General features: G+C 36.2%; 3 protein-coding genes and 1 long non-coding RNA gene across 8 annotated transcripts in view; 2 read left to right on the forward strand and 2 right to left on the reverse strand.

The window, feature by feature from the left end:
* Positions 1 to 3673: 3673 nt before the first annotated feature.
* Positions 3674 to 12019, reverse strand: LOC108266946 (uncharacterized). Of its 4 annotated transcripts, XR_008396560.1 has the most exons (10): positions 11867 to 12019; positions 11091 to 11402; positions 10830 to 10959; positions 10154 to 10205; positions 9200 to 9244; positions 7685 to 9050; positions 6024 to 6335; positions 4885 to 5888; positions 4011 to 4061; positions 3674 to 3930 (listed from the first exon to the last, which is right to left on the reverse strand). XR_008396560.1 is itself a non-coding variant. In XM_053680910.1 (7 exons), the coding sequence occupies exons 1-6, from the start codon at positions 11907 to 11909 to the stop codon at positions 9009 to 9011; spliced, it is 624 nt and encodes a 207-aa protein (XP_053536885.1). In that variant the 5' UTR covers positions 11910 to 12019; the 3' UTR covers positions 4121 to 6335; positions 7685 to 9008. The 4 variants fall into 4 exon arrangements, 1 of the variants encoding a protein (XP_053536885.1); XR_008396559.1 differs by having other exon boundaries at positions 4885 to 6335; XR_008396561.1 differs by having other exon boundaries at positions 4885 to 6335; positions 7634 to 9050.
* A 9200-nt stretch (positions 12020 to 21219) lies between these two features.
* Positions 21220 to 24853, reverse strand: LOC128632919 (uncharacterized). Its single transcript, XM_053680911.1, has 6 exons — positions 24551 to 24853; positions 23766 to 24077; positions 23510 to 23618; positions 22834 to 22885; positions 21879 to 21923; positions 21220 to 21727 (listed from the first exon to the last, which is right to left on the reverse strand). Exons 1-6 carry the CDS (start codon positions 24591 to 24593, stop codon positions 21680 to 21682), a joined length of 609 nt encoding a protein of 202 aa, XP_053536886.1. The 5' UTR covers positions 24594 to 24853; the 3' UTR covers positions 21220 to 21679.
* Positions 24854 to 24856: 3 nt separating this feature from the next.
* LOC128632920 (uncharacterized) lies at positions 24857 to 28776 on the forward strand. Its single transcript, XR_008396562.1, has 2 exons — positions 24857 to 25576; positions 28737 to 28776. It is a non-coding gene; the product is annotated as an uncharacterized LOC128632920 (long non-coding RNA).
* A 33907-nt stretch (positions 28777 to 62683) lies between these two features.
* The window catches only part of fstl1b (follistatin-like 1b), a 66784-nt gene continuing 57378 nt past the window's right edge, over positions 62684 to 72089 (forward strand). For both annotated transcript variants that reach the window (XR_006982681.2, XM_017470164.3), the window contains exons 1-2: positions 62684 to 62833; positions 63006 to 63062. Coding sequence is in view for 1 of the 2 variants with exons in the window: in XM_017470164.3 (XP_017325653.2) it covers positions 63006 to 63062 (57 nt within the window). In the remaining variant the exon portion in view is untranslated. The remainder of the gene's footprint in view (positions 62834 to 63005; positions 63063 to 72089) is intronic.

Below are 72089 nucleotides of genomic sequence, written 5' to 3' on the forward strand. Positions count from 1 at the left end.
GTGTATGAGTGTTATTATATTTCTTGTATATAAGTTGTTTAAATAGTATTTATTATTAAATAATTAGAAAATCATATCATCTGGACTCACTAGATATTTTCTATTTTAGTCATGTAAACACTGCAAATATTTCAATATACATGACCTTTTTTTTAAATTTTTTTATTCTTTTGCTATATTTTGTAAAGAGCATTTGACTGAGTTAGACAGTATTTGAGCAATTATACATAAATACAGAAATTACTTTTTTAACCCAACCAAAAATTTAACACAAACATGCAAGAACCTGCTTCCTATATGACACTCGAAATGCAGATTTCACTGTACAGTATAAAGGCAAGTCAGTATACAGGTATATGTCAGTATGAGGGTCATAGAGACTTTTCTTCAGTTTCTTCTGTAAGCAGAGACAAATTGTGCAGGATCCAACATTTTAGCCAATAGCAATGTTATTTGATTTTGTCATGGTATAGACCTGTGAAAAAAGTAAATAAAAGATAAATTGAAAAAACAGTGTAGCTTGAAGTCATGCCTGTTTGAGTTGATTTAATGCTCAGTGAGAGTTGGTGGGTTAATGGTGAGAAACTTACACAGGAAGTTATTTTGTCACTGTGATGGTGAAAATCTTCGTGCACCTTTGCCTTTTTACACGGATAAAAAAAAATTATTATATTGTAAGTGAATTTTTAAGAAATCTTCAAAGAAAATCCCAGTAGAAACTCATTTTAAAAATATTTAATATATTAATATTGTTTAATTTTAATATTAAATTCATATTATAATATTTATAATTTAAAATATCCAGGAAGCCCAAAGATTGCATTATTTAAGCAACTTTTCTAAATGTATGAAGAATGAAACTTGTCAGAGCTTAAGAACACTTTATACTGAATTGATCATTTGATAAAAATGCATCTTCATTTGTCATTTTAAATTACAATCACATTAGAAGTTTACACTTAGTTATGTTTCAATATAGGAGGCAATAAAACATTACACAACTGTTAAAATGTTATATTATTATTAGTTTACCCAAATCTTTGTCAAATTATTACTCTCTGAGATACTTTTGTCCATTGCAGTAGTAATAGGCTTATAAGAAATGATTTTATTAATGAATATATGTATATGTAAGGTCACAACCAGAGACTTACTCATCCCACCACCAGAGGGAGGCCTCTCCCCAATTTTGACTCCACTCCGTTCCTTCTACAGTTACTTCCTGTTTGTAGGTTTAAAAGCCATGTGCTTCTAGACACATTAAAAACTAAGGGAAGAGATGCCGTCATGTAGTCCTCACCACTGGCCGAGATCATCATGTCCCTCGCCAACCTCCACCAACCCAGCATCGGGCCCTCCTCCAGCTGCGCTAAGACCAAGAGCAGTGCCTCAAGGACTTGCTTGATGCCCAGGTGGCAGATCAATAAGTGCTCCAGGGCCTGGTGTAGCAGGCAATGGGTCAGCCACACCCCTAAACAGCACCATCAGCGCTTCCCCTCACTGGAACTCGGTGAGCTTGGCCAGCTGTTTGTGTTCACCCAGAAGCTAGGGGACACTTGCTGAAACTGGTTGCTGGCCAAGGGGAGAGTCACCAAAGAAGCAATCGACCTTGTGGTGCTTTAACAGTTTGTCGCCTGATTCCCGGAGGGGACGGAGGAGTGTGTCCATTGCCACTGACCAGCGTTGCTCAATGAGGCAGTCCAGCTGGCAGACCTGGTGACATATCCGGGGGCAGGTGAGCCCCTGTCCTCATGAAACACCATGTCAATTGGGGCCAATTCCCCCGAAACCAGTTCCCCGAACCCATGCTTAGAACCTGCTTAGGGAGTGCAGGTGGAACCTGTCTTATATAAACCTCTAGTGTCCCCTCTGTTATTGAGGAGTGTGGTGTCATCATGCCAATATCTAAAGAGTTCTGTAAGGCTTTCAGAAAAAAGGTTGTGGATGCCTATGAGTCCAGCAAGGGATTTAAAAAGACCTCCAAATTAGTTGAAATACATCATTCCACTGTAAGGAAAATCATTTACAAGTTGTACAGATGTCAAATGACTGCCAATTTGTTCAGGACTGGCCATCCCTGCAAATTCAGACCAAAAGCAGGCCATCTAATGCAAAAAGGACCCAAAAAGTTAATCAGATGATCTGCTTGTAAGTCTTGCAACTGTTGGTGTCAATGTGCATGCTTCTACTATCAGAAAGACAAATTTGACCTGCATGGGAGGCATGCCAGGAAAAAGCCTTTGATGTCTAAAAAGAACATTAAAGCAAGACCACAATTTGCCAATGAGCATATAGGCAAAGACCAGGCCTTTTGGAATAAGCACCTCATATCAACTGTAAAGCACGGTTGTGGAAATGTTATGGTTTGGGGTTGCTTTGCTGCTTCTGTATTGGGGACTGGACAGCTTACATTTATTCATTGATTGAACCAGGAAGGCTACCATAACTCAATCACTTTTTACAACCATAGTGAGCAGAAAGGCATCTCATAATGCACAACATAGAGAACCTTAAGGACAGTGGGCACAGACTCACTCGAATTGGAAAGTTGAAGATCATGATTTTTGGCTGTCAAGTTCAAATTCAGGTCATTCACCTCACTGTGGTTATTTACATTTACACCACAGTGTGGTTGAATTTTCAAATCTGATTGGTCAGAAGGACTGCATTATTTGCTTGGACAGTAGTTCATCACTGGTTTAATCATTCATTGATTCAACTATGAATTCTGCATCATATCATATCACATCATAGCTTGAAGATAATGTGAGGCCATCTGAACCGACATTGGACCTTTCAACAGGATAATGATCCTACTCGCAAATCCACCAAGCAATGGCTCAAAAAGAAGAAATGGAGGGTTATGGAATGGTCTAGTCAAAGCCTGGATTTGAAGCCCCTTAACATGTTGTGGGGGGATTTGAAACGGGCAGTACATGTAAGAAAACCCTCAAACATCTTGCAATTGAAAGAATATTGCATGGAAGCACTGGCACTGGACTTCCCGCTAGACGGCTACGGCTCCTCCCCTTTCAGGTCGATGGCAGCAGTTCCTCTGCCTCCCAGCGGACAGCAGCGACTCCTCCGTCCTCCCTGGCAACCGTTCACCACCACCTCACTCTTCCTCGGCATCACGATCCACAGTGGTGTGGACTCTCTGACAGCATGTCCCTCCTCCTTCCCGGGTTAACAAAATATAACAAACTTCCAAAGAGGAGGCAGGAAACAGCTGAATGTAAACATAAAATTTTATAATAAACAAAACTCAACTCTCAAACATAAAACACACGTGTGTGTCTCTCTCTCAATCTACCGCTGACATTTCCAACCGTTCCTTTATTCCACTCTCCCACTGATTAGACAACTCAGTGCCAGGCATGTATCCTAACAGTCTGGCTCCTCTCTCCACCTCGTCACAAGCTCTTTAATATTCTAAGTTTAAAATAATTTAGAAAACCAGAACACCCCAACTCACTCGATATTTTCTGTTTTAGGTATGTAAAGCCAAAACATTGCAAATTTTCCACTAAACTAATTAAGCATGTAAGGGATATTTCATTTATAAAATATTTTAAATCTATAATAGATATGACTGAGACATTTATTCCATTTTCATTTTTTTAAATTCATTTTCAATAAGCCTTTGACTGACCTATATTTCAACCACTAAACATAGACACAGAGATTCCTCTTTTAATACAGTTATTAAAACAGAGGTATAACATATAAGAATCTACTTCCAAAAAACAAGCAAAGGTTTTAAAATCCAGATTTTAATGTACAGTAAAAAGGCCAGTCACTTTAAATACTCTGTCAATATGAGTATTATTGAAATGTTTCTGTCACTCGGAAGGAAGCAGAAACAGATGTTGCTCAGGATTCAAAGTTGTAGTCAATGGCAAAGTTATTTGAGCTTATCATGGTGTAGACCTGTATAAAAAAAAGTATATCAACAACAACAACAACAACAACAACAACAACAATAATAATGTTCACGGTGAAAAACTCACACAGGTAGTTATCATCCCACTGTGATACACAGAATCTTTATTTGACTTTGCCTAATCACACAAATAAGAAAATAAATACATAATAATAATAATAATAATAATAATAATAATAATAATAATCTTAAATATTTCAGTGTCCACAGTAATCATTAGTGAACATGTTATAAAACATACAGAATGTTCATTAATGGGAAAATGAATGAAACAAGATTCTCATTAGCCCAATACTGGCTATGAGCTTTACTGTATATGAGGTTATCATTGTGACCAACAAATTAACTGATTAGATTTCGGGACTGATCCAAAAAGTGTCAAGGTCACAGCAAGGTCAAATGGCTGAAATTGTTTGGGCTTTTTTTCTTCAGTAGCTGAGGCCCAAAGATGTTTGGGAGTTCTAAAGTTCACATTATTTACAAACCATTTTTGAAATGTATAAATAATCAAACTTTCCAATTACAATAGAGTTGATCAAAACATCACATTAAATTCATCAGTTAATAAAAGACATCTTGATATGCACAAACAGTTCCAATTTCAGCATATGAATGAAAAGAAGGTAACACTCAACTGTGTCTCAATATAGAAGACAGTAAAACATAACTGCCCAAATTTTAAATGTTTAAATGCTATATGATTATTAATATTTATTAATATTTATTATTAGTAGTCCTGGCAGACAACAAATTAATAGTTTTTGCTATGTAATCAAAGTTTCTCCATGAGATTATTTTAACAAATGTTAGTAATCCACTTTTTAGAGATTAATTTTATTAACAATAAATGTACTGATACACAGTATACGTAATACAAATATTAACGCACCATTCACATGCATACATATTTATGTTTAAAAAAAAAAAAAGAAAGAACGTACAAGCTCACCACCAGTTTCAGTTTTATCAGAAGCTGCTCTTTCTTTCTGTTTCCTGTAGTGAAATAAAAATGGTCTGTTCTTTGATTTGCAGCATATGGACTAAACAACCGTTTCATTAATACAGTGTAAAACACAAAGCAGCTGACAAAAAGCAATGATTTTTCCCCAGTCCCGAAAATGTGTGTATATTCCATGTATGTGCAAATACAAAAGGGGTAACCACAGATGTTTGAAAATGTGAAATGGAGAACAGGATTTAAATATTAGTATAAAGACCAACACTGACTTTGAGGACGGGGGAAGTACACTTGAACTGAAATGTATTGTGTATTGCTATGACAGGCATAAATTCAAATCAACATAGAATTATTTTTAGCTGACCACATTAAATATCAGTCTTTGTGACAGTATAATATTTTTGTCTTTTCTTCCTCTTTTGTATTATCATCATCATCATCATCACCACCACCACCACCACCACCAACAAGAACAACATCAGCAGCAATAATAAAAATTGGACTGATTCTTTTTTCTGAACTTGAATCATACACTTGGTATTATAAACAACCCCACTGTGTAAAGATTGGAATTGTGTGTATAAGCTGTATATTCCTGCATATTTAACATACACTGTCACCGTACTGTGTATTTATTATTCTGTTGTATTTATTGTATTTTTTTTTTTTTTTTTTTTTTTTGCACTCACATCACACTGTTGTGTATTTGCCCTTTATGTAGTAATTTATATCATGGTGCTTAATTGTTAAGTGTTGCAACTTTGTGTTCTGCTCTTCAGGTCAAGTTGTTTCACAACAGTTAATATATTTTGAAAAGATAAATGCAACATATACTATATACTACATATTATTAAGTAAAACATTTGGTGGTCACTCACCTGTGAAGACACATATCACAGAAGATAAAGAGACACACGGCAATACACACTGTGATTACTGAGAAAACTGCATAGAATGGGCTTACTGTGCCTCGTTGTATTTCAGTCTCTGTGTTGGCAAAAGCTAAAATTACAACACGAAGTGTAGTCTGTATTCTCACAAAATATAATGCTATCTGACGCTATTTCATTTGATGGAAAAAGACATATTCAACACTTATTTAAAACAATTTAAATTAAATACCTTCTATGGTCAATATCCACTGCATGTTTAATGGAAAACATGAGTATAATCATTTTTCTAAAAGTTGTACATCAGATATCTGTAGTTCTCTTGTATTTCAGGGATTAACCTGCATCCTGCTCTATGTGTAGTTGAACACAGTTATGTTTATAACTGGGCTGTAGATAAAAATAAGATTCCCATCTTTACGCCAACCAATATCTTTAAGTTCACTAGTCAGAGTTCCACCGCAGTGTAAAATAACAGTTTCCCCCTTAAAAGCAGTTCTGTTCATCTGGTGTAGAGTTTTTCTCTCATATGACTTGATATGATCTGTAGGGGGAAAAAAAAAAGAAAAAAAAGCAAAGTCATCTTTGATACTGTCTTAATATTTAAGTTATTAAGGTATCAGAGTGGTTTACCTTTTTTGTTGAGGAATTCTATATTACAGTATTTATATAAACTGATAGCAGTGTTTGTATTAATGCCACTAATATTAATATTGATATGTTAGATGGCAGTGCAGATTTGCATAAATACTGCAGTACTGCAGAACTTAACATAAACAAAAGATGATACTGTGAGCACAAACATGTTAGATTTAAAAAAAAAAAAAAAAAAAAAAAAAAAATCAACATACCCACAACAGTAATGTGAATAATGAAACTGCTGAAATTATCATTATCTACACTGTGGTTCAATCCAGAAGCTATTTGTACACATGGCTATTATAATAAATAACATTACATTTAATTGTTGTACGTGGATCATATCTGAATTATGTCATTGTTTTATTTTTTTAATGATGCATAACATTCATTTAATTTGTCAATTTATCTACAAACATTTAACTAGTTTAGCAGTGGATTCATATAAAACTGAGAAATAATGCAATTTACAATTAGGTCAAATTGCCGACAGTCAGAATAACACAAAATTCCCTGACAACTAGTCAGTTTGTACAGCAGAAAGTGGATGCCTTATGTCTCAACAATGCAGTAACTGTTCATGTAGAATTTAAGTCAAAACTATTAAAGAATTTGTTATATGTACATAATTGCTACAGTCTACACTGTAAAACCAAACAAGTTCATTTAACTCAAAACATTTGAGGAAACTAATTACCTCAAAATGTTTAAGTTGATAAATCAATTTCTTTAAGCCAAATACACTTAAATTACAAAGTTTGAGTTAAATTTTTGTTACATTTAATTGTATTTGGCTTAAAGAAATTGATTTTAATTTTCGAGGTAATTAGTTTCCTCAAATTTTTTGAGTTAAATGAACTATCCGGTTTTACAGTGTAGTCAAGCATTGTTGTATGTTAATAATGTAAAAATACTTTCATTTCTTTTTGTTATTAACTTGTCTGCTAATTTGTGATAATCACTTTGTTCATTCAACGATATCTGGCACATTCATAGATGACAATATTGACCCAGCACTAAAATAACTTTATATTAAAAATAAGAAATTTATGTTTAAATGTAAGGTTAAATTCTGTGCTCTTTTAACTAATAAGAATTTAATCTTATCAATCGCCGATTATAAACAAAATGCCATTTAGGTTATGGTGTGCTAGTCAAATGTTATTAATGAGCTTGAAGTACACTTCTCGCATAAATACTCACCAGACCCTCAGTGAGCGAAACACACCAAAACAAGTAGTGAAAACTAAATACCTGCACAAGATAACAGAAACATGATGATGAGCAAATGCAGCATTCTAATGTGATGATGATGATGATGATGATGATGATGATGATGATGGTGATGATGATGATGATGATGATGGTGATTATGATGATGGTGATGATGATGATGATGATGATGATGATGATGATGACGCTGCTGTTAGTGTGATTAAAGACGAAGCTTATACACTCCTGTGGCTAAAGTAGAAGACTGCCTTTAAAAGGTGGCTGGCTTTAGAGTTAAACCGCAGAGCAAGCGGAAACAGAAGTTGAGAAAAAAGTGCAAGAGAGCAGATAAGAATGGACGCTATTCCATTTCAGAGTTAAAGCAGAAATGTCAAAGTACATTACTGGCAGAAAAACAGTTTTGGCCAAAACCAGATTTTTTTGTCATTGTTATCTGTGTTCCAAAATAAAACCAAACAAACTTCTGACTGGTTTTCAATTTTAATTAAAATAACTCTTTGTGTTCATAGAAACCAGGATATTGTTTTTTCAACTTAGAGTTGCAGATCAAATTGTCATCTTTGCTTCAAGGGAGCAAATATCAGAATGGAGAAAAATGTGATCTCAGTGTTTATGACCGTGGCATGGGTGTTGGTGACCAGCTGGTTTACGTATTTTAGCAGAAATGGCTTGTTGGTAAGAAAGATCAGAGGAAATGAAGTCCACATCAGGTTCCACTCCTGTCAGCCAAGAACAGGAATCTGAAACTACACACAGACACACTGAAACTGGCCAGTTGAATATTGGAAAAATTTTACCTGGATATTTTTTGTTTTTTGCACATTTTTCCCCCCCCATTTCTTATTTTTTATGTGAACATTAACTGAAGCTCTTGGCCTGTATCTGCATGATTTTGGATGGGTGGATTTGATGATTTTCTTGGATATGAAAGCTACATTAAAAACAGTTCTCAGTATGAAATTCAAACCAACAATTATATTTCTATAATGATGTATGTATGTATATATATTTCTATAATGATGTATGTCCATGGCAGTTTTCTGAGTGTTTACCACTTCCTGGGGAGAGAGTGGTTTCACATGAGAGTGGTTTCACATCTCATCTGTCACAAGACTGCAGTTTTTCCACTAATCTAATTAAGCGTTCTTTAAACTTTATTCCTTTTTTTTTTTTTCAATAAGCATTTGACTGTTATATTTGAGCAACAAACATATGACAAGACTGTTTTCTAAATGTTTTAATTATCCAGATTTCATTGCACAGTAAAAAGGTTTATATGCCTGTGAATATGAGCATCATAGAAACATTTCTGTAGAAGGACGTGATGGCGACATGTTGCTCAATTTTAGTCTATGGCAACATTATTTGAGCTTGTCATGATGTAGACCTGTGAAAAAAATAAACGTAAAATTAGTAAAGTAAAATAAAGCAGTATAGCATAGCTTGACTACATCATAAATTGAGATTATTATATCAGGGCGAGTGAGTGAAAGGTGAGAGTTGTGTAACTGGGTGGGTTCATGGTGAGAAACTTACACAGGAAGTTATTGTCTCACTGTGATGGAGAGAATCTGTGTTTGCCTTTACACAGATAAGAAAAAAAATAATACTGTTCAATCTTTAATAAATATGTGAGAAACATAGCAACATTTTTTTTCATATTATACCTTTAAATTAATTGTAATCTTTGGGTTGTATTTATTAAACCTTTCTAAATTAAATAAATAGAAACTTGCTAGTCTAACAAAAATGTGCACCACATCTGATTGCCACTCACACTGGAGACTCCTTCCAAAGATGTAAAGTAAACATCACCATCCAGAAGCTTCACCAAGAATGACACATTTTCTTTGTTAAATAGTAGCATGTTATTTGGTCATTTTATTACTTGACTTGGATTATGTGGAGTGTCCACCATAGAATGAGCACATTAATATAAACATGTGATATGTCAGAGCTGCTTTTATAGAAAATTGATCAACACCTTCTGGCCAACCAGAATCAAACATTTATCAGCACTGTGGTATAAAATTATATATAGGACTGTGTAAAAGGTCCAGCATCCATCTATCCATCCATCTTCTACCGCTTACTCCTTTTCAGAGTCACGGGGAACCTGGAGCCTATCCCAGGGAGCATCGGGCACAAGGCAGGGTACACCCTGGACACGGTGCCAGTCCATCACAGGGCACATGTGTAAAAGGTTTTATTTTAAAAAGTCTTAGATGCTTATTTTATGTCTTTTGAATTACTACATCATACAAAAGAGCAAAGTCTGCAGAGAAACTGAGGAAGGTTCTCTAAGCGGTAAAAAAAAATACCGTCTGGATTCCTTATAACACTACACAGTATAGTCATGTTTTAGATGAGGAAAATTGACATTGTCTTGTTCTTTTAAGTCACCTTTTTATCAGATGGAATTTCTTTACAAATGCTAGAGGATTTTTACAAAGTACTGTATGTTAAAATATGTGTGAAGTGAAAACTTACAAGCTTATTGCCCGTGTGTGTTTGATCTGAGGCTCCTCTGTTTTCTTGTTTTCTGTAATGAAAATCAAATTTCTATATTATATAATTTGCAGTGCAACATGAATTGACAAAACAAAACAAAGTGGCTTACAAACAGCAATGGATCTTTTCCAGACCTGATAAAGCTGTGATAATGTTTAAATCACTGTTGTAATTCCTGTGTGCATGTAACATTAATGTGTTAATTACTAATAATAATAATTTAAAAAAAAGTGGTCCATGACAAATGTTGGAAATTCAAGATTGAGGTGGAGAACAGGATTAAATGTTCTGTATGAAGACAAATGCTGACTTTTTGGACAGGGCAAAGGATAAATATAACTGAAATTTTTAATGCATTGGTATGGCTTCTGTTTTGCCCACAACCACCTCAGCACACACAACACAGCTAAAGATATAACTATTATCTTTACTCTGGACCTAATTTCAGTCCCTGTGGCAGTATATAAATAATTAGGCGTTCCTAATATAGTGGTGCAAAGTGTATGTAACAATCTATGTTAATGTTTTATTCATGAATGAATGTAGTCGTAAAGTATGTGATATTTAGTGGTTAAAGGTTCAGAAAGTTAAATGTTATTTAGAATGCATTCTAAAGAGGTGAAATTTTTCTAAAACTCTTGAGGTGGTCACTCACCTGTGAAGACACACGGCACAGAAGATAAAGAGACACACTGAGACACACACTGTGATTACTGAGAAAACTATGTAGGATAGCCTTCCTTTGCTGGTCTGTATTTCATTCTCTGTGGTGTCAAAAGATAAAGCTACAACCAGAAATATAATTTCTCAATAATCAATAAATGAATTATAAATAAAGAATGCTATCTGATGTTATTTCAGTTGTTGCTATTAAAAGCAATATATTAAAAACTAATTAAAAAACATGTTTAGATACCTTCTATGGTCAATATCCACTGCATGTCTAATGGAAAACATAAGTATAATCCTTTATCTGAAAGCTGTACATCAGATATCTGCAGTTCTCTTGGATTTCGGGGATTAACCTGCATCCTGCTCGATGTGTAGTTGAACACACTTTGGTTTGTAACTGAGCTGTGGATAAAAATACCATTCCTATCTTTACGCCAACCAATATCTTTAAGTTCACTAGTCAGAGTTCCATTGCAGTGAAAAACAACAGTTTCCCCCTTAAAAGCAGTTCTGTTCATCTGGTGTAGAATATTTTTCTCATATGACTTGGTACAATCTGCAAAGAAAAATGAGAAGTCAGACTGCAAAAGTGTTTTTTTTTTTTTTTTTTTTTTTTTAACTATCTAAGAAATGTATTTACAAAGTTAGTTTTGGTGCTAAACTTTCTGATTTTATCATAGAACACAAAATGCCTGATGTTTTTTTTATTTTTTATTTCTCCTTTACTACTTTTAATTTTGATGAATTGCTTACTTCATTCTGCAGTTTCAGATTAAAAAATAACCAATTCAATTTAACTGAAACAGTAAATTTCACCTTCTTATCACCTAATACAAATTAATCTTAGTTAATTGTGTACACCAATCAGAACTCGTTTATAACCAAGTGATGAAATTTCATTCAGGCTGCACTATGCTAGTAAAATCATCATTAATGAGAATGAAATACACCGCTCACTCAAATACTCCAACACAATACATCAGACTCTCCGTGAGAGAAACAAGCCAGAAAACTGAATACCTGCACAGGATAAAAGAAATCCAATGACCATCAAACACAGCATTCTGATCTGATGATGATGATGATGATGATGATGATGATGATGATGATGAAGATGCTGTCAGTGTGATTAAAGACGAGGTTTATACACTCTGTAGTGGCTGAAATAGAAGAACAGCTTTGAAAGATGATTGGACTTTGAGCTAAACCGCAGAGCAAGCGGAAACAGAAGTTGAGAAAAAAAAAGCACAACAGATAGCAAATAAGAATTCTCTGAATTTTTGTGTAAACCTGCAATTACAGATGCATTTGTTGAACTGATAGTTTAAACAACATGATCTTTGCAGGCAGAGGACAAGGCAAGGTTAGAAAGTAACCTAAATAAAAAATATTATTACTCTGCATTGTTTTGTTAAAATATTTTTAAGCTGAGATTCATTCAGTAACAGCTTTATCCTGGTCAGGGTTACAGTGGATCCGGAGGGAATCCCAGGAACAGGGGACTAACACTAGTCCATTGCAGGGTTAAAGCAGAGATGTCAAGGTACATTACAGGCCGCAAACAATTTTGGTCAAAACCTGACTTTTCATCATTGTTAGCTCTGTACCAAAATGAAGCCGTACAGACTTCTGACTGGTTTTCATATTAATTAAAAGAAATCTTCGTGTTCATATCAAATTGTTCAGATCAAATTGTCATCTTTGCCTTAAATGCTAATAAACGCTGTGCTCGAGCTTGGCATAGAGGGTGATGTGGAAATTCAGACAGACAACAATGGCATGCCACATTTTTAAACCTTGACGTTAACACTGGTTATGTCCCAGTAGACTACGCAACGTCATGTACTGTATTCTCACATGTGAACACAACTGCACTAAGCACTCTTACATCTATAAGTGTGAGATTAGTAGATGTAAAACGGACAGGGGGAATATAGTAAGAAAAGATCCCTCACATTTGGTTTCTGTCATTTAATGAAAATGTTAATCACAGCATTTCAAAAAGTTGCACACGTCTTGATAGATTTTTACCTGCTGCTTATACATTTGATCATTAAAGCAAAATGCAGAGGAAAGTGACAGGATTTAGTGTAGAGGCTTTACTGCATCACATATCTGTGCCTGAAGATAATCAGATCATATTTTGCTATCATTTAGATCATGTTAAATTTGACAAACAAGAAATAGGTCCTGCCATTTAATAGTAGCTAGTTAAATTATGCTCTTAATGCAGAAGCACATATTGTATATTCAAAGCTTTTAATCACAACTGCATTGTATTAGTGTTAAGATCCACATAATCTGAGAACATATTTTATGTGTGCGGGTAATGATTATTTAATAAGCAGAAGAGGCTTACATTGATTTCATACACATAAATAAATATATAACCATAAAACAACAGGCCAGTGCAGATTTGAGGGAGATAGAGGTTATATACACTCACCAGCCAGTTTAATAGAAACACCTGCTCATTCAGGCAGTTATTTAAGCAGCCAATCATGTAGCAGTAGCATGATGCATAAAATGATGCAGATACAGATCACACGCTTCCGTTAAAGTTCACATCAAACAACAGAATGGGGTCAGAAGAAAATGAAGACCACATCAGGTTCCTCTCCTGTCAGCCAAGTACAGGAATGTGAGACTACACACAGATACACTGAAACTGGCCAGTTGAAGATTGGAAAAATATTACCTGGATTTTGAAGAGGTTTTTATTTTATTTTTTTTGCACATTTTTTCCTCAATTCTGATGTTTGATGTGAACATTAAATGAAGCTCTTGACTTGTATCTGCATGATTTTATGGAACAGTCCTCGGTATAAAATCCAGATCAACAAGTATATTTCTGTAATGCTGTATGTCCATGTCAGTTTTCTGAGTAACAGCCGTGTTTACCACTTCCTGAGGAGAGAGGGGTTTCACATGCACTCCCTCACCTCTAAAGCATAGTATATGATCTACAATAGAGGCTTGTTTACAATAGATTATTGTTTGCTTGCCTTTAATGGAAGTAAATTCCCATGTGAATAGAGTAAAGTAGAATAGATGTTGGTTTTACTGTCTCAGACCTTCATATTGAGCCTGTGGTCTTTTATCAGTTTCATAAATAATAGGTATCAGTGTAGTGATGTCTTTGCCTGGAGCTATTCTTTTACAAAAGTGCAAGAAAAATAAAGCAGTTTACAGCAACTGTATCAAACTGGATGCAAAAATAGACCACCTGGTAAAATATAAAACAGATCAAATGGCTTTGGCTAATTCAATTCAATTCAATTCAATTTTATTTGTATAGCGCTTTTTACAATAGACATTGTCTCAAAGCAGCTTTACAGAAATATTAACACGGTATACAGATATTAAAGGTGTGAATTTATCCCAACTGAGCAAGCCACTGAGTGGCGATGGTGGCAAGGAAAAACTCCCTAAGATGTTTTAAGAGGAAGAAACCTTGAGAGGAACCCGACTCAGAAGGGAACCCATCCTCATCTGGGTAACAACAGATATTGTGAAAAAGTTCATTATGGATTTATATGAAGTCTGTATGGCGTTAAGAGCAGCCGTAGTCCCAGCAGTCTGGAATTAAAGAAGATTTGAGCTCCATCCAGAGGCAGAAAGGATCTGGATCTCTAGTATCTCCATAAATTCGTGTGGGGCTCGGCAAAGGAGAGAGGGAGAAAGTAGAACAGAATCTAGTCAGGGTAGGCTTGAGTAAACAAATACGTTTTAAGCTTAGACTTAAACACTGAGACTGTGTCTGAGTCCCGAACACTAATAGGAAGACTGTTCCATAACTGTGGGGCCCTATAAGAGAAAGCTCTTCCCCCTGCTATAGCCTTCACTATTCGAGGTACCGTCAGATAGCCTGCATCTTTTGATCTAAGTAGGCGTGGCGGATCATATAAAACCAAAAGGTCGCTTAGATATTGTGGCGCGAGACCATTTAGTGCTTTATAGGTTAATAAGAGTATTTTATAATTGAATATGTTGTTAGTCTGTGTATCTGTTCATTTTTATGATCTGCTGCCCCCTAGTGGCTTTATTTCTGCCTGAGCATTTGTACAATGTGAAAATAATAACAACAGCAAAAGAAAAAACATGAAGGGGGTCAGGTAACACTTTATTAAATAAGTGCTATGTGAGAGCAAAAACATGTCAAATAATTCCAACGTGTGAACATAATACTGAAACTTTTTTCAACATTATTATATCTCGTCAATGTAAATAGATTAAAAATGATATTTAATATTGAATTCGAAGAAAGCCATCTCAGCCAGACTCATCTCTCACAAGACTGCAGTTTTTCCTCTAATCTAATTAAGCATTCTTTAAACTTTATTCCTTTTAGTTTTTTAAATATAAATCAGCATTTGACTGAGTTATGTTTGAGCAACAAACATATAACAAAACCGTTTCCTAAAGCTTTTAATCTAACTTTTTTATCCAGATTTCAGTCTAGAGTAAAAAGGCCAGTCAGTTGATATCTCTGTGAATATGAGCATCATAGAAACATTTCTGTAGAAGGAAGTGATGGCGACTCTGTAAAGTAGAAAAACATCTTGCTCAGTTGTAGTCAATTGCAACATTATTTGAGCTTGTCATGATGTAGACCTGTGAAAAAAAATTAAATTAAAATAAGTCAAGTACAATAAAGCAGTATAGCATAGCTTGACTACATCATAAATTGAGATTATTATATCAGGGCGAGTGAGTGAAAGGTGTGAGTTGTGTAACTGGGTGGGTTCATGGTGGGAAACTTACACAGGAAGTTATTGTGTCACTGTGATGGAGAGAATCTTTGTTTGCCTTTACACATATAAGAAAAGAAATAATACTGTTCAATCTTTAATGAATCTGTGAAAAACCATAGCAAATATTTTTTTCATTTTTTAGCAAATATTTTTTTCCATCCATCTTCTACCGCTTACTCCTTTTCAGAGTCACGGGGAACCTGGAGCCTATCCCAGGGAGCATCGGGCACAAGGCAGGGTACACCCTGGACAGGGTGCCAGTCCATCGCAGGGCACATGTGTAAAAGGTTTTATTTTAAAAAGTCTTAGATGCTTATTTTATGTCTTTTGAATTACTACATCATACAAAAGAGCAAAGTCTGCAGAGAAACTGAGGAAGGTTCTCTAAGCGGTAAAAAAAAATACCGTCTGAATTCCTTATAACACTACACAGTATAGTCATGTTTTAGATGAGGAAAATTGACATTGTCTTGTTCTTTTAAGTCACCTTTTTATCAGATGGAATTTCTTTACAAATGCTAGAGGATTTTTACAAAGTACAGTATGTTAAAATATGTGTGAAGTGAAAACTTACAAGCTTATTGCCCGTGTGCGTTTGATCTGAGGCTCCTCTGTTTTCTTGTTTTCTGTAATGAAAATCAAATTTCTATATTATATAATTTGCAGTGCAACATGAATTGACAAAACAAAACAAAGTGGCTTACAAACAGCAATGGATCTTTTCCAGACCTGATAAAGCTGTGATAATGTTTAAATCACTGTTGTAATTCCTGTGTGCATGTAACATTAATGTGTTAATTACTAATAATAATAATTTAAAAAAAAGTGGTCCATGACAAATGTTGGAAATTCAAGATTGAGGTGGAGAACAGGATTAAATGTTCTGTATGAAGACAAATGCTGACTTTTTGGACAGGGCAAAGGATAAATCTAACTGAAATTTTTAATGCATTGGTATGGCTTCTGTTTTGCCCACAATCACCTCAGCACACAGAACACAGCTAAAGATATAACTATTATCTTTACTTTGGACCTAATTTCAGTCCCTGTGGCAGTATATAAATAATTAGGCGTTCCTAATATAGTGGTGCAAAGTGTATGTAACAATCTATGTTAATGTTTTATTCATGAATGAATGTAGTCGTAAAGTATGTGATATTTAGTGGTTAAAGGTTCAGAAAGTTAAATGTTATTTAGAATGCATTCTAAAGAGGTGAAATTTTTCTAAAACTCTTGAGGTGGTCACTCACCTGTGAAGACACACGGCACAGAAGATAAAGAGACACACTGAGACACACACTGTGATTACTGAGAAAACTATGTAGGATAGCCTTCCTTTCCTGGTCTGTATTTCATTCTCTGTGGTGTCAAAAGATAAAGTTACCACTAGAAATACATCAATAATCAATAAATGAATTATAAATAAAGAATGCTATCTGATGTTATTTCAGTTGATGCAGTTAAAAACAACATATTAAAAACTAATTAAAAACATGTTTAGATACCTTCTATAGTTAATATCCACTGCATGTCTAATGGAAGACATAAGTATAATCCTTTATCTGAAAGCTGTACATCAGATATCTGTAGTTCTCTTGGATTTCGGGGATTAACCTGCATCCTGCTCGATGTGTAGTTGAACACAGTTTGGTTTATAACTGAGCTCTGGATAAAAATAAGATTCCCATCTTTACGCCAACCAATATCTTTAAGTTCACTAGTCAGAGTTCCATTGCAGTGAAAAACAACAGTTTCCCCCTTAAAAGCAGCTCTGTTCATCTGGTGTAGAGTTTTTCTCTGATATGACTTGGTACAATCTGCAAAGAAAAATGAGAAGTCAGACTGCAAAAGTGATTTTTTTAAAAAAAATTTAAACTATCTAAGAAATGTATTTACAAAGTTAGTTTTGGTGCTAAACTTTCTGATTTTATCATAGAACACAAAATGCCTGATGTTTTTCTATTTTTTATTTCTCCTTTACTACTTTTAATTTTGATGAATTGCTTACTTCATTCTGCAGTTTCAGATTAAAAAATAACCAATTCAATTTAACTGAAACAGTAAATTTCACCTTCTTATCACCTAATACAAATTAATCTTAGTTAATTGTGTACACCAATCAGAACTCATTCTTAACCAAGTGATGAAATTTCATTCAGGCTGCACTATGCTAGTAAAATCATCATTAATGAGAATGAAATACACCGCTCACTCAAATACTCCAACACAATACATCAGACTCTCAGAGAGAGAAACAAGCCAGAAAACTGAATACCTGCACAGGATAAAAGAAATCCAATGACCATCAAACACAGCATTCTGATCTGATGATGATGATGATGATGATGATGATGATGATGATGAAGATGCTGTCAGTGTGATTAAAGACGAGGTTTATACACTCTGTAGTGGCTGAAATAGAAGAACGGCTTTGAAAGATGATTGGACTTTGAGCTAAACCGCAGAGCAAGCGGAAACAGAAGTTGAGAAAAAAAAGCACAACAGATAGCAAATAACAATTCTCTGAATTTTTGTGTGAACCGGCAATTACAGATGCATTTGTTGAACTGATGGTTTAAACAACATGATCTTTGCAGGCAGAGGACAAGGCAAGGTTAGAAAGTAAGCTAAATAAATATTATTACTCTGCATTGTTTTGTTAAAATATTTTTAAGCTGAGATTCATTCAGTAACAGCTTTATCCTGGTCAGGGTTACAGTGGATCCGGAGGGAATCCCAGGAACAGGGGACTAACACTAGTCCATTGCAGGGTTAAAGCAGAGACGTCAAAGTACATTACAGGCAGCAAACAATTTTGGTCAAAACCTGACTTTTCATCATTGTTAGCTCTGTACCAAAATGTAGCCGTACAGACTTCCGACTGGTTTTCATATTAATTAAAAGAAATCTTCGTGTTCGTATCAAATTGTTCAGATTAGGGATGCACCGAATGTTCGGCAACCGAAATTATTCGGCTAAAAATAGCAAAACAAAAAAAAAGCATTTTCGGTGTTCGGCCGAATAAGTGAAAAGGCCAAATAAATTTGACCAGACAATGACGTGTTTGATGACGCGCCAAATAGCCTAGCAACCAGAGTGAGATGCACGAATTTCACGACCTCGACTTCCGGCAGCGCGCTTGGAACGATGCTACGTGCTACGTGCACGAGCGCATGCACTTCAGATGTTGACAACCGTGACATTGTTTACTGTGGACATGTGCACGTTTGTTTTGTTTCTGTTCCGGAGTATTCTGTCACGTCACGAGACGTAAGGGAGTAGAGTACGGAAGCAGGTAAAGACGTATTTATTTAAGGGAACATAACATTAACAATGTATCTACTGTAACTATACAATATCTACTATAATACTCCTCGAGGTGTACAGGGACGCGAGTGGTAAATATCCCCAATATAATCAGCTGTATAGAACCCAACAGAACCATTTTTTGCACTCTTGTCAATGCACTTTTTAATGCACTTTTGTTGCAGGCTACAGAGTGTTAAATTCTTTCAGCAGTCAGTTATAGGCCTAACATAGGCTATTCAAGGCAGGCTCAAAGACGACCACATCAAAATATTTTTATTTTATTCATTTATTTATTTACAGGTATATTGTGCATTGTTGGTAGCCTATGCCTGCTGGAATGAAAAAAAATGTTTAGTGTTAAATAAATATTTTGAAATTGTAGTTTTTGTAATTGATTTTTTTCTTTGAAAAGCAAGACAAAATAGTAAAAAGCACATTTTGACTATTTAATTTATGCAATGGTGAAAAAAATGGCAAAATAAATGGAAAAAACGCGAAAAAAAATGTGTTCGGTTTCGGCCTTCATTTTTCGGCCAAGTTTTTCATTATGTTCGGTTTCGGCTTCGGCCAAGAATTTTCATTTCGGTGCATCCCTAGTTCAGATCAAATTGTCATCTTTGCCTTAAATGCTAATAAACGCTGTGCTCGAGCTTGGCATAGAGGGTGATGTGGAAATTCAGACAGACAACAATGGCATGCCACATTTTTAAACCTTGACGTTAACACTGGTTATGCCCCAGTAGACTACGCAACGTCATGTACTGTATTCTCACATGTGAACACAACTGCACTAAGCACTCTTACATCTATAAGTGTGAGATTAGTAGATGTAAAATGGACAGGGGGAATATAGTAAGAAAAGATCCCTCACATTTGGGTTTTGTAATTTAATGAAAATGTTAATCACAGCATTTCAAAAAAGTTGAACACATCTTTATAGATTTTTACCTGCTGCTTATAAATTTGATCATTAAAGTAAAATGCAGAGGAAAGTGACAGGATTTAGTGTAGAGGCTTTACTGCGTCACATATCTGTGCCTGAAGATAATCAGATCATATTTTGCTATCATTTAGATCATGTTAAATTTGACAAATAAGGAATAGGTGCTGTCATTTAATAGTAGCTAGTTAAATTATGCTCTTAATGCAGAAGCACATATTGTATATTCAAAGCTTTTAATCACAACTGCATTGTATTAGTGATAAGAAATCCACTTAATCGAACAAGAACATATTTTATGTGTGCAGGTAATGATTATTTAATAAGCAGAAGAGGCTTACATTGATTGCATACACATAAATAAATGTATAACCATAAAACAACAGGCCAGTGCAGATTTGAGGGAGACAGAGGTTATATACACTCACCAGCCACTTTAATAGAAACACCTGCTCATTCAGGCAGTTATTTAAGCAGCCAATCATGTAGCAGCAGCATGATGCATAAAATGATGCAGATACAGATCACACGCTTCCGTTAAAGTTCACATCAAACAACAGAATGGGGTCAGAAGAAAATGAAGACCACATCAGGTTCCTCTCCTGTCAGCCAAGTACAGGAATGTGAGACTACACACAGACACACTGAAACTGGCCAGTTGAAGATTGGAAAAATATTACCTGGATTTTGGAGAGGTTTTTTGTTTTGTTTTTTTTTTGCACATTTTTTCCTCAATTCTGATATTTGATGTGAACATTAAATGAAGCTCTTGACCTGTACCTGCATGATTTTATGGAACAGTCCTCGGTATAAAATCCAGATCACAAGTATATTTCTGTAATGCTGTATGTCCATGTCAGTTTTCTGAGTAACAGCCATGTTTACCACTTCCTGAGGAGAGAGGGGTTTCACATGCACTCCCTCACCTCTAAAGCATAGTCTATGATCTACAATAGAGGCTTGTTTACAATAGATTATTGTTTGCTTGCCTTTAATGGAAGTAAATTCCCATGTGAATAGAGTAAAGTAGAATAGATGTTGGTTTTGCTGTCTCAGACCTTCATATTGAGCCTGTGGTCTTTTATCAGTTTCATAAATAATAGGTATCAGTGTAGTGATGTCTTTGCCTGGAGTTATTCTTTTACAAAAGTGCAAGAAAAATAAAGCAGTATACACCAACTGTATCAGACTGGATGCAAAAATAGACCACTGGTAAAATATAACACAGATCAAATGGCTTTGGCTAATTGAATATGTTGTTCGGCTGTGTGTCTGTTCATTTTTATGATCTGCTGCCCCTTAGTGGCTTTATTTCTGCCTGAGCATTTGTACAATGTGAAAATAATAACAACAGCAAAAGAAAAAACATGAAGGGGGTCAGGTAACACTTTATGAAATAAGTGCTATGTGAGCAAAAACATGTCAAATAATTCCAACGTTTGAACATAATACTGAAACTTTTTTCAACATCATTATATCTCGTCAATGTAAATAGATTAAAAATGATATTTAATATTGAATTCGAAGAAAGCCATCTCAGCCAGACTCATCTGTCACAAGACTGCAGTTTTTCCTCTAATCTAATTAAGCATTCTTTAAACTTTATTCCTTTTAGTTTTTTAAATATAAATCAGCATTTGACTGAGTTATGTTTGAGCAACAAACATATAACAAAACCGTTTCCTAAAGCTTTTAATCTAACTTTTTTATCCAGATTTCAGTCTAGAGTAAAAAGGCCAGTCAGTTGATATCTCTGTGAATATGAGCATCATAGAAACATTTCTGTAGAAGGAAGTGATGGCGACTCTGTAAAGTAGAAAAATATCTTACTCAGTTGTAGTCAATTGCAACATTATTTGAGCTTGTCATGATGTAGACCTGTGAAAAAAAAATTAAATTAAAATAAGTCAAGTAAAATAAAGCAGTATAGCATAGCTTGACTACATCATAAATTGAGATGATTATATCAGGGAGAGTGAGTGAAAGGTGAGAGTTGTGTAACTGGGTGGGTTCATGGTGAGAAACTTACACAGGAAGTTATTGTCTCACTGTGATGGAGAGAATCCTTGTTTGCCTTTACACAGATAAGAAAAAAAATAATACTGTTCAATCTTTAATGAATCTGTGAAAAACCATAGCAAATATGTTTTTCATTTTTTACCTTTAAATTAATTGTAATCTTTGGGCTGTATTTATTAAACCTTTCTAAATTAAATAAATAGAAACTTGCTAGTCTAACAAAAATGTGCACCACATCTGATTGCCACTCACACTGGAGACTCCTTCCAAAGATGTAAAGTAAACATCACCATCCAGAAGCTTCACCAAGAATGACACATTTTCTTTGTTAAATAGTCGCATGTTATTTGGTCATTTTATTACTTGACTTGGATTATGTGGAGTGTCCACCATAGAATGAGCACATTAATATAAACATGTGATATGTCAGAGCTGCTTTTATAGAAAATTGATCAACACCTTCTGGCCAACCAGAATCAAACATTTATCAGCACTGTGGTATAAAATTATATATAGGACTGTGTAAAAGGTCCAGCATCCATCTATCCATCCATCTTCTACCGCTTACTCCTTTTCAGAGTCACGGGGAACCTGGAGCCTATCCCAGGGAGCATCGGGCACAAGGCAGGGTACACCCTGGACACGGTGCCAGTCCATCACAGGGCACATGTGTAAAAGGTTTTATTTTAAAAAGTCTTAGATGCTTATTTTATGTCTTTTGAATTACTACATCATACAAAAGAGCAAAGTCTGCAGAGAAACTGAGGAAGGTTCTCTAAGCGGTAAAAAAAAATACCGTCTGAATTCCTTATAACACTACACAGTATAGTCATGTTTTAGATGAGGAAAATTGACATTGTCTTGTTCTTTTAAGTCACCTTTTTATCAGATGGAATTTCTTTACAAATGCTAGAGGATTTTTACAAAGTACAGTATGTTAAAATATGTATGAAGTGAAAACTTACAAGCTTATTGCCCGTGTGTGTTTGATCTGAGGCTCCTCTGTTTTCTTGTTTTCTGTAATGAAAATCAAATTTCTATATTATATAATTTGCAGTGCAACATGAATTGACAAAACAAAACAAAGTGGCTTACAAACAGCAATGGATCTTTTCCAGACCTGATAAAGCTGTGATAATGTTTAAATCACTGTTGTAATTCCTGTGTGCATGTAACATTAATGTGTTAATTACTAATAATAATAATTAAAAAAAAAGTGGTCCATGACAAATGTTGGAAATTCAAGATTGAGGTGGAGAACAGGATTAAATGTTCTGTATGAAGACAAATGCTGACTTTTTGGGCAGGGCGAAGGATAAATATAACTGAAATTTTTAATGCATTGGTATGGCTTCTGTTTTGCCCACAACCACCTCAGCACACAGAACACAGCTAAAGATATAACTATTATCTTTACTCTGGACCTAATTTCAGTCCCTGTGGCAGTATATAAATAATTAGGCGTTCCTAATATAGTGGTGCAAAGTGTATGTAACAATCTATGTTAATGTTTTATTCATGAATGAATGTATTCGTAAAGTATGTGATATTTAGTGGTTAAAGGTTCAGAAAGTTAAATGTTATTTAGAATGCATTCAAAAGAGGTGAAATTTTTCTAAAACTCTTGAGGTGGTCACTCACCTGTGAAGACACACGGCACAGAAGATAAAGAGACACACTGAGACACACACTGTGATTACTGAGAAAACTATGTAGGATAGCCTTCCTTTGCTGGTCTGTATTTCATTCTCTGTGGTGTCAAAAGATAAAGTTACCACTAGAAATATATCAATAATCAATAAATGAATTATAAATAAAGAATGCTATCTGATGTTATTTCAGTTGATGCAATTAAAAACAACATATTAAAAACTAATTAAAAAACATGTTTAGATACCTTCTATAGTTAATATCCACTGCTTGTCTAGTGGAAAACATGAGTATAATCCTTTATCTGAAAGCTGTACATCAGATATCTGCAGTTCTCTTGGATTTCGGGGATTAACCTGCATCCTGCTCGATGTGTAGTTGAACACACTTTGGTTTGTAACTGAGCTGTGGATAAAAATACCATTCCTATCTTTACGCCAACCAATATCATGACTTTCACTAGTCAGAGTTCCATTGCAGTGAAAAACAACAGTTTCCCCCTTAAAAGCAGCTCTGTTCATCTGGTGTAGAGTTTTTCTCTCATATGACTTGGTACAATCTGCAAAGAAAAATGAGAAGTCAGACTGCAAAAGTGTTTGTTTTTTTTTTTTTTTTTGTTTTTTAAAACTATCTAAGAAATGTATTTACAAAGTTAGTTTTGGTGCTAAACTTTCTGATTTTATCATAGAACACAAAATGCCTGATGTTTTTTTATTTTTTATTTCTCCATTGCTTTGCTACTTTTAATTTTGATGAATTGCTTACTTCATTCTGCAGTTTCAGATTAAAAAATAACCAATTCAATTTAACTGAAACAGTAAATTTCACCTTCTTATCACCTAATACAAATTAATCTTAGTTAATTGTGTACACCAATCAGAACTCGTTCATAACCAAGTGATGAAATTTCATTCAGGCTGCACTATGCTAGTAAAATCATCATTAATGAGAATGAAATACACCGCTCACTCAAATACTCCAACACAATACATCAGACTCTCCGTGAGAGAAACAAGCCAGAAAACTGAATACCTGCACAGGATAAAAGAAATCCAATGACCATCAAACACAGCATTCTGATCTGATGATGATGATGATGATGATGATGATGATGATGATGATGAAGATGCTGTCAGTGTGATTAAAGACGAGGCTTATACACTCTGTAGTGGCTGAAATAGAAGAACAGCTTTGAAAGATGACTGGATTTAGAACTAAACCGCAGAGCAAGCGGAAACAGAAGTTGAGAAAAAAAAGCACAACAGATAGCAAATAAGAATTCTCTGAATTTTTGTGTAAACCTGCAATTACAGATGCATTTGTTGAACTGATGGTTTAAACAACATGATCTTTGCAGGCAGAGGACAAGGCAAGGTTAGAAAGTAACCTAAATAAAAAATATTATTACTCTGCATTGTTTTGTTAAAATATTTTTAAGCTGAGATTCATTCAGTAACAGCTTTATCCTGGTCAGGGTTACAGTGGATCCGGAGGGAATCCCAGGAACAGGGGACTAACACTAGTCCATTGCAGGGTTAAAGCAGAGACGTCAAAGTACATTACAGGCAGCAAACAATTTTGGTCAAAACCTGACTTTTCATCATTGTTAGCTCTGTACCAAAATGTAGCCGTACAGACTTCCGACTGGTTTTCATATTAATTAAAAGAAATCTTCGTGTCCGTATCAAATTGTTCAGATTAGGGATGCACTGAATGTTCGGCAACCGAAATTATTCGGCTAAAAATAGCAAAACAAAAAAAAAGCATTTTCGGTGTTCGGCCGAATAAGTGAAAAGGCCAAATAAATTTGACCGAAAAATGACGTGTTTGATGACGCGCCAAATAGCCTAGCAACCAGAGTGAGATGCGCGAATTTCACGACCTCCACTTCCGGCAGCGCGCTTGGAACGATGCTACGTGCTACGTGCACGAGCGCATGCACTTCAGATGTTGACAACCGTGACACTGTTTACTGTGAACACGTGCACGTTTGTTTTGTTTCTGTTCCGGAGTATTCTGTCACGTCACGAGACGTAAGGGAGTAGAGTACGGAAGCAGGTAAAGACGTATTTATTTAAGGGAACATAACATTAACAATGTATCTACTGTAACTATACTATATCTACTATAATACTCCGCAAGGTTTACAGGGACGCGGGTGGTAAATATCCCCAATATAATCAGCTGTATAGAACCCAACAGAACCATTTTTTGCACTCTTGTCAATGCACTTTTTAATGCACTTTTTGTTGCAGGCTACAGAGTGTTAAATTCTTTCAGCAGTCAGTTATAGGCCTAACATAGGCTATTCAAGGCGGGCTCAAAGACGACCACATAAAAATATTTTTATTTTATTCATTTATTTATTTACAGTTATATTGTGCCTTGTTGGTAGCCTATGCCTGCTGGAATTTAAAAAAATGTTTAGTGTTAAATAAATATTTAGAAATTGTAGTTTTTGTAATTGATTTTTTTCTTTGAAAAGCAAGACAAAATAGTAAAAAGCACATTTTGACTATTTAATTTATGCAATGGTGAAAAAAATGGCAAAATAAATGGAAAAAACGCGAAAAAAAATGTGTTCGGTTTCGGCCTTCAGTTTTCGGCCAAGTTTTTCATTATGTTCGGTTTCGGCTTCGGCCAAGAATTTTCATTTCGGTGCATCCCTAGTTCAGATCAAATTGTCATCTTTGCCTTAAATGCTAATAAACGCTGTGCTCGAGCTTGGCATAGAGGGTGATGTGGAAATTCAGACAGAGAACAATGGCATGCCACATTTTTAAACCTTGACGTTAACACTGGTTATGTCCCAGTAGACTACGCAACGTCATGTACTGTATTCTCACATGTGAACACAACTGCACTAAGCACTCTTACATCTATAAGTGTGAGATTAGTAGATGTAAAATGGACAGGGGGAATATAGTAAGAAAAGATCCCTCACATTTGGGTTTTGTCATTTAATGAAAATGTTCATCACAGCATTTCAAAAAAGTTGCACACGTCTTTATAGATTTTTACCTGCTGCTTATACATTTGATCATTAAAGTAAAATGCAGAGGAAAGTGACAGGATTTAGTGTAGAGGCTTTACTGCGTCACGTATCTGTGCCTGAAGATAATCAGATCATATTTTGCTATCATTTAGATCATGTTAAATTTGACAAATAAGGAATAGGTCCTGCCATTTAATAGTAGCTAGTTAAATTATGCTCTTAATGCAGAAGCACATATTGTATATTCAAAGCTTTTAATCACAACTGCATTGTATTAGTGTTAAGATCCACATAATCGAACACGAACATATTTTATGTGTGCGGTTAATGATTATTTAATAAGCAGAAGAGGCTTACATTGATTGCATACACATAAATAAATGTATAACCATAAAACAACAGGCCAGTGCAGATTTGAGGGAGACAGAGGTTATATACACTCACCAGCCACTTTAATAGAAACACCTGCTCATTCAGGCAGTTATTTAAGCAGCCAATCATGTAGCAGCAGCATGATGCATAAAATGATGCAGATACAGATCACACGCTTCCGTTAAAGTTCACATCAAACAACAGAATGGGGTCAGAAGAAAATGAAGACCACATCAGGTTCCTCTCCTGTCAGCCAAGTACAGGAATGTGAGACTACACACAGATACACTGAAACTGGCCAGTTGAAGATTGGAAAAATATTACCTGGATTTTGGAGAGGTTTTTTTGGGGGGTTTTTTTGCACATTTTTTCCTCAATTCTGATATTTGATGTGAACATTAAATGAAGCTCTTGACCTGTACCTGCATGATTTTATGGAACAGTCCTCGGTATAAAATCCAGATCACAAGTATATTTCTGTAATGCTGTATGTCCATGTCAGTTTTCTGAGTAACAGCCGTGTTTACCACTTCCTGAGGAGAGAGGGGTTTCACATGCACTCCCTCACCTCTAAAGCATAGTCTATGATCTACAATAGAGGCTTGTTTACAATAGATTATTGTTTGCTTGCCTTTAATGGAAGTAAATTCCCATGTGAATAGAGTAAAGTAGAATAGATGTTGGTTTTGCTGTCTCAGACCTTCATATTGAGCCTGTGGTCTTTTATCAGTTTCATAAATAATAGGTATCAGTGTAGTGATGTCTTTGCCTGGAGTTATTCTTTTACAAAAGTGCAAGAAAAATAAAGCAGTATACACCAACTGTATCAGACTGGATGCAAAAATAGACCACCTGGTAAAATATAACACAGATCAAATGGCTTTGGCTAATTGAATATGTTGTTCGGCTGTGTGTCTGTTCATTTTTATGATCTGCTGCCCCCTAGTGGCTTTATTTCTGCCTGAGCATTTGTACAATGTGAAAATAATAAAAACAGCAAAAGAAAAAACATGAAGGGGGTCAGGTAACACTTTATTAAATAAGTGCTATGTGAGAGCAAAAACATGTCAAATAATTCCAACGTTTGAACATAATACTGAAACTTTTTTCAACATTATTATATCTCGTCAATGTAAATAGATTAAAAATGATATTTAATATTGAATTCGAAGAAAGCCATCTCAGCCAGACTCATCTCTCACAAGACTGCAGTTTTTCCTCTAATCTAATTAAGCATTCTTTAAACTTTATTCCTTTTAGTTTTTTAAATATAAATCAGCATTTGACTGAGTTATGTTTGAGCAACAAACGTATAACAAAACCGTTTCCTAAAGGTTTTAATCTAACTTTTTATCCAGATTTCAGTCTAGAGTAAAAAGGCCAGTCAGTTGATATCTCTGTGAATATGAGCATCATAGAAACATTTCTGTAGAAGGAAGTGATGGCAACTCTGTAAAGTAGAAAAACATCTTGCTCAGTTGTAGTCAATTGCAACATTATTTGAGCTTGTCATGATGTAGACCTGTGAAAAAAAAAATTAAATTAAAATGAGTCAAGTAAAATAAAGCAGTATAGCATAGCTTGACTACATCATAAATTGAGATGATTATATCAGGGAGAGTGAGTGAAAGGTGTGAGTTGTGTAACTGGGTGGGTTCATGGTGGGAAACTTACACAGGAAGTTATTGTCTCACTGTGATGGAGAGAATCTTTGTTTGCCTTTACACATATAAGAAAAGAAATAATACTGTTCAATCTTTAATGAATCTGTGAAAAACCATAGCAAATATTTTTTTCATTTTTTAGCAAATATTTTTTTCCATCCATCTTCTACCGCTTACTCCTTTTCAGAGTCACGGGGAACCTGGAGCCTATCCCAGGGAGCATCGGGCACAAGGCAGGGTACACCCTGGACATGGTGCCAGTCCATCACAGGGCACATGTGTAAAAGGTTTTATTTTAAAAAGTCTTAGATGCTTATTTTATGTCTTTTGAATTACTACATCATACAAAAGAGCAAAGTCTGCAGAGAAACTGAGGAAGGTTCTCTAAGCGGTAAAAAAAAAATACCGTCTGAATTCCTTATAACACTACACAGTATAGTCATGTTTTAGATGAGGAAAATTGACATTGTCTTGTTCTTTTAAGTCACCTTTTTATCAGATGGAATTTCTTTACAAATGCTAGAGGATTTTTACAAAGTACTGTATGTTAAAATATGTGTGAAGTGAAAACTTACAAGCTTATTGCCCGTGTGTGTTTGATCTGAGGCTCCTCTGTTTTCTTGTTTTCTGTAATGAAAAGCAAATTTCTATATTATATAATTTGCAGTGCAACATGAATTGACAAAACAAAACAAAGTGGCTTACAAACAGCAATGGATCTTTTCCAGACCTGATAAAGCTGTGATAATGTTTAAATCACTGTTGTAATTCCTGTGTGCATGTAACATTAATGTGTTAATTACTAATAATAATAATAAAAAAAAAAAGTGGTCCATGACAAATGTTGGAAATTCAAGATTGAGGTGGAGAACAGGATTAAATGTTCTGTATGAAGACAAATGCTGACTTTTTGGACAGGGCAAAGGATAAATATAACTGAAATTTTTAATGCATTGGTATGGCTTCTGTTTTGCCAACAACCACCTCAGCACACACAACACAGCTAAAGATATAACTATTATCTTTACTTTGGACCTAATTTCAGTCCCTGTGGCAGTATATAAATAATTAGGCGTTCCTAATATAGTGGTGCAAAGTGTATGTAACAGTCTATGTTAATGTTTTATTCATGAATGAATGTAGTCGTAAAGTATGTGATATTTAGTGGTTAAAGGTTCAGAAAGTTAAATGTTATTTAGAATGCATTCTAAAGAGGTGAAATTTTTCTAAAACTCTTGAGGTGGTCACTCACCTGTGAAGACACACGGCACAGAAGATAAAGAGACACACTGAGACACACACTGTGATTACTGAGAAAACTATGTAGGATAGCCTTCCTTTGCTGGTCTGTATTTCATTCTCTGTGGTGTCAAAAGATAAAGTTACCACTAGAAATATATCAATAATCAATAAATGAATTATAAATAAAGAATGCTATCTGATGTTATTTCAGTTGATGCAGTTAAAAACAACATATTAAAAACTAATTAAAAAACATGTTTAGATACCTTCTATAGTTAATATCCACTGCTTGTCTAGTGGAAAACATGAGTATAATCCTTTATCTGAAAGCTGTACATCAGATATCTGCAGTTCTCTTGGATTTTGGGGATTAACCTGCATCCTGCTCGATGTGTAGTTGGTCATAGTTTGGTTTATAACTGAGCTCTGGATAAAAATACTATTCATATCTTTACGCCAACCAATATCATGACTTTCACCAGTCAGAGTTCCATTGCAGTGAAAAACAACAGTTTCCCCCTTGAAAGCAGTTCTGTTCATCTGGTGTAAAGTTTTTCTCTGATATGACTTGGTACAATATGCAAAGAAAAATGAGGTCAGACTGCAAAAGTGTTTGGTTTTTTTTTTGTTTTTTTTTTTTTAACTATCTAAGAAATGTATTTACAAAGTTAGTTTTGGTGCTAAACTTTCTGATTTTATCATAGAACACAAAATGCCTGATGTTTTTTTTATTTTTTATTTCTCCATTGCTTTGCTACTTTTAATTTTGATGAATTGCTTACTTCATTCTGCAGTTTCAGATTAAAAAATAACCAATTCAATTTAACTGAAACAGTAAATTTCACCTTCTTATCACCTAATACAAATTAATCTTAGTTAATTGTGTACACCAATCAGAACTCGTTCATAACCAAGTGATGAAATTTCATTCAGGCTGCACTATGCTAGTAAAATCATCATTAATGAGAATGAAATACACCGCTCACTCAAATACTCCAACACAATACATCAGACTCTCAGAGAGAGAAACAAGCCAGAAAACTGAATACCTGCACAGGATAAAAGAAATCCAATGACCATCAAACACAGCATTCTGATCTGATGATGATGATGATGATGATGATGATGATGATGATGAAGATGCTGTCAGTGTGATTAAAGACGAGGTTTATACACTCTGTAGTGGCTGAAATAGAAGAACAGCTTTGAAAGATGATTGGACTTTGAGCTAAACCGCAGAGCAAGCGGAAACAGAAGTTGAGAAAAAAAAGCACAACAGATAGCAAATAAGAATTCTCTGAATTTTTGTGTGAACCTGCAATTACAGATGCATTTGTTGAACTGATGGTTTAAACAACATGATCTTTGCAGGCAGAGGACAAGGCAAGGTTAGAAAGTAACCTAAATAAAAAATATTATTACTCTGCATTGTTTTGTTAAAATATTTTTAAGCTGAGATTCATTCAGTAACAGCTTTATCCTGGTCAGGGTTACAGTGGATCCGGAGGGAATCCCAGGAACAGGGGACTAACACTAGTCCATTGCAGGGTTAAAGCAGAGACGTCAAAGTACATTACAGGCAGCAAACAATTTTGGTCAAAACCTGATTTTTCATCATTGTTAGCTCTGTACCAAAATGTAGCCGTACAGACTTCCGACTGGTTTTCATATTATTTAAAAGAAATCTTCGTGTTCGTATCAAATTGTTCAGATCAAATTGTCATCTTTGCCTTAAATGCTAATAAACGCTGTGCTCGAGCTTGGCATAGAGGGTGATGTGGAAATTCAGACAGAAAACAACGGCATACCACATTTTTATTCCTTGACGTAAACACTAGTTATGTCCCAGTAGACTACGCAACGTCATGTACTGTATTCTCACACGTTAACACAACTGCAACAAACACTCTTTCATCTATAAGTGTGAGATTAGTAGATGTAAAACGGACAGGGGGAATATAGTAAGAAAAGATCCCTCACATTTGGTTTCTGTCATTTAATGAAAATGTTAATCACAGCATTTCAAAAAGTTGCACACGTCTTGATAGATTTTTACCTGCTGCTTATACATTTGATCATTAAAGCAAAATGCAGAGGAAAGTGACAGGATTTAGTGTAGAGGCTTTACTGCATCACATATCTTTGTCTGAAGATAATCAGATCATATTTTGCTATCATTTAGATCATGTTAAATTTGACAAATAAGGAATAGGTCCTGCCATTTAATAGTAGCTAGTTAAATTATGCTCTTAATGCAGAAGCACATATTGTATATTCAAAGCTTTTAATCACAACTGCATTGTATTAGTGTTAAGATCCACATAATCTGAGAACATATTTTATGTGTGCAGGTAATGATTATTTAATAAGCAGAAGAGGCTTACATTGATTGCATACACATAAATAAATGTATAACCATAAAACAACAGGCCAGTGCAGATTTGAGGGAGACAGAGGTTATATACACTCACCAGCCACTTTAATAGAAACACCTGCTCATTCAGGCAGTTATTTAAGCAGCCAATCATGTAGCAGCAGCATGATGCATAAAATGATGCAGATACAGATCACAAGCTTCCGTTAAAGTTCACATCAAACAACAGAATGGGGTCAGAAGAAAATGAAGACCACATCAGGTTCCTCTCCTGTCAGCCAAGTACAGGAATGTGAGACTACACACAGATACACTGAAACTGGCCAGTTGAAGATTGGAAAAATATTACCTGGATTTTGGAGAGGTTTTTTTTTTGTTTTTGCACATTTTTTCCTCAACTCTGATGTTTGATGTGAACATTAAATGAAGCTCTTGACCTGTATCTGCATGATTTTATGGAACAGTCCTCGGTATAAAATCCAGATCAACAAGTATATTTCTGTAATGCAGAAATGTATGCAGCTATGTACATGTCAGTTACAGAGTAACAGCCATGTTTACCACTTCCTGAGGAGAGAGGGGTTTCGCATGCACTCCCTCACCTCTAAAGCACAGTATATGATCTACAATAGAGGCTTGTTGTTTATATAATATTTTATTAATGATATATTATTGTTTGCTTGCCTTTAATGGAAGTAAATTCCCATGTGAATAGAGTAAAGTAGAATAGATGTTGGTTTTACTGTCTCAGACCTTCATATTGAGCCTGTGGTCTTTTATCAGTTTCATAAATATTAGGTATCAGTGTAGTGATGTCTTTGCCTGGAGCTAATCTTTACAAAAGTGCAAGAAAAATAAAGCAGTATACACCAACTGTATCAGACTGGATGCAAAAATAGACCACCTGGTAAAATATAAAACAGATCAAATAGCTTTGGCTAATTGAATATGTTGTTAGTCTGTGTATCTGTTCATTTTTATGATCTGCTGCCCCCTAGTGGCTTTATTTCTGCATGAGCATTTGTACAATGTGAAAAAATGTTGAAAAAAACAACAGCAGCAAAAGAAAAAACATGAAAGAAGTCAGGTAACACTTTATTAAATAAGTGCTATGTGAGAGCAGAAACATATCAAATAATTCCAACGTTTGAACATAATACTGAAACTTTTTTCAACATTATTATATCTCGTCAATGTAAATAGATTGAAAATGATATTTAATATTGAATTCGAAGAAAGCCATCTCAGCCAGACTCATCTGTCACAAGACTGCAGTTTTTCCTCTAATCTAATTAGGTATTCTTTAAACCTTACTCCTTTTAGAGTTTGTTTTTTTATATATATAAATCAGCATTTGCCAGAACCTCAGAGAGAGAAACAAGCCAGATAAAAGTAACCTTTTGACCACCAAACACAGCATTCTGATCTGATCACGATGATGATGATGATGATGATGATGATGATGATGATGATGATGATGATGATGATGTTTATGCTGTGAGTGCAATTAAACACAAGGTTTACATACTCTCTGGTGAAATGGAAGAATGGCATTTATCAGACTTAAACCGCAGAGAAGAACAAGCGGAAGTGGCAGTTGAGAAAAAGTGCACCACAGTGTAAATAAAAATTCATCAAACTCCAAAAATGGACAATAATTCTCATAATTTTTTATTAACCACAAACACAAATGATATGAGATATCTCTTTCAATGATTCATTCTATTAATAAATTATACTAAATATACTACTATATAATGTACTATATACTATATAGATAGTTTTATACATACATATATATATATATATATATATATATATATATATATATATATATATATATATATATATATATATATATATAAAGATGCATTCTAAGTGACAAACCTAGGTGGCAATCTGTAGATCCAAAAAAATCTTCATTTAAACATGAAACTCATCATATTCTCTTTACTCAACTGTTCTTTGTTCACACTAACTTTGGCGCTATAGAGAGAGTGTCATCTCTCATTTCACTTGAAAGAGTGTCATCTCTCATCTCAGTGCTAATTTCTGTTTTTACAGCCTAGTCACATGGTAGACATTTTAACAGCCAGTATCTCATTACAAACATCGGGGTTACACATGTAACCCTGTTCCCTGAGAAGGGAACGAGACCTTGCGTTTAGCATAACACAATGGGAGCGCTTCTCGCGTGCGACCAGCATCTGAAGCTTGTGTAAAATCATGCCTATTTATAGGCCTGCCATTATCAGGTGACGTGGCAATCGCGTGATATAAATATGGCACCTGTGAACCGTGCCATCAGCCTCTATTATCTGAAGCGAAGATGCAATTCACAGGTCTGCCCTGGTATGACAAAGCTACGCAACATCTCGTTCCCTTCTCAGGGAACAGGGTCACATGCGTAACCCAGACGGAGAATACCACTCCGTCATACAGAGGGTACGGCCTGTTCAAAAAGACCCAAGCCTGAGGGTCACTGCAAGACACTCGAGCCTGGGGTGGAATGAATATCCAGGCTGTAATAATGAATGAATGTGTGTAGAGTAGACCAACCTGGAGCAGCATACACATCCTGTAAGGATACCACTCTAGACAAAGCCTTTGCGGAGGTGACTGCCCTAGTGGAATGAACCCTTATGCCCAGAGGCATAGCGAGATAAATATCTGAGAGTTCAAAAGCCATAAAGGGTGATGTGGAAATTCAGAACAATACACAGCTTTTAACCTTGACATACTGGCAATGTCCCAGTGAACCACATGTAAGGTCACACTGTACTTTCACATGTGAACACAACTGTGCAAAATTAAATAAATAAGAACTGTACTGTACATATGTACTGTATGTGAGATTTGAAGAAGATAATATTGTAAGTGAAGCCCACTCACGCTTGGTTTATGTGAACGGTAAGACGAGCTGTAATTTAAAAGGTAATGCAGATCATCACAAAATAGTGTTTTTTTAAATCAAGGTAAGTGTTGTTATTATTATATGTTTATAACAGGCTATTAGGTGGATTGGCTATGCTAAAGGTGCCCCAGTTGAGTGAGTGATGGACTGGTGACCCATTCAGCCTCAGACCACAAAATTAGGCATAGTACATAAAGTTTACAGTAGTTTCAGACTAAAGACCTTCATCAGCTATGCAAGCAAAGTGCTCTTGAAGCTGTAGGAAGTAATCCCCCTCACCATCACTCTCTCTCTCTCTCTCTCTCTCTCTCTCTCTCTCTCTCTCTCTCTCTCTCTCTCTCATATTTAGATTAGATAGATCTTTACAACCTCACATCCAACACAAAACATAAGACACTTTGCGTTACAACACTTCTGCATAAGAATTGTCAGACCAACATTATGTTTCAGTAATGCTGTATGTCCATGTCAGTTTCCTGAATGTCATCATTGTTTACCACATCCTGAGGAGAGAGGGGTTTCACACACACTACCTCACCTACTGTGTTAAAGCACAGTATATTATTTGCACTAGAGACGTATTGTTTATATGTAATTCTGTTAATGATATATTATTGTTTGCTTGAAATTAATGACAGTAGAGACCATGTGAGTAGAGCAGATTTTGCCCTTTCTGACCTCCACAGTCTTCCATGTCTAATGGAAAACATGAGTATGATCCTCCATCTGAAAGCTGTACATCAGATATCTGCAGTTCTCTTGGATTTCGGGGATTAACCTGCATCCTGCTCGATGTGTAGTTGATCACAGTTCGGTTTATAACTGGGCTGTAGACAAAAATAAGATTCCCATCTTTACGCCAACCAATATCTTTAAGTTCACTAGTCAGAGTTCCATTGCAGTGAAAAACAACAGTTTCCCCCTTAAAAGCAGTTCTGTTCATCTGGTGTAGAATATTTCTCTCAAACTTTCTGATTTTAGTGTACAATACAAAATGCCTGATGGTTTTTTATTTTTTACTGTGCCATTGCTTTACTGCTTTTAATTTTGAATAATTACTGACTTCATTCTGCAGTTTCAGATTAAAAATAACCAATTAATTTTAACTACAATATTAAATTTCACTTTCTTATCACCTAATACAAATATCTTAGTTAATTGTGTACACCAATCGGAACTCATTCATAACCAAGTGATGTAAATGTCATTCAGGCTGCACTATGCTAGTAAAATCATCATTAATGAGAATGAGATACATGGAGGATGGAGGATATGAGCTTTGCTACTTCGAGCTCAGTCTCTGCTTGTTGCAACTTGGGCTGTCTTTCTAGATGCTTGGATAAGGCCTCCTTTGCTGCGAGAGCCTCCTGTTGAATACGCTGGGCTTCCTTAGCTTGTGTCTGTAGCCGCTGGTATTCCACATCAGCCACTGAGTCCTCCTCGACCTGCTGGTGGAGACTATCTAACTGCCTCTGTTTGATCTTCTCCTCCAACATAACAGTCTGGATGCTAGAGAGTTCCGGTGGAAGGTAAACGGCAGTGAAAGTGATAGAGTGCCAACTTGTCCAGGAGTGAGAGCTTGTGCCACTAATAGATATTTTCCTCGAGCTGCTTCTTGGTTGACTGGGACAGTGGGAAGAAGCTGTAGGAGGAGGGTCCACAGTGGGTCGGTAGTCAACCTCGTAATCGTCCAGGTGAGTAGGCAGATTATTCCTGCGGTGAGGTCTGTCCATTGTCTCTAGTGTGTCTCAATCCAGCTCGAAGGACCATAATAATGTAGCAGAGTCTCACTACAATCAAGATTTCAGCTGGTTGAGGCGGCCGAATATGAATCAGATTCCGATCAGAGAATCAGGAGTGCAGAAGAGATTCTTGATTATGAAGCATTTATTTACAGTCTTAAATATACATCTGAGGTATGCAACTGTAATATTGTATGTGGTACGTATTGCATGAAAGCATTACACAGAACATAACCAGCAGCATGTAATAATTAGCAGTCATCTTATTCCGATGTGCGTCGTTAATAACGGAACATGCAGGAAACGATAATCAAACATTAGTTCCTATGACAGGCTTTCTGACACTTGCCATTGGGAGCAACTTGGGTTTCAGTGTCTTGCCCAAGGACACTTTGGTATGTAGAGTCATGTGGGCCAGGAATCAAACTGCCAACCCTATGATTAGTGGATTACCCGCTCTACCACCTGAGCCACAGCCGCCCAAATATGCTAAAGGACAGCATTATCTACTGTACACTATAGTACTAAGTAATTCAGCGGACAAATATCCAAATTTACATACAGTAGGCCTACATTTAGGGAGCCCTCTATGTTGTTATTTTAAATGCTGAAATTACAAATACAGCTAGGGCAGACAACAATAACAACAACAAACACTTTTCCAAACTATAAGTTATAAAAGGCAACATCATGTTCAATATTAGGATTTTTCAAAAAAAATATGCATGATGTAATTATTATTGTACTAACAGATATTTAGGCAATTTAGAAAATAATGTCTGCCATTTTTGTGAGGTTGAAATAAACCTTTTTTCTTCTATTTTTCGCAATAAGGTGGAGAGAGTTGTCAGGTAACAGAGGCGAAGACGGATTCAAGAGCAGACATTTAATTTTTTGAAAGTGTAAAATAAAACAGAATAAAATAGAATTGTGAAAATCAGAATGAAGCGCATAAACATTAGACACTAGGCAAAAGAAGCAGACTATAAGCAAGGCTGAAAAATGCAAAAACATAATCAGGAAATCAGGATGGGGCCAATACTTTTTCCTGACACTGTATATGATTTATTGTACTGATGTCTTTGCCTGTAGCTATTTATTTACAGAAGCGGAAGACATAAAGCTGAACACAACATTTATAGCAGATTGTTTTTAAAAAATATCAAACATAAAGGAATCTGCTAAAGGACACTCAAAGGTTTCTGAATCAAGATTTCACTCTACACTAAAAAGGCCAGTCAATTTATATATCCTTTCAGGATGAGCATCATAAAACATTTCTTCAGAAGAACATGATGGTAACGCTGCTCAGGATCCAATGCTATAGCCAGTGACACAGTTATTTGAGCTTGTCATTGTGTAGACCTGTACAAAAAGTAAATAAAAGTTGTTGTTTTTTTTAAAGTATAGCTTGACTATATCAACATATCTCAATTAGAGATGATTTGCTTGATTTGAGAGTGAGTGAAAGGGTGGGAGTTGTGTAAGTGAACTTACACAGGAAGTTATCACCTCACTGTGAGAATCTTCTTTTGCCTTTAGATAAAGGAAAATAAATACATTAATAATAATAATAATAATAATAATAATAATAATAATAATAATAATAATAATAATTTCACAGGAATTTTTAAGGATCATATGTAAGAAACAACCTATGTTTTCATATTGGCTGTAAACTTTAGGGGACCCAAAGATTACATTATTCAAGAAACCTTTCTACATATGAAAATAATAATGATGCATTTCATTTGGAAGCATATTCACTGACATCTGAAATGTTTACATGTTTAATGATTACATGTTTAAATGTTACTGATTAGTAGAATTTCTAGTAGACAACAAATTTATAGTATGCATAGTTATGTATTCAAAGTTTCTCCACTTCTTTGCAAAGTATCTACACAGTAAAATCCCTAGTGTTGAATTAACACCCAGAGCGTTTATTTGAGTCCAATGGACTTAAAACTGTAGGGTGTGAATTCAACACTGTGGTTGTTAAATCAACACTGGTAATTCTGCAGTGTATCTTAGATCATTTTATCAATTATAACAACAATCCTCTTTTTGGAAATCATTTTATTAACAATAAATGACAGTATTTCTAATTTTTAAAAAATGTACCTACAGTAACCAATCACATTCTTATATATTTATGCTAAGTGAGAACTTACAAGTTCATTGCCAGTTACAGTTTGAGCAGAGACTCCATTCTTTTTCCATTTCCTGTAATGAAAACCACGTTTTATTTGCAGTGTGACATGAATGGGCCAAACAACCATCATATTAATGCAGTGTAAAACACAATGTTGCTCACAAATTATAGTGAATCCTGTTACATCCTGAAAAGGCTGTGATTTTTCTTAAATTACTGATGTACTTCCTGTGTGTATTTATCATTTATGAATCAGTGACTAGTGAAAAAGGGGAATCTGAAATATTGGAATTTGTTTGGTGCACTTATCAAGATTGCAGTTGAGAATAGGATTAACTGTATAAGATTAAACAGGATTAAATGTAAAATAGGTAAAAGATTGTTGTAACTGAAATGTTACAATGTATTGTATGTAAACATTCACCCAGTCTTGCCATTTTCTGAATGAACTGGATGTTTTTTCTTTATTGCACCATTGCGAGTACACTCTACAGACTGTTGTGCATAAAATTCCCCTGACATTAGCAATTATAGAAATACTCAAACCTGTCTGGCAACAACAATCATGCCTCGGTCAAAATCGCTGAGAGCACATTTTCCCCATTCTGATGGTTGATGTGAACATTATATAAAGCTGCTGGCCGTATCTGCATATTTTTATGCATTTCACTGCTGCCATAAGATTGGCTGATTATTGCATGAATGAGTAGTTGTTCCAAACAAAGTGGTGTGTGTGTGTGTGTGTGTGTGTGTGTGCAAATGAGTAAAAAATAAAATGCATTTTAGAATCCATTAAATAGAATCCACCCGTGAAGCACATGCAGCACAATGCACACAATGCCACTGTAATGTTTTCTTTTTGCAATCCCCATTTTTTTGTTTGTCTACAATTCTGGAGTTGTCTGTGTAAGACATCTCACTGGTTAAACTGATATAGAAATGTGGCAATTATATTTTTAAAAAACCCGAAAGGTTATTAGAATATTTCTTTCTGAATCTCTTATTGTTGCCACTTACCCGTGAATACACACAGCACAGACGGAAAAGAGACAAACTGCAACAGCTCCGGTGACTGAGAGAACTGTGTAGCTGAAGGTATTGGATACTGATTTATTGTCTGGAACTGGTGACAGAAAAACAAAAATAAATACTTAATTTAAAGAGTGCAATCACACAGTTAAAAAAAAAAAAAAGAAGAATATATTTAATGGCAAAAAAGTGTTGTTTATTTGTTTATTTGTTGTTGGCGGCTTTTTATCCCAAGAAATTACCTTCTATATTTAATATCCATTGTTTTTTTAATAGAAAACATGAGTATAGTCCTGCATCTGAAAGTTGTACATTAGATATCTTCAGTTTTCTTGGATCTGTGGGGTCAACATGCATCCTGCTTGATGTGTAGTTTATCACTGTTTGGCGCTTATGTGGGTTGTAGTTAAAAAGAAGATTCCCATCCTTACGCCAAATAAAATCTGATTTATGATCTGGATTTCCATTGCAGTATAAAACAACAGTTTCCCCCTCAGAAGCAGTTCTGATCATCTGGTGTAGAATATTTCTTTCATCTGACTTGGTATAATCTGCAGGAATGAAACAGAGAAGTCATCTTTCATTCTGTGTCTGAATTTAAATGAAACATTATTATCTGCGTGGTATTTGTCCCCCACTGTGTTTGTATAAGCTGAAGTCAGATCTACATATTATTGCCACAGTCATTGATATGATTGACAGCAGTGAACATTTTAAATAAAAATTGTAGTACTCGAACTAAACATGGAATTTCGTCTATTTAAACCCATTTAATTTAATCCATAATGTTTCCTACCTGCAGTCATTATACTACATCGCATTGCATTTGGTTCATCTATGTGGTTCCTATCTGAAGTATGTCATTTTTTTATTTTTAGTTATGTATAACATTCATTTAATTTGTGGCTTTAGCTAGAAAAGTCTAACTTAGCTTATAGGAGTGGATTCATATAAAACTGCAAAAATACAAAAACATGGCAATTAAAAATGAAGGCAAATTACCAGCAACCAGCATAACACAACATGTTTACTGATAACTAGTCAGGTTGTTTAGCAGAAAATGGCTTGATTCCCACAAAGTATATCTCGTCTAAACAATAACTCTGTTCATGTAGAATTTAAAACAAACCTAATAAAGGATTTGTTATAATGTATGTACATAACTGCTATAGTCAACTAAAACAGAAAACATTGTTTTATGCTAATAATGTGATAAAAAATTTTCATTTCTTTTTGCTAACTTAGTTTTTCCGGTTATAAGCTTCTAAACTTATAGACTTTGGTATGCAACACAAAATTCTTGATAGTTAATTTTTGAGAAGTACTTTGTTTATTCAACTATATTAAACTTTCAGCATAAAAAAATATATATAAACTTAAACCTAAAACGTATTTGGATTAAACTTCATTCAAAAATCATAATTCAAACGAATTTGAACGAACACATTTAACCACAATGTTAAATTCCATGCCCTTATTACCTAATAGAATTTAATCTTACAGAAGTATATATACCGATTGAAATTATAACAAAACACATACTTCAGATTGCAATATTCTATAAAATCTTAATTAATGATGAAATACACTCCTTGCTTAAAAGCTCCAAGACAATCACGGCAGACACTCAAAGAGGAAAACACATCAAAATAATTACTGAAAACTGAATACCTGCACAGAAGAAAAGAAACCAGATGACCGCCAAATATAGCATTCTGATTTAATGATGATGATGATGATGATGATGATGCTGTCAGTGTGATTAAATACTAGGTCTACACACTCTGAAATGGCTCAAATACAGTAGAAGAATGTCTTTAAAGCCGAGGTAAACCGCAGAGAAGAGAAGGCGGAAGCAGAAGTTGAGAAAAAGTAACCGAGAGCAGATAAGAATTCATATGTTTATATAATTTATAATTATATGTGATTTATACATTTATATAATTTAATATAATAATAATTTTTGAGTAAATAGAGTAAACGTGCATTTACAGATGCGATTCTTGAAATGGCTGCTTAAACATCATGATCTTTGCAGGCAGGGACCAAAGCATGGTTAGAAAGTAATCTAAATAAAATATTACTACATAATCTTGGTAAAATATGTTTGTTTTTTTAAGTAGAGATTAATTCATTTATTCATTTAATTAAGGAGAGAGAATTCACCCTGGCTGGGATGCTAAAGCAGAGATGTCAAAGTACATGACTAGCATAAAAGCAATTTTGGTCAAAACCTGATTTTGCATCATTTTTCTCTGTGTTACAAAATTTATCTGTACAGACTCATTACTGGTTTTCAATTTTAATTAAAAGAAATCTCTATAATCTAGGATATTTCTTATTCAACTTAGAGTTGCAGCTCTATCATCTTTGCTTCATGGGAGTAACTGATCATATAGTCAGAAATACCAAGCAAGGATCACTTTTAACTGTTTATCACTTCTTATGAGTTGGTATTTGCAAATTCTGTGAGATAATAGACTGTGATAATTGTGCATCTATTGATAGGTGTATATGATGTCTGAGGTTTCTCATTTGCAAACGTTAATAAACCCTGTGCTCGATCTAGGCATAGAGGGCGATATGGAAATTCAGAGAGCACAACGGCATACCACATTTTCCGAACTTGACCTAAATACTGGTTATGTTCCAGTAGACTATACACATCTGACTGTACTCTCACATGTGAACACAACTGCAAAAAAAACCCAAAAAACTCTTACATCTGTAAGTGTGAGATTAGAACATGTAATATGGACAGGGGTAATATACAGGTGCAATCAAAATTAACCCCCACTGCAAATCAGGTTTATTGTCAAAATTTAAAGACTTTCAGCTGTTTGCAATGAACAAATCAAACAAAAGCAATTGAAATAGTTCAACACAACAAATGCTTCAAGTGGCTTCCCCAAATTCACCTGAAAATGCAACTTATAAGGACTTCTCCAGTTTCAAAATTAGTCAACCCTTTCATAGTAAGCATCTTTAGTACTTAGTAGAGCAGTTATGACCTGCTGCATACGAGATGCATAGCCAGCATTAAAGCACATTATATGATCAACAATAGAGGCTTGATGTTTATATAATATTACATTCATGATATATTTTTGTTTGCTTGCATTTAATGAAAGGTGATCAGTCTGTAAAATGCAAGTGGAGGATTTTGCCATCTCTGACCTTCATCTTGAGCCTGTTATCAGTTTCATGAATAATAGATGATTCAGTGTCGTTGTGTTATGCCTGGAGATATCCTTTTACAAAAGCACAACACAAATAAAGCAGCACACTTGTGTATGTTGGTGGGCTCTGTTTCTGTTCATCTTTATGATCTGCTGTCCCCTAGTGGCTCTTTTACTTCCTGAACATGTGTTGGATATGAAATTAACAAAAACAACATGAAGATGTCAGATAAAACTCTATCAAATAAGTGTTGTTTTAAATGTTATTTATTTATTTATTTTTCAAGTAAGCATTTGACTGAGTTATATTTAAGCAACAAATATACACTATGTGGTCAGAAGTTTGTGGATGCCTGACCATCACACTCATGTGCTTGTTGAACATCCATCCTTTCCAGATTTAGTCCCCCTTTTCTGTGATAATAACCTCCACTCTTCTGGGGAAACTTTCCACTAGATTTTGGAGCGTGGCTGTAGGGATTTGTGATCATTCTGCAACAAGAGCATTAGTGAGGTTAGGCACTGATGTCAGGTGAGGAGACCTGATGTGCAGTCTGCATTCCAGTTCATCCCAAAGGTGTTCAGTGGGGTTGAGGTCAGGGCTCTGTGCAGGACACTCAAGTTCTTCCACTCCAGCCATGAATAGGTTCTATTTGTCCAGCGATAAGATGAATTTAGCGTATTAATGAATTATGCATTAGATATTACGTCCGTCTCGGGAGATCTATGCTGGGTCTCCATGCAGATGTTGACTGAAGACTCCCACCGCCAATGAGGTGAGATGAGTTGACTTTAGTGAGCCGAGAGAGCAGAGAGAACCGAGAGTACAGACTTAAGAAAGCAGAGATTTGGATTTTTAACTCTTTTCTGGCTAGTCCAACCAACCAGAAATTTTCTTAGGGCTGGGCACCACCCATGATGTTACTCTGTCTGTTGTCACTGCAGATGGGTGGTTCCATGCCTTTTACTGATGTGTGGATTAAACTTTGTCCAAAATAATTACAAGTATATGCAGTATAATGACATCCTATCTGAATTTCCTTACTTTTACTTTCTTCCTGCAGATATCACTTTATGGGTGAAGGACCTTGGGTTTTATCTGTTGGGTAAGCCATATGGTTTTGGTGAGTCCAAGTGAAGGGCTTGTTTCTCAACCCACTTGTGGCATTCTGGGGGGTTGAGTTATGGATTTACTGCAACATTCGGCCAGGTGGTCACTCTCACAAACGTCGCTAGTGTTTACTAATGGTGGGTTTGTCAGTCCACCTCGGAATTGTTGGCACCAGTCACGATAGCTTCTTTGAATTACGGTTTGAGTGGTCTAGAGCTGTTTAAATGGAATGTCTTATCTTCTCTTGTTATCATCTTAGCTGCCTGATTCGATCCTACACAGCTGTGTTTTAGAACATATGGAATTGTGACAACATCACAGCTGTGTTTTAGAACATGTGTTGTTGTTATGACATCCCAGCTGTGTTTTAGAATAGATGGTAATGTAGCGACGTCACAGCTGTGTTTTAGAACATATGATATTGTGGTGACATCAGAATTGTATTTTAGAACATGTGGTATTTTAGTGATGACTCACAGAAACTGGACAGTTAAAGATTAGGGGGGGAAAAATCACCTGTTCTTTTTCCAGTCTTCAACTGTCCAGTTTGGGTGAGTCTGTGCTCATTATAGCCTCACATTCCTGTTCTTGGCTGACAGTGGAGCCCAATGTGATCTACTGCTGTTGTAGCCCATCTACCTCAAGGTTTGATGTTTTTTGCATGCTGAGATGCTTTTCTGCTTACCACTGTTGAAAAGAGTGATTATATAAATCACTATGTCCTTTCTGGCAGCTCAAACCAGTCTGGTCATTTTCCTCTGACCTTCTCTTATCATCAATGCATTTCCCCCCACAGAACTGTTGCTTACTCAGTGTTTTTTGTATTTTGCACCATTCTGTGTAAACTCTAGAGACTATAGTGTGTGAAAATCAACAGTCTATGAAATATTCAAACCAGACCATCTGGTACTAACAGCCATGCCACATTTAAAGTCACAGAAATCAAATTCTGATGTTTGATGTGAACACTGAAGCTTTTGGCCTGTATCTGCATAATTTTATGCATTGTATTGTTGGCACATGATTGGCTGATTGGACAACTGCATAAATGAGCAGGTGTACAGGTGTTCCTAATAAAGTGAATGGTGAGTGTATATGGTATTTAGAGCTGAAGGGGTATTTGAACAGATATTTGAATCAATTGAACTAATTTATATGCAGGTTATGTTATTTAAAATGCGTTATTGAATAATAATAAAATAATAATTAAATATGTGTGCATTTTTTAAAAACTTTTGTAGTGGTCACTCACCAGTGAAGACACATAGCACAGAAGATAAAGAAGCAATCTGAGACGCACACTGTTGTTACTGAGAAATGGCCTTGCTTTGTTAATTGTATTTCACTCTCTGTGTTGATAAAAGATAAAAAGTAAAAAAAAATAAAAATTAAAATAAAAACATGGAGAGGAATTTATATTAATCACAAAATCTGTTATAATCTTTTATCATAAGCCATTGAAATGACAGCATCTGATTCTGTTTCAGTTGATGTTATTTATTCATTCATTCATCTACAGTAAGCACTTTATGATGCAGGGGGGAAGAGCTTTCCCTTACAAAGCCTCACAGTTATGGAAAAGCCTTACAATTAGTGTTCGGGACTCAGAAACAGTCTCTGTATTTAAGTGTAGGCTGAAAACATATTTGTTTACTCAAGCTTACCATGAATAGACTTACCTTTACACAAAGTACATAGTCTTGTCCATCACAGGATAGTAAGCATACCTAATAATCTCTCCCTCTTTTTACCTCATTCTCCCTCTCTCGTTCTGTCGAGCCACACATGATTTTATGGAGATGCCTGTGATCCTGACCCTTTCTGCACTCAGGACCTGCCTGATCCATCCAGATGCCCTACCTCTGGATGGAGCTCTCATCAACTAGAGGCTACAGCCTGGCGATTGATTAGGATGGTACTGTTTGAAGTACCATGAAATAGTTTTGGACCTCAATTCCACATGGACATTCTCACTGTGGTTGCTGGGACTATGGTTGCTACTATGGTCTTAGGACTGCAATTACCACATACAGGTTTACACTCAGGTCTCCTTTGGTGAATAGTGGACTAGTTCAACAAACAGACTTCATGTTAAATCCATAATGAACTTTCTTTTACTTTCACACTATCCGTTGTTACCCAGATGAGGACGGGTTCCCTTCTGAGTCTGGTTCCTATCAAGATTCTTCCTCATATCATCTTAGGGAGTTTTTCCTTGCCACCGTCGCCACCAGCTTGCACAATAGGGATAAATTCACACAGTTAAAATCTGTATCCTGTGTTTATATGCTGCTGTAAAGCTGCTTTGAGACAATGTCCATTTTTAAAAGCGCTATACAAATAAAATTGAATTGATCCTGAGTGGATCCTGAGTTGGATCCTGATGGCTCCAGGTGGATCCTGAGGGAATGAGTGTGTTTTTGGTTCATATTCTGTGTCTGGGTGGGTTTCATCTAGGTTTGTTGGTTTCCTCCAACTGTCAACTGGTGACTCTAAATTTCTCTAGGTATGAATGAGTGTGTAAATGTGTGGCTGCCCTTTGAAGGACTGATGTCAGGGAGTGTTTTTTTTCTTCTGCTAAGTAACAGTAGTGATTAGAGAGGGGAGAGGTGTTTCACATGCAGTACCTCACCTGCTGTGTTAAAGCACAATATACGATTGGCACTAAAATGCCAGAGGATTATTTTATGTCTCTGACCTTCATAGTGGACCTGTGGTCTTTCATGGATTTTTATGAATGATAGACAATTCAGTGTATTTATATCCTTGCCTGGAGCTATTCTTTTACAAAAGTGCAAAACAAGATAAAGCAGCACACACCACCTGCATGATTTAAAAAGTAGGCCATCTGGTAAATATATACAATAATGTAATAAAGCTAATAAAATAGCTTTGCTTATTTGCAGATATTGGTTTTTCTGTATCTGCTCATTTTTATGATCTGCTGTCCTCTAGAAGCTTTCCTGTTAATCTAAGAGCAAATTCACATAAAAATAATAATAATAATAAATGGAACATAGTATTGAACCTCCATAAGAGGGCACAGGAGTCTTTTGCTGAACATTTACTTAAAACAGGTTATTTTTGTTGAGTTTTCAGTCTTATACAGTAAACTTGTACTTGTATTATTGTATGTGTATTACTGTATTTGTAATTTTTGGGTTATATTGGATTGTACTAAACAATCTAAACCAATTATATTGGATTGTTTTTATTTTATATGGACAGCCCCATGTTGTACTTCTTACTACTCTTCCCCACTACTTCTGCATTCATACAACATTTAAATCATATAAGGCTGACTGGATGAAAATGGGACTGAATTAATAATACACATCCTCCCAACTTCAGTGTAATCAAAAACCACGAGCTGTGACCAAATTTTAGTGTACATAATCCATACATACATGTGTAACTATACAGCACATCTCTTTGTGTGTATAGATACGGGCTATATTCAATTCAGTTTGATTTTATTTGTATAGCACTTCTAACAATGGACATTGTCACAAAGCAGCTTTACAGAAATATATAAATTCAGGCTGTAGATTTTAAATGTATAAATTTGCCCTAATGAGCAAGCCAGAGGCAACGGTGGTGAGGAAAAACTTCCTGAGATGACATGAGGAAGAAACCTTGAGAGGAACCAGACACAAAAGGGAACCCATCCTCATGTGGGTGGCACCGGATGGTGCGATTATAAATAATTCCCTTCTATAACAATGTGCTGTAGTCAAAAAGTGCAAATGCATAACTGGAAATTCATAGTTTTAACATCAACTTATCAACTGTTCACTGATGGAGACTCGACTGCAAAACTGGTTTATTAATTGCAGTCAAAAGCTATCTTCATTGTTTTTAAGTGGTACTATGCACAGTAATCTCATTGATCTTTAGATTGTCCATGTGGGCCATCCTCAGCAGCAGCGACTGGTTTCCAAGTGATGAGAACTCCGACCAGAAGTTGGGCATCAGGATGGATCAGGCAAGTCCAAAGAGCAGAAGGGGTCAGGATCACTGGTATCTCAGGAGTAGCATTTGTAACTCAATAGCGAGAGAGAGAGAGAGAGAGAGAGAGAGAGATAGATAGAGAGAGAGAGAGAGAGAGAGAGAGAGAGAGAGAGAGAGAGAGAGAGAGAGAGACAGGTTATTAGGTATGGTCGTTTTTATGTAATAGTTAAGGACAGTGTGCATTGTGTGCGCATATGTGATTGGTTTGTTTTTTTACATGAATGCATAGAAGAGTAAAGTGCAATAGAAGAGTAAAATAGAAACATCAGACAGAACTCAGTTTAGCCCAGGTGAGTATAGAAGCGACGTACAATCACTGAGAACGGAACACCCAAACACTAGTGTGAATCAGACCTCATGCTGATTCGCACTGTCCCCTTGCTGGACATCATGTAGTTTGCTTATCGAGCCAATGTGTCTGTTGATGATGCACTATATGTCGGGTTACATTATCTTCTCTAACACCTTGACTGTCCGTGGACTTGTGTAACCCAGAGGTAAAATAGTCAATAAGCAAAATAAATAAATAAGTCCTAAGTGAAATAAATATGCAATAAATGTTATGTACAAGTGATTATACATTTTGTGTGATAACTGTGTGGAAGCGTGTTATGCTCAAAAGATCGCTTGTGAACTAAAAGGGAGTTTTTTGTAAACCTTGATATCATCCAATAAGAGGGCATGTTATTATTGGGACATTAGCCTGTAAGGTTGAGTGTTACTACATTCCAGCCAGTAGAATGGTTAGGCCCGCCTCTCAGCCATTCACAGTAGTGAGGAAGATGGGAAGTGATGCCAGTGGTAACTGAATCATCATAATGGTATATTGATTGATACTTTCTGTTACGGGTGTAAACTTCTAACAGTGTGGAATACCACAAGAGAGTCTAATTTGGAGGGCATGCTCAAGCTAATGTGCCATTCCATTGCATTGGTGAGTATATGTTCCACTAACCCATATGCTAATGTCCGCCATTTTATGCCCACTGACCTCAATGTAAACAGCGCTAGCAACCACGCCCTGTGCTGCTGTAAGCTAAATGTAAGCTAATGGCTAAAGTGTACTATCCCTGTTAACATACTAGAAATGTATGTAATGGTAAAATGGGATATTTCATGGTATTCTGGACTGCTGCCGCTGGTGAGTGGAGTAGCTCTGTTGAGTTATTTGTTTTGTAACTGTGTTTTACATCGAGTGTTAAATTTTGTGTATTAACCGTTGCGCCCTTGAGGCCTAGAGGCCTGTTGAGACACTAATATTAGTGAATGCTAATGGAGAGCTGGTTTTCATGCACTTTATTCATGCATTTAGGGATATTAAGTGTATTTTGAATGTGTTTATTGAGTTTATTGATACTAGCCTTAGCCTATGACAGCAATGTCATTAGTGTTAGGTCAGGTTTTATTGTTGGATTCAGATGTTGAGTGGTCGCGGTTACTGGTGAAGTCCGAAACAGCGGTGGAGATTCTGGAGATCCTTGGAGAAACTGTTCCAGTACTGGATGGCGAGCCAACCCCACTTGATATAGAGCCTGCCAACCTAGTGGCACTGAGCCAGAGAGCCTTGATCTATTTCTCCTTGGCCCAAGTGGTCAGGTAGAACTGTGTGCACACTGACACTTGCTTTCCCTGGAGGAGGACAAGTGTCCTTGCATTAATCCAATATCGGTGCAATTGATGGACTGTGATCTTTTTATTTTAACAGACCCGGGTCTAGTCTAATTTGAGTGCACTCACAACTGTACTGAGCTTTTATTATTTTAATACTTTTCTTCTTTTGTATATTTGGGATCCCACTTTTCCATTTTATTTCTTTGCCATTGCACTTGTTCTTATTGTGCATTGCATTTATGCAGTTAAACTAATTTCTGTGCCTTGTGTTGTTATTTCACTGTAGTAATCCAACTTTTGGCTTCAGCGAGTGAACCTATTATCTTCTGATCTGGACAAATTCCGAACATCTAGATACCTTGACTACTCATTACTGTCATGCGAATCTGTGGTTACCAATAATAGTGGCCAGTCTTTGGGTAGCTGGTTACACTTGCACTAGGATTTTTTTGTTCTATTCAGTGGTCACCTATTTTTTTATTTTTACATTTTTTTTAGTGTCTGTTTGTCTGTGTCTCCAACTCTCTCACCTTTAGTGTGTGTCAGTGGTGTCACCAACACTCAGTGTGTCAAAAAGGTCCCCTAAATTCTCCTCCCTGAATATACAACAGATATTGATGGAAAACTCCACCCTAAAACATAAAAGCAAAAGCTTCTTTCCTCAATCACTCATATTAATGAGAAATCCAACACAGAAGCAATGAATAACGACAGAGACTTTGCTCAGCTAGTTAGCGATCTACACGATGATGAGTATGATGCAACTGAGGGTGGTATTAGCATGAAATTTAAAGCTTTTGAAGCTGATTTGTTTGAACAGAGTATACAGATTAAAGGACTAAAGCACTGGTGCATTGCTCTCTTTAGGTAGATTGAAGAGCGTGTTAAATCCCACTGGCACCACAATCAGCAGGTAGTCAAACGACATTGACAAGTAAAATTATACCAACACTCACAACTGCCCAGGAAAATAACTCTCCAACTTCAGGCTAGTTCTAGGTCTGGTTATTCACTTCCTGTGCTAGTTTTGTTTTCATTTCCAGTTCATGGGCTATAAAAGCAATTCACACTCACAGCAGGAAGTCTTGCCGAGTCTTGCCAACATGTTGATGGAACATCAACTAATTTCATTATAATATAAATCTCAGATGCCTTTATATCATGTTAATAATAAACATTAATATTCAAGTCCTTTAGGGTGATCTTTATATCTTTATAACTTTATATTTCACAGAGTTGACATGGCTAGTTACATTGTATAAATCAATATAACGTCATGCTGAAATGCACAAAGGTTAAATCAAAGACAGTTAACAGAACTGCAGTGAAAAAAAAAAAAAAAAAAAAAAAAAAAAACCTCAACAACACAACCACAAACAGATGCACATTTAATAACAGTTGGTTTTATAGCTATTGAACCTTGTTATTTATGGTATTTGGATTAGTTTGCTGATTCTTTATTATTCTGAACATACTTGTTCTACATTTTTTTTTTTATTATTGCTGCTTATTACATATTACCCAAGGGCTCTCCTTGTTGCTCCTTAGTACTTGTACACTAATGACTACATCCACAATGACCCTTTATTAAACTCTTGAAGTTTGCAAATGCCACAAAAGTCTCATCAAAGGTGTCACTGATGCAGCCATAACAACCTAGAATCGAACACACTCAAGACCATGGAGCTGAAGGCGGACTACAGGAGGAATCCCTCATCACCGCCTCCACTTCTCATATATATTTAATTAAACTGAATTAGCTGTGGAGTCCCTTCGTTTCCTGGGAAATATTATATCCCAGCACCTGAAGTAGGAAGCAAAACAATGAAATGTGTTGCTAAAAAGGTCCAGCAGATGATGTACTTCCTTCACTAACATACAGCTGTGGTTTATCCTGCTCCAGGAGCAATCACTGATTGTGTCCTCACCCACCTGCAGAACATGAAAGAAATGTGACCAGTGTATAGGACTGGTTTACCTTCAGAGGCAGGAAACAGATAGCAAACCTGGCCACTACTTTCCTCCAACAGGGGCACTGGATGAAGGTACACCACAACCAAAATATCTTCTTTCCTCAACTGATGACAGGAATGTTACTGACAGTACTGTGTTCATGATACGTATACGTTCATACCTGCTCAGTAATAATATATGAGATTCTCTCTTGTACACAGCGCTTGTGTGTATATTATCACTATTGTTCTTATACAGGCAGGGCTGTTCCTTTGCAATATCTAAGTGATATATTTCATACATCTCAATTTGCAGACCACAAGATGGCACCCTGCAAAAGCCTGAAAGCCTGAATCATGGTAACGAACAGGACATTTTGGACAAAAGTCAGATGTGTAAGGAAAATGGTTCTGATGATGTATGATGATGTAATAGATTTTGCTAAAACATGACAACACCTCATGACAAGAATTATGTTTATTTACTGTATATATTTTGTAAAATATATGGCATCATGTTGTAACTACGTGTTGGTTTGATTGCTTTCTAAGAGTATAGATGAGCTTCTTTTTCTCCTTTCATTGCTCCCATAACAAAAACTAGCAATGGGGACAGATATGTCATTAACGTTATGTCCACTGCTATTGAAGTGTCTTGTCAGTTGAAAGGAGATGTACATTCTGAGGGTATAAAGGTGTTTGACAAAATAATCAGACACTCACCTCTTGGTTTTTCAAGTAATTTCTGTTACGGGGGAAGAATACTTTATTGAGCTTGTGCATTTGGCCAATAAACCCTGGTTTTAATTCTGACTCTGAATCAATGTGTATACTACTTAGTACTTAATAGCATTAAGCATGAGCTTAATCAATACTGAAGAAGCACTGCTCAATTGAGCCAGCTGACCTGTGAGAGCTTGGAATGAGCAGTGGTGTCCCAGCGGTTGAGGCTCTGACCTACTGATCAAAACGAGTCTAAATCCCTGTGCCACCAAGCTGCTGCTGTTTGGTCCTTGAACAAGAACCTCAACCCTCATATGTTTGGTTTCATACTGTTGCTTTGGGTAAAATGTAAATACAGTGTAAAGTGCTTCGAGTCCCTAGAAAAGCGTTATATAAATCTAAGGAGTTATTAAATATTATTTAAACTGTCTGCCAAATTAAATGGAAGGGTAAACACTAAAAAAAAGGATGAATACACCCTGATTACTGTTTGTTCTCCAAATTGCAATGCAGCTGTGATTAAATGTGTGTGTATATACAGTATGTGTATACAGATAAGTGTGTATGCGTATATTTGTTCATTCATGTGTGTATGCATATATTTGTGTATTCAGTATGATAAATATAAGTGGTATTGCCAAAGCCATAAGCACAGTGCTGACTGCTTGGAATATCAATGCCGTTTACTCGAACAGCATGGCTTTTTGAAACAAATAAAAATGCTCCCTCATTACCATATGGAGTATGGTATAGGGATTGGATGTCAGGATCAGGGAGTACAGGAAAAGAAGATGTGTTAATCCACCTGTCCTCTGCAGATATAGCAAGGGATTTCAAACTACATGTTGTATACTATATGCTATACATTTCTTTTGATTTAATTGATTTATTTCCCACATAAATATAATCTACCTTGTTACAAACTTCACTACCGGCTTTGATTTGACTTTAATTTTGCAGAGCATGCAAAATCAAATATCTTTTAAAGTGCCTTTACTATGTTTTTGTTCCCTGTGTTAATGAAGGTTTGTTCATTTAAATGTCTTTAGTAAATCTGTGGTGGATCCAGAGCTTAATCCAGGAACACTGGGCACAAACCAGGAACATGCAAGAGAACCAGAGAACCGAAAGGAAACCCACATGGATACACAGAGAAAATACGAAATGTCACACAGACAGTAAATGGACGCTCAGGGTTGAACCCCAGTCTCTGTAACATTACATACACTACATGAATGCCCTCTTTACAGTTTAAAACATTGTTATTCTCTATCTGGTTGTCCACCACATGTCCTCTATTCTCATGTACCACATATAGCTTTGAATTAGTCTCATCACCATGTCAATGCCCCTCTCATTTTCAGCAAATAAATCATGGTTTTCTTTGTGCCACAGTTTTATTGACAGGTAGGCCATATTAATAAAACATATTGGAGCAATATGTCATGGTTAGTCATGTAAGCAATACAATTTCATATGGGATATATCGATCCGGGTAAGAAATAGGTCATTGCTGTGCATTAGAAATGTAACCCAAAATGGATACATTATTCAGAATTAATATATTTCTACCATGTTTCTATACAAACTAGCCTGGAATTCACAAACAATTATGCTTTTATTTATAGAGCTGCCGCTTCATACAGTATAGTCCATGCAGACCACACCCTGTTCACAAGGCAGCATATCAGCAATTTCACATTCCATGTGTTCTGTGTTTGAAGAAATTATTAATTATTTATTACCTGCAGTCTAGCCATTTAAAACACAGTGTCACGGTCTGTCATTTCTGCTTCTGTCTCTGTGAAGAATCTTCTGTTCCTCTAGTAAGTCATTAAAAGCCACCTGTTCACTGTGAGATGTAGAATGGTAGATGACAGCTTGTCAGGGGTCAAGGCTTTAATTACTAAACCTGGTATTAAGTATGGTGTATCACACACACACACACACACACACACACACTGAGCTCTGACAGTAAAAATGTGTGATATCATTGTCAGCTATGCAGCTATGCGTATGGTATAATTAGCTTCCATCTGTTTTTGTACCTAGAATGGTGCATATGTGAAACTCCGGTTTACAATGTAGCATATTGTCGTTTTCTTTTACAGTATGTGATGATATGATAATTATAATTCCATGTGTGGATTGTTCTTTCAGTGTATGTGTTTTTCAATAAAGCTTAGTCAACTTCCTGTTTGTAAAGTGCATGTACTGTATGATTGCATACACAGTTTCAATATTTCAGATTATTTCTGATATTACAGGTCAAATATCTGCATTTATAAGATTTCTAAGTCTTGCCTAGAACTGTGAGGAATCAAACAAGGCTAAGCTCCCTCTATATAGTAGCTGGCAGTCTGTATGTGTGAGCAGCATCACTAGATATTATCTGCATGAAGTAGATGTGTCTGTATTATACCGCTAGCAGGTATTTCTTTAATGGCAGATAGAAGTGTCTTTCACTGGCAGTCAAGCCAATTTCTTTTTACCATCAGTGCCAGTGACAGAAATGTAATTTCTACCATTAAAATGGTATGGAGAAGAATAAGTGTATTGTAATACAGTTTAAAACATATACTGTTTTCATGCATATTGTCATGTGAACCATCCATTTTAAAGCAATTGTGGCAACACAGAAAATCATAATATGATAAGTGAATGTAATTTCATTTATAACTTCAGCTTTATGGCGATTTTTCAATATTACCCTGGAAAATGAAAGGTTGTACACAATGTTCTTTTTTTTTTTCTTTTTAAATCACTTCCAAATTGTTCACTTAGCTCTTTATGTACCCACTATTATTGGATTTCAAAGGAAATTGGTATCTTTTATCTATCTAACTGTCAAATATGAAGGATGCTACCAAAAACGAATTGCATGTTTTTCATCTAGACAATGTGTTGCATGTGTTCCAAAATGTTTCTATAGTAACAACTTTCACAGGGACTTTTATAGTGGATGTGCCATAGATTTAAAAAATGTGTGGAATTGTTGATGTGAGGACACGTTCGTTTAGCATTTTTGGAAGGATTCTCCAATTGCAGTGCTTTGTACCTTTTAGAGATAAAGCTGTAACTTAGGTTAACTGACACAAGAAAGTCTTCAAATAACACATCAAGCTGCATTTCTTTGTCTTTTAACTTCAAGAGGGAAAAAAGAAGGAACGACTATTTGGGGAACGACTGTTTATAGCTGCTACAATGTAATGTGGAACTTGTTTCATGGACGTTCCATAATGTTTAATGTAACTATAAATGGATAAAACAGACAATGTAATTTATTAATAAATAAAAAATTGTAATTGTTGGTAAATTGCTGTGGTATGAGAGGAATAATACACTTCAGGGCATGCTATTATTGGAAAATAATGGTAATAGTAACTCATCATACTACCATGTTGTTGATTGTTTTCCTGTAAGAGCACACCTTCATGTATTCTATTCCTTTCCTAATATTCATTCATTTATTCATCCATCCATTTTCTATATCGTTTATCCTACAGGGTCGCGGGAAACCTGGAGCCTATCCCAGGGAGCATGGGGCACAAGGCGGGGTACACCCTGGACAGGGTACCAATCCATCGCAGGGCACAATCACATACACATTCACACACCCATTAATACACTACAGACACATTGGACATGCCAATCAGCCTACCATGCATGTTTTTGGACTGAGGGAAGAAACCGGAGTACCCGGAGGAAACCCCCGCAGCACAGGGAGAACATGCAAACTCCACACACACACACACAGGGCAGCAGTGGGAATTGAACCCCCAACCCTGGAGGTGTAAGGCGAACGTGCTAAGCTACCGTGCACCCTGCATTTAGCCATATTAATTAATATTATTTACTATAGTGTATTAAGCTGTAAGTTGAGTAATATGAAAGGTATGCTGAACTGTACTGAGAATATAAAGAGGTTAAATTCAGTAATTTCAGTAGTTATCATTAAGTATCTTACAAATGTCAATGAGGTGTCAAGAAGGTGTGTAAATGGCATTTATATGCAGTATGTATGTATATGTAATGTAATATGAGTTGATACTTGTGTTCTTAGTGGGATGTTAGTGCTACCATGGATAGTTGGACACAGATATACAAACTAATCATGAATTACGATTTATGCGTGGGACTGGGTTTAAAAATACTACTGGATGTTCATGTCTCTCTCTCTCTGTCTCTCTCTCTCTCTCTCTCTCTCTCTCTGTTGCTCTCCCTGTTTCTCTCTGTAAATGCATTCTCTCGATCTACTCCCTACTGCTCTCCCCAATCCTTCTTTTTATCTGTCTTTTTTTTTTTTTTTTTTTTTTTTTACCAAAACCACCTCCGTTTCCTCTCCCTACCTGCCTGACAGCCTGGCATGTGTGCAGCATGGCAGGCAGAGATAAAGTGTGAAAAACAGAAGGTCCATCTCTGCCAACATCAGTATGCTTTTTAATGGGAAGGAGTTAACAAATGTCAGTGTTTATCAACTTGAATGCTTTGTAAGATGCTTATCTATGGGCTGCTAACCCTAAACAATTCTGCTGGAGTTATTTTAGAATGATCAGTCAACCCTTATGGCTGTCTTTACAGATAAAGAGACAAAGAGATAAGTAGAAGGCTACAGGGTTTACATTTGGCTTGGTGGGGTGTTTTTACACAGAGAATGCACATGTCTGAGCCAAACCATTTTGTTTGCACTTGTTATAGAGTCTGAACTCATTATGATTACTATCTGGCTGCAGTAATCACGTGGAGCCTTGAAAATGGGATTATGCCCAGTGCTCAGTAAATAGCTGATGTTTAGCCCAAATCAATATACTTGAATGAATTGTGGTCAGGCAGGGAAATTGTTTATTATTCTAACACCTGATATTCCTGAACATATTGATTAAAACAATTGTTCTGTAGTCCAGGGGTTCTCAGGGGTGACGTCTGTAATTAATTTCTCATTGTTTCAGAAGTGGTAACCACAATCCAACATTTTAAATTGTGTTTATACAGTACTGTGCAAATTTCTTGCAAAAGAAATGATGTAAAGCAGAGATGCCTTGAAAATAAATGTTGTATGTAAATGAATGTAAATAAATGTTTCTCCATTTAAAAAATACTATAAAGAACCGTAAACAGTAATAAATGAAACAAAGCCAATATTTGGTGTGACGAACAAAGTAGTCTTAGTGCACTTTTATAAGGAAATGAGCTGTAAGTTTTACTGAGCATCTTACAGAACCAGCCACGGTTCTTCTGGAGACTTTGACTTTTGCATTTGCATTTTATTTTTGCAGCAAAACCCAGCAGCTATCATTTGTCTGAAAGTGTCTCTTACCACTTAATATGCTGCTTTCTTTACTGACATACAACAAATTTTCTGTAACATTTCATTTTTGCTGGAAAGATGGAAATAATTTTGTGCTAGAAAATTAATGTTTGGAAATCTAAAATGTTTTTATACTAACTCGATAATGTACAAGTCATAAAATAAAAATCTTTAACAAAGGGTGTCTAATATATATATATATATATATATATATATATATATATATATATATATATATATGTGTGTGTGTGTGTGTGTGTGTGTGTGTCTGTGTGTGTGTGTGTGTGTGTGTGTGTGTGTGTGTGTGTTCAATACTCTGATGTATCCAATGAAGAGCCTTGTATTGAATGAAATAATGCGATACACTGCATTGTTTTGGCTAGGGCTACAACTAACGATTATTTTCATAATCGATTAATCACCTGATTATTTTTCAATTAATCGATTACTCGGATGGGGGCGGAAACAATCTTACAATACCATTTTTCAGTTTTATTTAAATCCACAAACTGAGTGTTACAAATATACTCCGCAAAAAAATAAACGTCCCTTTTTCAGGAGACTGTATTTTAAAGATAATTTTGTAAAATCCAAATAAGCTTTACAGATCTTTATCGGAAAGCATTTAAATTATATTTTTCATGCTTGTTCAATGAACCATAAACAGTTATTGCATGTGCACCTGTGGAACAGTCTTTAAGACACTAACAGTTTACAGGTGGTAGGCAATTACGGTCACAGTTATAATAACTTAGAACACTAAAGAGATCTTTCTACTGACTCTGAAAAACACCACAAGAAAGATGCCTAGGGTTCCTGCTCACCTGCGTGAACATGTCATAGGCCTGCTGCAGGGAGGCAAGAGGACTGCATATGTGACCAGAGAAATAAACTGCATTGTCTGTAATGTAAGACATCTAAGACGGTGCTACAGGGAGACAGGAAGGACAGCTAACTGCAGTGGAAAATTACATGTAATCATTTGTCTCCCCAAATGTGATCGAGAATTTGCAAATGCCTTGGTGGAAGAGTGGTGTAACATCTCACAGCAAGAACTGACAAATCTGGTGCAGTCCATGAGGATGAGACGCACTGTAGTACTGGTGGATACCAGCTGCATTAAGTTTTTGCTGTTAAAAAAAAAAGTCTGCTACATTAAAAGCTGGAACAACTGTTCATGTCTATTGAAAAACTGAAGACCTGGCTGAAGAGGCAGAGAAAAGCAGCTTTTGGATCTGGGTGAGGAGAAAAGAGACGTGTTGTGGTAATAACATATAACCCAAAGTCTAGATGTAGGGTGTGGCAGGGAGATGTCCCTGCCACTGCTCAACCATGAGGGTTCCAGGGTTAAAAGAGTTAAACATTGTTGAGCAGTGGTACCCGGCTGACGATCCTACAGCTGATCTATGTCATATGGAACCAGGGGCATTGAGCATGCATTAAAGGTGCCAGTGCATCTTGTCACAACCTTATTAACTGGGAAGGTCTGTATGGCTCTGGTTGTATTAGGCAAGCATGTTGTATTAGGCAAGAGTGTATTAGGTGTAACATGAGGAAACCATATGGAACCAGTGGCACTGAGCATGCATTAACGTTGCCAGTGGGGCTCTCTACAGTCTTAGTCACTGGGGAGGCCTGCATGGTTTTGGTTGTGTGAGGCATGTTGGCTAGCAGGGTAATCCTGTGGGCACCAGAGGAGGTGCAACAGGCAGTAATTCATTTTGAATAGCAGGTCAACTTCTACCTGTGTAATCAATGAAAAATAAAACGTATTTCATGGACACAGGCTTTATCCTTAAGTCATAATATAATTAATGTGTGTATTCTCTGTGTGTGTGTGTGTGTGTGTGTGTGTGTGTGTGTGTGTGTGTGTGCGTGTGTGTGTGTGTGTATGTGTGTGTGTACAAGATAAAACTGCTAAGATCATTTTTTTATTTTGTTAATTAATTTATTCATGTTAATCAGCATAATATTCCAGACTAATCAGTGCACTCAACAAAACCTCTTGTTAATGGTGAATCTTGTATGAGGTATGTTTTTTTGACTACGCATTGATTATTCATTCCTTTTGTGGGTTTGAGATACATTTACATATTTAATCATCATCCACTGTAGGATGTTCTCCTCCTCACCACCCTGCATTTCCTCCAAAATGAATCAAAATTCAATATATCAGAATGTTTCAGTTGATTATGGGATAAAAGCAGCAGCTGCAACAGAGCCTGTATTTGCATTTTAAACATACTTTACTGCTGCAAGCATTTGTGCTGTTTTGCTTTTTGGAATAAAGAGACAGTGGGTTACATTTGCATTTTCTTATCACAGCCAAATTTAATTAGAACATGCACTCTGCCCTGATGTTTACTTTTTCTTATTATAATGTATAAAGAGAATCTAGCATAATTTAACTCAGTTTCATGCTCACAAGAGCATTGTATTAGACTTTCTGCTAATGCTCTGTTGCACCAGTTATGATACTTCTTGTGGAAAACATTGCTTATCTGAGTGTGTATGTGTATTTGTACAGGCACTGTTTCTTTTTTCTTATACTGCAAGAACGTCCCTAATGGAGACACTGTGACAGCTATTAACCAATGAACAAAGTTAATAATAAACCTTTATCTGTTTGAAAAATATAAGGTTCTTGACAAAACTTGAAATCATTCCTTTTGTTTATTATTCAAACTCTTTTCATGATGATTTATCTGATATTTTTGATGTCCACTGATGTGAGTTGTGAGTTTTAATGCCAGTATTGTCAGGCTTTGGATAAAACCGTCTGCCAAATGAGTAAAAATGTAAATGTGAAAATATTAGGCCATGCCCTTAGAAGAGTCTGATAAGAAAATTCAACTGCTTTTAAATCAGTTTTATCAAATTCCTCAACAGCCACATAAAAAAAAAAAAAATGGTTTCATTTTTAATACCCTACACTACAGGATCCCAACCGTGGTTATCAAGTACCCCATGCACATTTTAGTGTTTTCCCTGCTCAAATACATCCACTTTAACTGATGAAGGGCTGTTAATGAGCTGATTTATTCAGTTAGGTGTGTTAGGCCAAGTAAAACAAAAATAGGTTGGAGTTCCGAACATGTGAGTTTGTATACTAAGTAATGTTGGTTCAGCGGTTTTGGCTTTGGGCTACTGATTCAAAGGCTGTGAGTTCCAATCACTCCACCACTAAACTGCCACTGTTAAGCTTTTGAACAGGACCTTTACTCATCATCTACTCAGCTCAGTTATAAGTCTCTTTGGATAAAAGTATCTGCCAAATATGTAAATGTAAATGTAAAAATACTATGGAAAATCGCTATTTAATATAACATACATGAGAGCAGAGATCATGTGTGGAGCGAACAAATTCGTCTGCCACTGTGGGCAGCATCTTGAAAAGCAGACTCCCAGACAGGCTGAACCCCCAGGCTCTCAGACTCAATAACAAGCACCACCCACTACCACTTTCACCTACACTACCATCTTCCCCTCACACCAACACAATGAAAGTATAAAACATACCGTTCACTTTACAGCATGTACTGAGATGAGACCAGGTCCACCTTAATATCCAATTAGCCTCTTTTGCACAATAACTCATGTAAATACCTTTATTCAATAGACTACCTTATGCAAATATGACCTAAAGCGACCCTTACTGTTTCGTACTTCCAGGGATGGGGGTTTGATTTCCGCCTCTGCCCTGCGTGCGTGGTGTTTGCATGTTCTCCCGGTACTTCAGGGTTTCCTCTGGGTACTCCGGTTTCCTCCCCAGTTCAAAGACATGCGCTGTAGGCTGATTAGCATTTCCAAATTGTCCGTAGTGTGTGAATGGGTGTGTGAGTTTGTGTGCGATTGTGTCTTGCGATGGGTTGGCACCCTGTTCAGATTGTCCTATGACTTGTGCCCCGAGTAACCTGGGATAGGCTCCAGGATCCCTGTGACCCTGAGTAGAATAAGCAGTACAGGTGGATGGACAGACAGATGGATGGATGGATGGATGGATGCGATTAATTACGACCACTGTTATTTATATGAGTAGTTTTTACATTCAGATTTCTTCCTCTGCATACTGTCATCCCGCACTACATCTCAACACTGTTGTTTTTATTTATTGTTTCTTTTATAAATTGTTTTACATTTACTTTACTGTCTTTATTATTATTATCATTATTATTATTATTATTATTATTATTATTATTATTATTAGGGGTCAAGGTGGCTTAGTGGATAGCAGATTTGCCTCACACCTACAGTGATGGGGGTTTGATTCCTGCCTCCACCCTGTGTGCACGGAGTTTGCATGTTCTCCCTGTACGGGGGTTTCCTCTGTGTACTCCGGTTTCCTCCCCCAGATCCATGTGCTGTAGGCTGATTGTTTATAGAATGTGTGTGCGATTGTGCCCTGTGATGTGTTGGCACCCCAGCCAGTGTGTCCCCAGTCCCCAGGGATAGGCTCCAGGCTCCCCATGACCCTGAGTAGGACAAGCAGTACAGAATATGGATGGATTATTATTATTATTATTCATTATTATTAACTTCTTCTTGTGTATATGTCAACATACATTCAATACATAGCATAATATATTTTCAAATGATTGAATCTTGAATCTAATATAGCAGTTATAAACTACTGATAACATAAAACAAAATGAACAAAATGCAAGAGTTAAATAAAAAAATACATAAGATTGCATTAAAACGTTAATTTGAATTGTCTGCTATAATTAGTAGAGCCAATGAATTCAGAGCGGTCTTCAGTTGAAGGCATATTGATTGATCACGTGACGAAGGGGCGGGGCTAAACGCTTCGTCCGGATTCCTGAGCGCGAGCCGAATTTCCTGTCCACTCGGTGTGTAGAGCCGCGCGTGAAGCGGAGCTTTTCTCTTTCCTCCATAACCGGAGCTGCTCACAAACAAACAAACAAAGAAAAAGGTAAGTAATCGTAACCGGGTACGCTCCATAAATTTTCCCTATATCTAGTATACATTTCTTGTCCTGAGTCACGAGACTTGGTTTTAATTATAGAGTCATTTTGCACCCATTTTTCCCCCTCTCTTTATTCCCTCTCTTCTTTCTCTTCCATCCTCCTCCCCGTTCTGTACAGATGTTCCGAAGTCTTGCAGCTGTTGTTCTGCTGGCTGCAGTTTGCTGTCATGCACAGGTAAGTCATTTAAAATGCAAAATAATAATAATAATAATGGGAAGAAGAATTATTATTAAATGACAAAAACAGATGTTAAAACCATCTCCCATTTGAACTCAGTAAGAAGTCAGTAAGAGTCTCTGTGTGCTTTTTTTCAGCCCCTCTGTGTGAACCCTGAATTCTTTAGATTTAACCCTATTAATGCCAGTGCAGTGAGGAATTAACGCACTGTCTACTGTATACAGTGATACATCTGACATAATGAAACTGATCTGTAGGCTAACCCATTAATTACAACCCTGCTCGTGGTTCTATTATTTTATTTTATTTTATTTATTTATGTATTACTTATTGGAGTTGTTCGAGTTTAGGTCTGAGAATAAATGGACAGTGAATGTGTTTGACTAGTTCACACGTGTGTGTCTTCAATATCAAAATTACATCTGTATATGTATTTATCTACATAAAATGCAGGTATGAATGCAATTATTCAACAGCACATTGAATTGGTTGGACAGAAGGTGTTGATTCATCTTCTACAACAGCAGCTCTGACAATATTGGCAGCTGTAATACAAACCACAGGTTTATATCAATGCACTTTTATCGTTTCTATAGTAACAGATCACTCACAGGGACTTGTATGGACACTCCACGTAATCCAAACCTAATTATTAACAGTTTCTTCTTCTACGTCTTTAATGCTGACGCAATACCTAGGACAAAATGTTTAATTTTGCATTGTTTATTGCGAATAGGTGTCAGACAATTGTAAAGTGTTTTACATGATCTCCATTTTATTCAGTGCAAGTGTTCTAACACTTAAAGTGCACCTATTATGGTTTTTCAGATATTACCTTTCATGTAGTGTGTTATAGAGCTGTTTGTGAATGTAAAAAGTCTGGAAAGTTTCAAAAATCAAAGCGCACGACACACTGAGTTTTTGACACCCAAAAGAAGGAAGTGATTCTGAACAGCTGAAACGAGTCGTTAGTAATTCCAGACTTACTTCCTGTACTAACCTACGCAGGTTTGTAACAAAAAGCCCCGCCTCTGGTCTTCATCGGTTGCTCGTGAACAGACGGAGCTGAAACTCATTATGGTAGTGGGCGTTTCATTTTTGACAGATGCTGACAGTGATACACCAATCACAACAGACTGGGACATCTGACCAATCAGAGCAGAGTATGTTCTCTGAAAGGAGGAGTTTAGAATTAATCCTTTAGAACGGATCATTTAACGAGTCGTTTTTGACACTGGGGAAAAAAGGTAATGCTGCAGTTTAAATTATGAGCACGTTAAAGTGTTCTCTTTTTTATCTTGGATGCATGTAAATCTATTGTATGAGACCTTTAAAACAAAATTAGGCACGTTTCAAAACCATAATAGGTGCGCTTTAACAAGTGGTTTTCTGGATGCCTAGAAAGCATATTGATTCAGTTGCAATTTATGTCACACTTTTAAGGTTCTCATTTGACTTATCCTTGTATAACTATTGTTCATATGCATAATCAGTAATATTTCAAAACAAGCTTTTTGTCAGGAGATTTAACGTGAAGAGTTTATTTCACATTTATAGAAGGTGTCTCAGGGATCAACATTTTCTAACTCTCAGTTTAATTCAATTTGATTTATTTAGCGCTTTTAACAATGCACATTGTCACAAAGCAGCATCACAGAAAGTCTGGATATAACATTTTTATTTAAGTTTATTCCTAATGAGCAAGTCAGAGGAGACAGGGGCAAGGAACACAGGTTAGGATAACATTCATTAAGTCTCCCCCCATGGGAGAGTCTTCAGGACAGAAGACTCTCTTTTTTTTTCTTTTTTTTTTAAAAGTGACATACCTTATTAAATGTACTAGAGAACCAAATAGAGAGCTTGGGAACAAATGTTAATAGTTGCTATAATGTAAGAGATAACAGGAGCTAACTTGTTTCCCATACATTCTGCAACCTTAAAAGTTGCTATAAATAGTAATGTAGGACATGTCGTTCATTAATAAATGAAAACATACTAATTAGCAAATTGTTGTAGTTTAACCCTCCTGTTATGTTGGAAGAAAAGATTACATCCATTATGTTATGGGTCAAAATGAGTTCCACAGTTTAAATACACCCAAAAACAGCTTAAATTGTCTGCACTGCACTTATATAGCGCTTTTTTAACCTTAGCGGTTCTACAAAGTTCTTTACACTGGTCCTCATTCACCCATTCAGACTCACACACCAATGGTAGCAGAGCTGCCATGCAAGGTGCTAACTTGCCATCGGGAGTAACTTGGGGTTCAGTTTCTTGCCCAAGGACACTTCGGCATGTGGAGTCATGCAGGCCGGGAATCAAACCGCCAACCCTACAATTAGTGGACAACCCGCTCTACCACCTGAACCACAGCCGCCACCTTAAAACAATAAAACTTTATTATGGCTTGTCCGAGACAGGCCATTAGAAGAAATATTTGCATATAAGTTCCTGACCCTAAATGAGGAAAGTCAAAAAATTTCATAGAGCAAAAGAGAGATTAACCAGTATTTCAGACATCTTGAATGTGTAAATGAGTCAAATTGGCCTATAACATTTTAGGAGTGATAATAATAGCTGCACTTAATACTGTGCTGCATCATATTGCCCCTTTGTTGAATGTTTCCCTATAACAGCATGTTGCGTTTCATTACTTAAGACACATTTAAAACAGCTTTAATCTTGAATGTTTAAACACAGGAGGTCAGGAGGTCAGGTCTGAGACCCTGTTTAAACCTGCTTGCTTTAATGAGTTTTGTATCTGGATTGTATTATGATAAGATGTTTACTGCAGGCATTTACATTCGGAGCCAAATTGGAAAATCCTGTCAAATCCTGTCTCCTCTCTCCATCACATGTAATATTCAAATCACCTCATAACAACATGCAGCTATCTGTAGACCTAGTTTCAAGCTGTTTTATGCAAAAGATGGTTGTGGAATCAAATTTCATGACAAAATGTTCTTTAAAATTGCCATCTCCATGCTCCACGTGAGTTGTGGTACTGTACAGTATATTGCAAGGGGCTTTTAGGTTGTCACTGGGTATATCCAGGGTTCATTTACATGTGAAAATTGAATTGAATAATCCCTAATTCGGATATAATCCTAATAGCCAGCATGCATGAAACGACCAGGTGCAAAGTGCTTCCCAGAAATCCATCTCTACAAGCCACATTGTCCCCCCCCCCCTCGTAATACATTACATCAAAACACACAGATCTAATGTTGCTCAAATTGGCACCTTTAGAGGGACGTAAAGTCACAAGACCTGTGACAGTGTCAGCATCTTTTGCATAAAACAACTAATAATGAGGCACAGCGCTAAAATCTGATGAGCAAAGGTTATGAGATGATTTGCATAGTGTGTCTAATGCAGCAGTCAGGATTTAAAATCTGGCTATGCAGAGACACATTTCACTACAAATATAAATGGGGTCAAATCTTATTAGGACGCAACTCAGATACAAGACTCCGAGTGTAAACAGAGTGCTGGGGGTGTGTTTTTGATGCTGATGGCGATAAGGATGATGATAGCATTTGTGTGCTTGCATCTTTGTGCGTCTGTGTTGGGTAAACAGGGTAAGAGATAGACGGCAGTTAAAGATGACAAACCTGTGAGTGTAAATCGTAGAAGGGAGGATTGATTGGGTTGTGTCTGATTGTATCACTCAGATGTAGCTTTTCAAACTGCAGAACAGAAACTAAGGAGAAAGATTCACACTCCAAACCTAGGTGTGGTTTAGATATAGAAGGAATGTGTCTTAATCCTAAAATTTAGGGGGTTTTTTTCTCAGCAGTATCTCCTGCCTTTTTTCTCCCTTAGTGCTGCTGGATTAAAACCTCATAATCTGTATAAATGTGTTTATTTTTTCTTATTTTTGTGACTGTGAAAGTGGCATTTCATTCTGAAACATGCACTAAGTATATATAAAAAGCCATTTTGTAATGTACAGTCATAAGAATCAGATGTAAGTGGTATACCGTGTAAGATTAAGAGCATTTCAAGAGCTCATCGCTCAATCGACAGATTTCATGCATGAAATGCGAAGAATGGTGGACGGATTAGATTTAAAGGAATGTTTCAGTGCAATTTTTTTTGTTCTCCTACCACATCTGTGGTACCACCGTGTCAGCTCAGTGGTTAAGACATTGTGCTTCTGAGCAGACGGTCATGAGTTCAAAACTCCAGCACCGCCAAGCTGCCACTGTTGGGCCCTTGAGTAAAGCCCTTAACCCTCAACTCCTCAGATGTAGAAATGAGATAAATGTATTCGCTTTGTATAAGGATGGTTGCCAAATGTAAATGCATTTTTTGTGTGACTAAACTGGATAAGAACTTGTGCTGAGAAAAGTAAGACATTGTCTCAAACGTGTCTAATTTTGAGACCTCAAAGAGGATACTGGAGATGTAACTGAATACAAATATGTTATTCAGAATGAACAGATAATGTGTACAAATACAGATACGAATATGAAGCACACTGTTTGGCTGATAGGGTCACATGTTCACAGGTTCTAGATTAGAGGCATCAGGACTGGGATCCTGCTGAATAATAGAGATGTGTGAGGCTTTTACTTTCATGCAGACTTGGGTAAACGGTCAAAATAGGATACTTTTGGGGGACAAACAAAGACCGCGTTCATTAATATGAACAGCAGCACCGCACGATGCATTTATAGTATTCTTAGTAACTGCCTGCTAGTTTGTTTTTAGAGCTAACTAAATTTGTTAGAACATATCATGGACAGGTATAAACAAAAGTCACATAATGTAGCTGAGGTTGAGGAACTGTCAGAGCCAGAATTCACGAATTGCTGGCATTTCTACATCTGGATTTTTTTTCAGTATTTTGCAAAAGAAACAACGAAAACTTCTTCTTATTTAGACCACACCCACTTCAAGTTTAAATCCAAATCCAGATAGAGTCATAGTCTTCTGTTATCTCAGTCAGTCTGTACAGGATTTTGTGGAGTTTTTTTTTGTGATTGTTGTGGCCAAAAACGCTTAAAATGCATTTTTTCCCCAAAAAATTTGCATTGCAATATGCAGTTTTTTTGGTGCTTTTTTTGCAGAAAGCTACTTGGAATTGATGAAATTACAATTGCAGGAAATTATTTTGCACAGTCTGTCACGTTGATGTGTGTTGGTAAATGAGAACTTTTAGCTGTACTCATGTTCGACGTACATGAATTGAAGTGGCTTTGACTGAATGCGTGTTGCCATGATGTCACACAACACATCTTGGCCCAAATCTGAAGAAAATCTGCGATAAATTTGAAGTTTGCTTGATTTTGCGTTAATTTAGCCAATTGCACAATCACAAAATCCTGGAGGGATGGTGTTGAAATACTTGTCTGTAGTAATTGCACATATACTACAGATGCAGTTAAAACCTCATCTTTAATGGAAATTCTGTAGTTAAGGCTCACATACACACTTTAGGTTTCCTAGAGTTCTTAGTGGCGTGTTCTCTCTGCTCCACCTTGGCCAGTACACCGTTAGTTCCTATCTCCCTAAGATTCTAAGGAATGATAAGTTGCTTGCATGCTCTGAAAGGGTGTCGGCCCAAATTAAAGAGCATTGCTTTCCCTTGTGTGAGCTTAAATGCCCTACAGTATTTCCACACACACATCAGTATTGGGAAAGACCAGTCAGTATTGAGCGTGACCAGTCAGTATTGAACGTGACCAGTCAGTATTGAGAGAGAGCAGTCAGTATTGAACGTGACCAGTCAGTATTGAGAGAGACCAGTGAGTATTGAGCGTGACCGGTCAGTATTGAACGTGACCAGTCAGTACTGAGAGAGACCAGTGAGTATTGAGCGTGACCAGTCAGTATTGAGAGAGACCAGTCAGTATTGGGAATAAACAGTTAGTATTGGGAACAAACAGTCAGTATTGGAAAAGATCAGACAGAATTTGGAAAAACCAGTCAGTATTGGGAAAGACAGAAATCCACGACAAATGGGTTTGTGTACTAACTTTGTTGGTTGTGCACATCACTGTACTGTGTAGGTCTATGGTGTGTTTGTGTGTGTTTGTGAATATCCATCATATAATCTTGTTTGTGAGCTTACATGTAGCTGGCATTGATTAAAAACTGAACACCATTCCAGGAACAATATTCTGATGGTTGGTGAGTCACACAGATTAAGCAGAGACTTTGCCATTGTTATATGTTCTCTTTATTTAATCCATCCCATCTTATAATATTTAAAAACAACAACAACAAAAGCACACAGTATTACAATATTTAGACAAATAAAATAAAAGTTCATCTAAAAATGAAATGTAGACAGATTTCTCATTACCCCAAGAGCAGTCAAATAGTCAAGAGATATTCGGAGTCCAAAATCTGTTGCTTCGGTTCCTTTATGGATTCTAGTCTACTGTTAATAGCAAGTAATGAAAGTCTGTATCACCCAGAATCATTTTGTAGACTATACGAGACGCTTCAGTTGAATAAAATTGTGTAAAACTGTCGCTTGCATAATGAATAATGAACAATGGCTAAATTTGACATCAGGTGAATGCAGTCCATTGTAGTGCATCATACAATATGACATCTGCTGGTGTCCTAGGTAAAGGATTGTTGTGTTTGCCAAAACAAAAAACAGCTGAAATCTTTTAATAACTTTTTCTTACTCTTGCTGAACAATAAACGAGTAGAATAGATGGCATCTGTTCTTTGCACCAATCATAGGGATGATGGAAGGACAGGAATATAGTAAGACATATATTTCAAGACGGCACAGTACAGTTTATGTTCATTTTTGTGACTTTTTCAGAGCTTTTACAAATGTAACCTAGTATATACTGTATAATATGTATATAACTGTCTAGTACATGTATAAAAAAGACATTTTTACACTTATCCAAACCTCGGTAAACACAAATACATGTTTGTTTGTTTTTATATATCTTTAGTTCCAGAGGGGAAAAACCCCCAAAACATATCTTGTATGAAAAGTAGAGCTGCAATAACTAATCCATAAAATCGCTAATAATGGATTATGAAAATTGTTGTCAACATATGTCATTATAGATTAGGGGGTCTGCGCCCGGGATGAGGTGCATTTACTCACTACATTACTTCTGTTCCAAAAACACGCATCGGAGAATACAGACCAAAGTTGTGTCTCAAATGACGTACTATGCATTTACACTGTGTACTCTACTGTCTAGTATATGAATTTTAGAAAGGTAATATCGTTTCAAATTGACTATTAGGTTTTTTTTTTTTTTACTAACCGGAAGTATAAGCCGTTTCCCAGTCAATGGCACATGGTGTCCGGGTTCAGTGTATTGCCCAAGGACACTTCGGCAACTGCTAGGTTTAGCAGATACCCAGAGTCACCGACAATGACTTTCTTCAGTTTACTGTTTATGTCAATGTTACCTTTTATTCCCAACATGACCTCTGTCACCATCAGACGGAGGAGTAATAGTCAAGCGACTGAAGAAAAAGGTGTGCGACCTCCAAGTCCTCTAAGGCGGGGGGCATTTTATATTAAATGCCACAAAGAAAATGAAACTTTACAGCAGGGGAGCTTGTGTAGGACGGACACACAACAGTGATGCACGAGCACAAATTATGTTTATATCCAAAATGCTCCACTGTGTGCAAGTTCTTGGGGAAACTGGTACAAGTTGCTTAAAAGATTTAGTTTAATTCAAGTTTATTGTCATTATATGTTGTATTTGTGTGATACAGTGCAAATTCTGTAGTTTATTATAATGGAAGTGATCTATTTGTAAAGTCCTCACTCACAATGTAGACACGGTGATAAGTAAGCTCTGCAATGTCAAATTAAATGGTACGATCAAAGTAAACATAAGTAAAACAATATGTATAAAGGCAGTGAGTCATAGAAACCATAAGGTGTAGTGTAAGGGAGATTTTATTATTCATTTAGGACTGTAGTTTAATTATCAGTGCTTTTTTGTGCATCCATAAAATATAAATGCTTATATAATGTAAACTATATATAAACTTATACTTGTAAACTTGTCAAGTTTTAGTCTGAAGTTTATTTTTGTAACACTCAGTTTGTGGATTTTATTTTTTAAAAATCATGAAAAAAAAATGGTACTGAAAGTTCGGTCGATTAATCGATTAGGGAAAATAATCATTAGTTGCAGCCCTAATGAAAAGCACTATCTTTCTCGTCCTGGCAAGGTTACTCTCATTTGTTTCTGGTTTTCATACATAGGACATTTTGTTTGTCAGGATAATTCACACACGCACACACAGAGAGAGGGGGAGACAGAGGGGGGCGGGGAGGGGGGGAACACTGTGAGAGGAAAATGTGTATGCATGTCAGGTTTTTTTTACTAGGATGTCATTGCATGACATGGAGTGAAGCTAATACAATTGTGTTATTCAATTTCACTCTGAGAGAGAGAGAGATTCTGTGTGTGTGTGTGTGTGTGTGTGAGAGAGAGAGAGAGAGAGAGAACGAGAGAGAGTGAGAGAGAAATACTCATCTATTCCACACTTACTCATGCCCCTACCAAAAATAGTCTTTTCCACAGAGTGTGAGAGCTGAAGAGACAGACATAAGGAGAAGCGAGAGACATAAGACATGAGGGATACAAGTGCTACAGAAACAGGAAGAAGTTAGGTGACTGAATGGAGCAATGGATAAGAGAAAAGAATAGGAAGTATAGAGTGAGAAATGAGAAATATACAGTGAAATACTGTAGGTAAGAGGTAGATGTGGAGATTAGAGAGAGAGAGAGAGAGAGAGGAAACTAGGCTCACCCTGAGGTCAGTGTGCTCTGATTCTGCTCAGGTTCAGCTCTCATGATGAATAATGATCTGCTATGTTCAGGGTGTATGAGCTCCTAGGACACTCTCTGACAATTAACCTTAGTCTGGAGGCATGAGGGGCATCACACTCGCTCATACAAATATGAATTGGAGCAATATTCCCTGTGAACCTTCTGAGACATTTTAACCCAATTTACACCTGCTATTGTAATGCATCTTGAGTAGCAGGATTAGATCAACACCCACATA

This window comes from Ictalurus punctatus, chromosome 6 (assembly GCF_001660625.3).
Source record: "Ictalurus punctatus breed USDA103 chromosome 6, Coco_2.0, whole genome shotgun sequence".
In the NCBI taxonomy this organism is placed as follows: domain Eukaryota; kingdom Metazoa; phylum Chordata; class Actinopteri; order Siluriformes; family Ictaluridae; genus Ictalurus; species Ictalurus punctatus.

What these genes read in the sequence shown, in the direction of transcription:
- LOC108266946 (XM_053680910.1), bottom strand. Translation starts at nt 11,909, where the DNA reads ATGCTGTGTTTGATGGTCATTGGATTTCTTTTATCCTGTGCAG. An exon ending in ATTTCTTTTATCCTGTGCAG is followed by an intron (nt 11,403 to 11,866) that starts GTATTCAGTTTT and finishes TTTTCTTTGCAG; the next exon opens with ATTGTACCAAGTCATATGAG. An exon ending in TGTGCCGTGTGTCTTCACAG is followed by an intron (nt 10,206 to 10,829) that starts GTGAGTGACCAC and finishes TTTTCATTACAG; the next exon opens with AAAACAAGAAAACAGAGGAG.
- LOC128632919 (XM_053680911.1), bottom strand. Translation starts at nt 24,593, where the DNA reads ATGCTGTGTTTGATGGTCATTGGATTTCTTTTATCCTGTGCAG. An exon ending in GTGGATATTAACTATAGAAG is followed by an intron (nt 23,619 to 23,765) that starts GTATCTAAACAT and finishes TTGACACCACAG; the next exon opens with AGAATGAAATACAGACCAGC. An exon ending in TGTGCCGTGTGTCTTCACAG is followed by an intron (nt 22,886 to 23,509) that starts GTGAGTGACCAC and finishes TTTTCATTACAG; the next exon opens with AAAACAAGAAAACAGAGGAG.